This window comes from Silene latifolia, chromosome 4 (genome assembly GCF_048544455.1).
Source record: "Silene latifolia isolate original U9 population chromosome 4, ASM4854445v1, whole genome shotgun sequence".
Classification (NCBI taxonomy): Eukaryota; Viridiplantae; Streptophyta; class Magnoliopsida; order Caryophyllales; family Caryophyllaceae; genus Silene; species Silene latifolia.
Window position 1 is genome coordinate 14,423,571 of NC_133529.1, and position 72,089 is coordinate 14,495,659.

General features: G+C 36.9%; 3 protein-coding genes and 1 pseudogene across 6 annotated transcripts; 2 read left to right on the top strand and 2 right to left on the bottom strand.

Annotated features, from left to right (window-relative positions):
* Window positions 1–17,103: 17,103 nt before the first annotated feature.
* Window positions 17,104–27,836, bottom strand: LOC141653061 (protein MODIFIER OF SNC1 1-like). Of its 4 annotated transcripts, XR_012547325.1 has the most exons (11): window positions 27,467–27,808; window positions 25,900–25,974; window positions 24,859–24,948; window positions 24,726–24,770; window positions 24,236–24,608; window positions 23,707–23,797; window positions 22,311–22,385; window positions 20,952–22,185; window positions 20,425–20,653; window positions 17,695–19,879; window positions 17,104–17,609 (listed from the first exon to the last, which is right to left on the bottom strand). XR_012547325.1 is itself a non-coding variant. In XM_074460701.1 (10 exons), exons 2-10 carry the CDS (start codon window positions 25,923–25,925, stop codon window positions 17,762–17,764), a joined length of 4,281 nt encoding a protein of 1,426 aa, XP_074316802.1. In that variant the 5' UTR covers window positions 25,926–25,974; window positions 27,467–27,836; the 3' UTR covers window positions 17,104–17,761. The 4 variants fall into 4 exon arrangements, 2 of the variants coding, with proteins under 2 accessions (XP_074316802.1, XP_074316803.1); XM_074460701.1 differs by having other exon boundaries at window positions 17,104–19,879; window positions 27,467–27,836; XM_074460702.1 differs by having other exon boundaries at window positions 17,104–19,879; window positions 24,077–24,608; window positions 27,467–27,736.
* Window positions 27,837–35,031: 7,195 nt separating this feature from the next.
* Window positions 35,032–37,909, top strand: LOC141653062 (putative apyrase 7). Its single transcript, XM_074460703.1, has 2 exons — window positions 35,032–36,600; window positions 37,211–37,909. Exons 1-2 carry the CDS (start codon window positions 35,523–35,525, stop codon window positions 37,726–37,728), a joined length of 1,596 nt encoding a protein of 531 aa, XP_074316804.1. The 5' UTR covers window positions 35,032–35,522; the 3' UTR covers window positions 37,729–37,909.
* A 281-nt stretch (window positions 37,910–38,190) lies between these two features.
* On the bottom strand, window positions 38,191–39,564 carry LOC141653063 (uncharacterized). The gene is made up of 2 exons (XM_074460704.1): window positions 39,238–39,564; window positions 38,191–38,781 (listed from the first exon to the last, which is right to left on the bottom strand). Exons 1-2 carry the CDS (start codon window positions 39,435–39,437, stop codon window positions 38,292–38,294), a joined length of 690 nt encoding a protein of 229 aa, XP_074316805.1. The 5' UTR covers window positions 39,438–39,564; the 3' UTR covers window positions 38,191–38,291.
* Window positions 39,565–40,276: 712 nt separating this feature from the next.
* Window positions 40,277–40,500, top strand: LOC141654056 (U2 spliceosomal RNA; annotated as a pseudogene).
* Window positions 40,501–72,089: the final 31,589 nt, after the last annotated feature.

Genomic DNA, 72,089 nt, shown 5'->3' on the forward strand with positions numbered 1-72,089 from the left:
TTTAAGTATGTTTCGTTATTGTCTTATGATTATCATTGCCTCGGGAAACCGAGATGGTGATGTTCTCATACCTTAAGTGGTCCTGGTAAGGCACTTAGAGTATGGGGGTGTCACAACGTGGTATCAGAGCGACGATCTTGAAACCTGTAACAAATGAACCTAATGAACATAGGGAGTCAAACTAAAATGAACCCGGGTAGAAGTTGTAGGAGCTAATGCAAAGACTTGGGAGACGTCCTAAAGTCGCGAACTCGCCCTACAATTTTGAACCGGTCACTATGGGGTGTCATGGAACCGCTATGTGTTTGCTAATGTTTTATTGCGTATGTTGAATGATGTGTTGTATAGAAATGTTGCAAAATGATTGTGGTGGAATGAGAAATGTGGTAAATGATAAAGTGTTGTGAATAGGCATGTTGCATGATAGCTGGTTTACAATGTTGTTTGGAATTGCTGGAAAAGTATATGAGAATGATGAATAATGATGTTGCAGGATGAATGATTTATAAGGTGTCTATACTAGTAACATGTGATTAGGGGATGTGACATGATTTTACATAATTTTGTTTGCGTAAACTTAAATAATAAGTTCATATACTCGTCTACTGTTGTGTCATATGCACTTGTTAGATGAAGAATGTGGTTGAAATGGGAAGAATAGATTGGAAAAGATGGGATGTCAATTGCATGAGAATATGAATTTTGTGATTATGAATATGTTAGGTGACGAAGTGGATTTGTAATATTGTTGCATTAGTAACATGGAAATAGGATTTGTAATGTATGAGTATGTTTTGTTGTACGTAAAGTTATAGAATAAAAGTATGTGGGTAAATCATGATTGACAAGTTAAATAATCTATGTGCATGATGAATGTTGTTGCTTGGCTTTTGAAGATAGTAACATGTGATTAGGAATATTGGTTTTATGAGCATGGAGTTGTTTATGTTTACCTTGTTGTCGTTTAAGTTGTTTGGAAGTAGAAATCAAGTAGTTGTGTTTTTCCGATTATAGAGAGGTTGTCTTTAAACTGTTATAACTTTAAATTTATATATGATTTTAATGTTATTCCAATTGGAGGTGATAGCTTGTTCTTTTACGATTCTAACGATAGGTCACACGCCCAAAACGACCAAGAAACGAGTGAGTTATGACCGTTTTACGAAAATTGGACAGTCTGAGAAATGCGTAGGGCACTCGATCGAGTGCACCTCTTGTTACTCGATCGAGTAACCCTTACTCGATCGAGTAACCCTGGTAATTTGTTTTACGTGTCTCTGACCTTCACCTACTCGATCGAGTAAGTCACTCACTCGATCGAGTGGCCTGTACTCGATCTAGTGACCCCTGTTTTGGGTCATATGCTTATCTTTTGACTTCGTTGCCTATTATGTTTAATTTAAAGGACTTCTTTTGCTTCCTTATGCATTGCTTTACATGTGTGTTGGTCTTAATGCATAAGTTACCCAATCTTATGATGTAAGGAGTGACACCTGTGGTAAGTATGAGTTCGGTGGGAGAGGACATGAGTATATGCGGTTGTGATAGGTAGTGGAAAAGAAAGGGAAGATTGGTAATGCTTATTAAGGCATGTAGCATGTTTTGTGAGAAGCGATGAGTGGTATGATTGTGTGTTGAGTAATGTAAAAGTAAGTGAATATGGGCAAGGGATGATGTGAGTCTAAGGAACGTGAGAATGAAAAAAGTCAAAGGAAGGATGTGGATAGTGGCAACTTGAGATGTGTAAAGAATTATGGAGGGAGATGGTTAGGAATCGTGTGGGTTAGGAATATATGTAGTGAAAGGTTGTTTTAGAGGGATTGAGAAGAGTGGTATATAGTGAACTTAATGGAGACATGTCGCGACGTGGATTTGCAGATAGTGAGTGAGTTTGGGAATTTGCATTATCAAGAGGTGAAACTAATGTGTGATTTCCTTGGGCAAGTAACGTTATGAAATGAGTTTTGGGATTTAAAAAAAATGGGAGAGATTGGAGATCAGTATGAGTAATAGCATGAGATGGTCTGGACTGATTTATGTTAAGTGTGAGTAATAGCAGGATAAGAAAAGATCGATGGTAAGAAAGATTGAGATGGTACTAATATGAAATAATGGGATTCGAGTTTTAGAGAAATGAGAAGGTAACCGGGGCACTAAAGAGTTAGATAGAAGTAATAAGGAGTTGAACTATTAATTGGTATTGTTGAGTGTCAAGAGAAAAGAAGGATGGAAAGTAAGCTGAGAAAAATGTTGACCGGAATTATGTGATATAGAAGTAATGAATCGTCGAGATGTGTGATATTATCATGAGGATGTTAATTAATGGTTATATAGGAGTTTCAGGACAACATGATTAGTCATGAGTTTCGAGGAATTAAGCGAGTAAGAAGTTGGTAGAGTATCTGCATGATATGAGATTTTGGTGGAGAATTAGATGACGATACAATTAAAGATGAAATTGGAAATAGTGTTGAGGTAATTTTTGTTGATGGATTTGGTGTTCGTTATTTGGGATATTAAACAAAGATAGGAAAGAAACCGTGATGTTTAGAGATGAGTGTAAGAGGTATGTTATACGAGCAATGGTGGTATTTTGGTTTTGTCACTAGTGGTTAAGGGTGATGATAGATAAGAAAGATAACAATTCTAAAGAGGTTGATTTTGTAGATACCAGATTGATATGTATGGTTGTAAGAGGGTATAAGATGTGGTTATATGAGGCGGTTGTTAGTAGTTGAGTATTAATGATATGGTTACATTTGGCAGGGGGTGATGGATATGCGAATGGGAGAGTGTGTTATGAGGGGCATTGTAACACTCCCATACTCCAAGTGCCTTACCAGGACCACTCAGGTATAAGGATGCCACCATCTCGGTTTTCCGAGGCAATGATAATCATAAGACAATAACGAAACATACTTAAAAGTAAATAATGTTTAAAGTGATTACATAGCAATTCCAAACTGATAAAAAGAAATACAAGATTCTCAGACGGTCTACTGCTAAAACTATCAAAGCTATAAAACATCGTCTGACACAGCGGAAGACTTCTAACTGCCACGTGATGACTCATCCCAGCTATCCCATACGCGTCATATCATACCTGCTCAATAACTGCTCACCACCCCCGAATGGATCACCACAGTTTTTAAAACATATAAATCCTTTGATTTATATTTAAATTTATGTTTTCCATTTGGTTTAATTTCAATGATTTACATGTGACAATGTTGATTCGTTTGTGAAGTTTTTACCATGTTGATGTTTTACCTTTTGGTCAATATATTTTTTATATGAATTTTAAAACATCGTGAAATGTATGTGAATGCAGATAAGACAAAGCATCACGTGGGTAATCTGAAGAGGGAAAAAATGCAAAAGGCACGAAACTGAGGTAAAATCTATCTATACAATATAATTAAAAGGCTACTTAAAATATTTAATTTTAATTCACATGACATTTTTATAGAGGTTAATACTAATTCATCTATATTAATTACTTAATTATTTATTTTTATACAATATTATAAAAAGGCAAAACTATGTATTAAAAAGTTAATTATCTCCAAAATTGTCACGTGCTTATAAGTACAAAAAAACTTAAAAAAACAGTAGTTGCAATCACTAAAAAACTAATATAAACTCTTTATTTTCCTCTCATAAATTTGGTTATTAATCTACCTATTTATTTAACTTTAATTCCATAAGATAATTAAAAAGCAAGCGATACTATCTACCATTATTATTCTGCATGTCATATTTTAATTTAGGAAGAGAATTTCTAAACCATTATCATGCAAAGTAGATTGTGTAAAATAATAATAATAATAATAATAATAATAATAATAATAATAATAATAATAATAATAATAATAATAATAATAATAATAATAACAATAATAATAATAAAGCAAACCTTTCACATTCCATTTCTCCTTACACCATATTTATGTCTATATTAGACTTCATAATACTGAGAAAAATCTATAACTCTATAATCTAAATAAAAAATCTATAATCTATAAATCTAATTAAAAGGCAAGCCAAACTATCTACCATAATCTATATGTCATATTTAATTACATACGATAATATCTTAAGCCACTCTTGTATAAAGTAGATTTTGTAAAAATAAAAATAAAAATTATAATTATTGGTAATCAAGCAAACCTTATACATTCCATTTCTCCTTATTTATGTTTATATTAAATTTCATAATAATGAAAAAAATGATGCTCAAAACTCAAAAGTCATGAACCTTGATTCATATTTATATTTATATTAAATTTAATAATAATGAAAAAATGATGCTCAAAAGTCATAAACGCATCCTTAATTGTTTATATATTTTTGTTGGAAGGCAAAATTTATAAACCAAAATTCTTCTCATCCCTATTGTTAGTAGAACTAAATGTGTCACTAATCTTCCTATGATTCTATTCCAATTAAGGTAAATGTATTAAGGTTTTAGATTATTAACTAATTTATTTCTTTTTTAGTGCAAGTTCCATTGGTATGAAGTTTTGATCATATTTTTCAATTTCATCGTATGTATTTATTTTGTTCTCATTTAGGGTCTACCAAAATTTGTGGTGTTGACCTATTCAAAGGTTAACATACTTACATCTCTAAGACTTCATTCATATTCCCTCTTTCTTTCTCTATTTAATAGAATTTTAAGTTAATAACGATAATATTGTATAAAACAAATTCCACTGTTTTGTTGGTTAATTCGCACTAATTACTGAGTTACTTTTTTATAAGGACGATTAATTGGAAAAAGAAGATTATATGGAGAAGTAAAATATTAGGATTGCTTAAAGAACTATATATTAAAAACTAAGTGTAAGATTGACGACATCAACGTGAATGAGTAATAGTTTTTTAGTTTTTTTTTTCAACTGTATTTTTTATTTTGGTATTTGTTGATTTTTTTCATCATTTAACTTTGAAAAAATAGCACTCTTTAATTTATCGACTTTGATATTTATGTTAACATGTCAATGTCCGTATTTTTAGTACACGATCTATCATGAATTATTCATGAGGTAATCTTACTATGTGATTTGATATTTTGTAAAGTCTCAATTACTAGAAATACTAAAAACATCACACTAAAAACAAAATATCCCGTGAAATTCACGGGCCACAAAACTAGTTAGTACTTAAATGTAAACTATTGAAAAGTTATCTATTTAAATCGGTAAAAAAAATATAATAAGATAAATATTTAATAGTATATTTATTTGAATTTAGTTACTCCAATTCTATCTAGCAACTAAAGAAGCAAAGCGTGACTCAAATTCATCATATTATAAACAAACTGATAAGACCTACCTCCAATGCTATATATACATATTCATTATTCACGTCATAATTAAATTCAACGCTCTTCATTAACCATTCAACTTTCAATGTAATGTTAACACCTTTTTAATTTTAATTGTTTATCATAATTTTCCTTTAAATGTTTCTTATTAGTTTAGCCGTTATACTCTATCCTATTACCCTAATGTATGTATTGTTTTGTTATGTACTTCGTAATTTTCTTCTGGGGATGAGTTCGCGCAAACTGTTTCCAGATTAAACATACCATAGTGTATATTGAGTACTAAAATACTACCCGTCTCAAAGAGAAGGATGCATTTGTTTTATTTCTCGATTTCACCATTTTCACTTGCTTCTTATATAATGCCGAGAAATAAGAATTTTTGGCGAGTTTGTACATTTTATTGTTGAGTCAAATGTGTATGTACTACTTTTACTTTGAGCCAAGTTTCTTGATTTGTTGCTAGCAGTGGTGTGAACCTCAAACTCCAGTCTATGATTATTTGATTGAGCGAATTTGCTCCTTGCATTTTGTAATTAGAAAGTGCTACATAGTTACCCATGAGAATAAAGAGACTAGGAAAAAAAATTCAATTCTCTCTCTCTTTAAAAAAACTCTCTCTAAAAAATCTTAGCCTCCATCATATTATACAGGGGGATCCCGTCGATTATCAATCGATCGATGGTAAGCCCCAAAATTATTTCAAATTTCAATCAATAGTATGCATATCTATCTTCTATTCAATAAAAGTCTCCCTTCTGGTGAGAATCGTTTTTCCGTCCCTTATTTCGGAGGTTTTTCATTTATTCGTGGGGTTAGTTTCATCAGTAATATAGTCAAGAGTAGTTCGTTGATGGTTTGAAGTGTGTTCTTTCAAAGGGTAAAAGTAATTTGTCAACATCTTTGGAACCAGTCAGAGGTAAATTTTATCTCATAAATCAAATGAAGGATCCCCTCAAAAGCTACAAGAAGATAGCGATAATAGGACGAGCCGAATTGTCAGATGCTGTTTTTAGATCCCTAGTTTATAAGAAAATTATTTTTCTTTGGTTTCCATTAGATTTGTTTTCGATTATAATTATTCTTTGTAAGTGTCGTATGACATTTTATTAATGAATTGTTCTTTTCTCTCTAAAAAAAATGCTACATAGTTTAATACGAGACAGACAAAACAAGGTTACTTTCTCTTTGTAGAAACTAGAAACAAGTCTATATGGAGTCATATAAGACTTATTTATTTTCTTATATTAGAGTAGGAGAGTAAGACATAAACACTAAGCTTGATCATCGTCTTCGAATTCATATTCACAAAAGTTGTGTCGTATAACTTTTAAAATAATGTATTCAATAGTATAACTGTTACATATCTTACAAATTTACCGGCGATTGCCTACGGTACCATGTGATGTTCTCACTATGGAGTATCTTATTACTCCCTCCGTCTCAATCGTTAATCATTTATTTGCCTTTTTTTATTCTTTGTAAGTGGTATTTTAATCAAAATTAAATCATTAATCATTTGTTTCCCTTTTTATTCTTATTAAGAGGTATTTTAATCAATATTAAACTAATATTTGAGACGGAGATAGTAGAAAAAAGGATGATGCAGGAGCACTTGAAAAAAATAAAAATTAAGTCTTAATGTAATACTCCGTATTTATGAGTCTTGGGGTACTCTATCGAGTAGGCCTTACTCTGTCTTACTCTGTCGAGTAAGGGTGAGTTGCGTTTTAAAATAGTTTCTGACCTGTTGGGTACTCGATCGAGTAACTATGATACTCGATCGAGTAAGGGGGCACTCGATCGAGTACCTTAGCTACTCGGTCGAGTAGCCATTCTGACGGGGAGTTATTTCTCGGGTTTTGTTAATTATGCGATTAAGGTATATAATCTTTTCCGTCATCATTCTAAACACTTTTCAAAACCTAATTTACTGTCAAAGAGAGAAAGCAAGTACGTTCATCCCTTTAATCGCATTGTTAGAAAATCCCGGAGTTTGGAAGGTCGGTTTTCATCGTTTGTTATACCGTTGAGATCCTTGCGTCGAGGGTAAGATCTACGTACCCTTTTTACTGTTTTTCCTTTAAGTTGGTTAAACCCTAATATGGGGATTTGGGGGTTTTTGTGTAGATTGTGATTTGGTAGTGTTTATATGTTGTATGATAGGAGAAGGTTTTGTAGAAGAGGCTTTTTGATACAGCTGTAGAGACCGTCTCGATAGTTGTGCTTTCGGTGTAGGATTTCCTACTCGCATTAGTCCCATAATGGGATGATTGTTGATGTGTTGAGATTGATTGTTTAATATTGTAATTGTATTGTGACGACTGTGATTGTGATTGTGATTGTTTGTCTCTGGTTCTCGAGATGCGTTCTCGGCTGAGTGGAGTCACTTGCGGGAGTGGCTTCACGCCCTAGTTTCGCCTCCTATGGAACCCGCCACAGGAGGGATGTGCATATTAATGAACAGGATTATCGCTCGGTATGATGAGCGGGGCTTAGGTGGGAACGGCCTGCGGTCCCCCATCGGCTGTGGGTCCAGGTGGACGATCGGTGATTGAGATTGTTGGGATTGGTGTGATTGTGTGTGTGTGATGGTTAAGTTGTCTGTTTATCGTATTGTTGATATATATATAAGTTGTGTGATTAGATCGACCCGTTTGTTGTTTTGTAAAACCGCGGTGATCCATTCGGGGATGATGAGCAAGAATTGAGCGAGTTTGAGTTGAGTGCATCGGGATAGTGGGATGTGCCACCGTCGACGATAGAAGTCTTCATTTGTAGTTTTATTAGTTTTATAACTTTTCGATTAACTCATGAGAGCGTTGGTTTGAGAATTTGTACCCGTATTTTGGGATTTGGTTTCAGTTGTACTTTTCACTAAAGTTATATCATTTAAAGTTGTTTCGTTATTGTCTTATGAATATCATGCTTCGGGTAACCGAGATGGTAGTATCCTTATACCTGAGTGGTCCTGGTAAGGCACTTGGAGTATGGGGGTGCTACACTTAATTAGTCGAAATGTAACTCACATTTCTGAAGGTTTCAAAATGGGTTCAAGTATCGTGAATATGATAACATGGAGAAGCAAGGGTGACGGGTTGGAGTCCGTCTAAGTCAACACGCCAACCAAGAAGGTCAAGGTCGGTGCTGATGGAGGTGTTTAAGATTAATAGTTTCCTTATTTTTGCTTTCCTAATTCTAGTCAATAAATTTAAGGTAGTATTGTTATTTCCTTATAATTTCTTTCCTAATCTTAGCAAGATTGTAATAAGGCAATTTGCCATATTATGGATCGGTTTCCTAATCTGTTTAGGACGAGTTAAGGAAGTTTAAGGAAGGGAGCTCGGTTTCCTACTTAGTATAGTATAAATAGGGTCTTTTGTATTCAGTTTTTAATATACACATATATATCTGAGTTTGAGAATTAATACAAGTTTTCTTGTTGCTTATTGCTTGCGAGCTTTGAGTGTCTTATTTCTTTCTTGCGAGGGAGAGATTAGAGTGTGAGTTGATCCTTGCGAGGTGAGAGTCACAAAAACCAGTCGTGTGTTACAATCAAGTTCCTTGCGAGGGAGGAGAGAGTGATCACGTCATATCCTTTTAATATTTCGTTCAAAAACATATAAAAATCAAATAATCAGTTTAATATTCCGCTGCGTATTTTACAACATAAATCGAAGAGTCCAACGTACTGTTCCAACCCGTAAAATCGACCAGATTTTACATCAATTTGGTTACCAGAGCAAGGTTATTAATTTGTTTCTTAACAAGTTAATCTTAGGAAGTGAAGATGCCGGGAGATGCCGATTCCAGCAAGGGTACTGGTAATGGTTCAAGCGAATTTCAAGAACAATTAGACCAGATGAAGCACGATATGGCCGAGCTAAAATATATGATAAAGAATCTTTCAGTTGGATGAGGTAGAGAACGAAGTCTGAGTCGTAGCAGGTCTCGTGGATCATATTCGGATGATGCGATTTCCAAGTCCAAAAAGGAGAACAAGAACGAAGACGATCGAGGACTAAAACTTGACATACCTGATTTCAATGGAGATTTGGATCCAGAAAAGTTTTTGGATTGGATTAGGCAAGTTGAACGAGTTTTCGAGTACAAGGAATATGATGAGCATAAACAATTCAAGGTAGCTATTCTAAAACTAACTAAATATGCATCATTGTGATATGAAAACTTGAAAAGGCAGAGAAAGCAAGATAAGAAGAGTAAGATTGATACTTGGGAGAAACTTAAGAAGAATCTTATGAGGAGATTCTTACCAAGAGATTATGAGCAAGAAAATTACCTAAAATTGCAATCTTTATCACAAGAAAATCTGTCCGTGGCCGAGTACATTAAAGAATTTGTAAGAATGATGATTGTTTGTGATCTTGAAGAGAAGGAAGAGCTTAGAGTTGCAAGATTTATCAAGGGTCTAACACCGTCACTTGCATCAAGAGTTGAAGTTCAGATTTACAATGGGTTTGATGATGCGTGTCGTTTGGCTTTAAAGTTTGAAAAGCAAGACAAAGCAAAGAAATCCTATACTTATTCAAGAGGAGCAATGTGACACCCCCATACTCCAAGTGCTTTACCAGGACCACTTAGGTATAGGAACATCACCATCTCGGTTACCCGAGGCAATGAATAACATAAGACAATAACGAAACTTACTTTAAAAGTAAATATAATTTATATGTTTACATGATCAAAGCCAAACTGATAAATGTACGATACAAGTTCTCAAAATCCAAATGTATCAAACGACTAAAGTATAACAACGGAAGACTCTAAACTGCCTCGTGGTGACTCATCCCAGCTAGCCCAACGCATCATATCAAACCTGCTCAACAACTGCTCACCATCCCTGAATAGATCACCACAGTTTTACGAAACAAACAATGGGGTCAGTACTAATTACACAATACAATCAAAATAAGACAAATGCCAAACAGCTCAATCGTCACATCAACCCCAACCTCCATAACCAATCTCCACATAACTGACTACACTCTAAAGTGTGTAGTCCTGCCAGAGTACCCATATCAACAGGTACTCCACACCGTCGTGGGGGACCGTAGCCGTTCCCACCTAAGCCCCGCTCATCTCCATCGAGCAATAAACCCATGTTCCTTAATGTGCACATCCCTTCTGTGGCGGGTTCCATAGAAGGCGAATCAACGGCGTGAAGCGACTCCCGCAAGTGACTCCATCAGCCAGGGACGCACTTCGAAGATCACAGACAGATACCACAACAACAACAATCAATGATAATAAACAACAACCGTCACAACCACCAACAATATACTTTAACAATAATCACAACGAAACCACCAATCAAATCATGTAAATAATACTGAGTAGGAAACCCTACCTGGAGTACAATCACAATTCAGACGATCTAGCAGCTGTCTCAAAACCTCTCTTCTACGAACCCTCCTCCTATACACACATTCATACAATTACTAACACAACAACACAATCATAAAACCCCCAATCCCCAAATTAGGGTTTAACCAATCTCAACCAAATGCTATAAAAATGGTACGTAAGACTTACCCTTGACGCAAAGATCACAATGATATCAAGAACAAGTGAAACCGACTCCTCTAGCTCCGGGATTTGTCAATAAAGGGAAGAACAAAGCAACGTAATATGAAATCTCTCTTAATCAGTGAATTAGGTTTGTAACAGTGTTTAAGAAAGATGACGAAAAGTATTATATATTAATCCGCCTTAATAACAAAACCCGTCAAACAACACCCGATAACCGACTTACTCGATCGAGTAAGTCTCGTACTCGATCGAGTGCCACTTACTCGATCGAGTGCCATCGAGTACCCTACAGGCAGACTACTGTTCCGAAAACCAAACATACTTACTCGACAGAGTAAGCCCCACTCGATAGAGTACCCAGATACTCATAAAACCGTAGTATTACAAGCAAGTTCTGGTTCGAGTTCTTATTCTAAATCAAAAACTAGCAAGCCAAAAGAAGTTGTGGCAGAAGAAGTGAAGGATAAAGGTAAGGGTGTTGTGGAGCCTAAGGGTAACTCATTGAGGCGTTGTTTTAAATGCCAAGGCTATGGCCACATAGCTAATGAATGTCCACAAAAACGAGCACTCATCGCTCAAGAATTACGCGACATAGTTCCAACATTCATTTAAACTGAATAGTCCACAGAGTTGTCTGATATTGAGGAGGACGAAGAAGAAGGTGTGGCCTATGATGTTGATCCGTTAAGTGAAGAGGAGTGTTTGGTAATTCGTAATCTTCATGTGGAAACAACTCCGGTTGAAGCTGAACAAAGGGAGCAAATATTTCATACTCATTGCAAGGTACATTCTAAAATTTTCAATCTAATCATTGATAGTGGATCATGTACCAATATTGTGTCAAAGGAGTTAGTTGATGAGCTGAAATTATAAACTAAGAATCATAATAAGCCATATAAATTGCATTGGTTGAATGGAGACAATGAAATTCAAGTAAGGAAGCAAGCGTTAGTTTCTTTGAGCTTGGGACCTTATAATGATGATATTTGGTGCGACGTGATTCCTATGAGTGCGTGTAGTATTCTATTGGGACGACCATGGCAGTTTGATCGAAAGGTTAAACATGATGGAAGAACTAACATATATAGCGTGACCAAGGGCAAAACAACATTCAATTTGAAACCTTTATCACCTAATAAAATCAAGGAGCTGAAATCAAAGAAAGAGAGCTTATTTATGGAAGCCCGTGAGGTTGAAGAGGTTCTAGCTCGTGGAGAACAAGCCTATGTTCTTATGGTTCGTGATTTGGAGACCAATGGTGGAGGAAGCGGCCGTGAAGTTCAAGGGTTATTGAAAGAGTTTTGCGATGTTTTCCCCGAAGAATTACCAGTTGGATTACCTCCTTTTAAAGGTATTGAACATCAAATTGACTTAATTCCAGGAGCTCAATTGTCAAATAAATCAGCCTATCGTTGTAATCCCGAAGAAGCAAAAGAATTACAAAGGCAAGTACAAGAATTGATTGTTAGGGGTTATGTTCAAGAAAGTTTGAGTCCTTATGCCGTACCAGCTCTATTGGTGCCAAAGAAAGATGGGACATGGAGAATGTGTATTGATAGTAGAACCATTAACAATATCACAATAAAATATCGATTTCCTAAGCCGAGATTGGATGATGTGTTAGACGAGTTGAGTGGGTCACGAGTATTTTCGAAGCTTGATTTACGAAGTGGTTATCATCAAATGAGAATTCGTGAAGGTGACAAATGGAAAACAGCGTTCAAGACTAAGCAAAGGTTGTATGAGTGGCTCATTATGCCATTTGGTCTTTGCACTGCTCCTAGCTCGTTTATGAGGTTGATGAATGAAGTGTTGAAGCCGTTCTTAAACACGTTTGTTGTGATATACCTCGATGACATTCTTATTTATATCAAGAGCAAGGAGGAACATATTGAACATCTCCATGAAGTGTTTAAAATGCTACGAAAACAGAAACTATATGGAAAGATGGAGAAGTGCACGTTCATGGTGTCAAGCATGGTGTCAAGCGTGGTGTTCCTAGGTTATATTGTTGGTGAGAATGGCGTGAGCATGGACCCGTCCAATGTGGAGGCAATCAAAGCATGGCCGGTTCCTAAATCAACAACTGAGGTTCGTAGTTTCCATGGTTTGTCTTCATTTTATCGAAGATTTATTCAAAATTTCAGTACAATCATGGCACCTATAACCGAGTTGACAAAGAAAGGTGAATTTGTATGGACTCCTAGTGCAGAGAAGGCATTCGAAGAGGTAAAATCTAAACTAAGCTCCGCACCTGTTTTAACACTTCCTAATTTTGATAAATTGTTCGAAGTTGAGTGTGATGCGAGTGGAGTTGGGATTGGAGCCGTTTTGGTGCAAGACAAACGACCAGTAGCATACTTTAGAGAGAAGTTGAGTGGTGCTCGATTAAATTACTCAACTTATGATAAGGAGTTCTATGCAATTGCGAGAGCATTGGATCATTGGGGTCATTATTTGCGACCTAAACCATTTGTGTTACATTCGGATCATGAAGCATTGAAGCATATTCATGGGCAACAAAAATTAAATCCAAGACATGCCAAATGGGTTGAGTTTCTACAATATTTTACTTTCTCATCAAAGTATAAGACAGGAGCTTCTAATGTTGTTATTGATGCGTTGTCTCGAAGACATACTTTATTGATCGAGTTGGATGCGAGAATGCTTGGATTTGAACATATCAAAGAACTGTACAAAACTGATCCAGAGTTTGCTAAGAAGATTATTGAGCCAACGGGGTTATATACTGTTCAGGACGGTTATCTATTCAAAGGCAATCGATTATATATTCCCAACGGTCCAATTCGAGAGCTTTTGATTCGTGAAGCTCATGGTGGTGCAATAGCTGGACACTTTGGAGTAAACAAGACTAATGATATTGTGAGTGAGCATTTTTATTGGCCAAAGATGAGCAAAGATGTGCAAGAGATCGTGGCTAGCTGTGTGGTGTGCCAAAAGGCAAAGAGTACGTTCAACAAGGGACTTTATACGCCCCTGCCCGTACCTACACAACCGTGGAATGAGGTAAGTATGGACTTTATACTTGGTTTACCTAGAACTCAAAGAGGAAAGGATTCAATTATGGTTGTTGTGGATCGATTTTCAAAGATGGCGCATTTCATCCCATGTCATAAGACTGATGATGCTACCAATATTGCTGAACTTTATTACAAAGAGATTGTTCGATTACATGGTATTCCACTTACAATTTTGTCGGATCGAGATATGAAGTTCTTAAGCTACTTTTGGAAGACATTATGGAGATTGGTTGGAACAAAGTTGTTATTTAGTACTTCTCATCATCCACAAACAGGTGGACAAACCGAGGTGACTAATAGAACTTTGGGAAGCTTGTTACGAGGTTTGGTTAGCAAGAGTACGAAAGATTGGGATGTTAAGTTAGCTCATGCTGAGTTTGCATACAACCGAACGCCGTCAATGACTACGGGAAGATCACCATTCGAGATTGTTTATAGGGTGAATCCGTATCTTCCTATTGATTTGGTTCCTATACCAAAGAAGGATGTGATGAGTTTCGAAGCAAAGGAAAGACAAGCTGCATTTTTTCGAGTTTGTGAGCAAGTTAAAGCACAAATCGAGAAAGCTAATGCTAGATACAAGGAGAAAGCAAATAAACATCGAAAACAATCTGTTTTCAAAGTTGGAGATTTAGTATGGTTACACTTGAGGAAGGAACGTTTTCCATCCAAGAAGAAGAATAAGTTGATGCCAAGAGCCGATGGCCATTCAAGATACTTGAGAGCTATGGGTCTAATGCCTACAAGCTAGAATTACCTAGTGAGTATGGAGGTGTAAGTGCGACATTCAATGTTGGAGATTTGTCACCATACTTAGATGACAAAAAATTGAGGTCAAATTCTCAAAAAGAAGGGGAGAATGATGCAGGAGCACTTGAAGAAAATGAAAATGAAGTCTTAATTAGTCGAAATGTAACTCGCATTTCTAAAGGTTTCAAAATGGGCTCAAGTATCGTGAATATGATAGCATGGAGAAGCAAGGGTGACGGGTTGGAGTCTGTCTAAGTCAACACGCCAACCAAGAAGGTCAAGGTCGGTGCTGATGGAGGTGTTTAAGATTAATAGTTTCCTTATTTTTGCTTTCCTAATTCTAGTCAATAAATTTAAGGTAGTATTGTTATTTCCTTATAGTTTCTTTCCTAATCTTAGCAAGATTGTAATAAGGCAATTTGCCATACTATGGGTCGGTTTCCTAATCTGTTTAGGACGAGCTAAGGTAGTTTAGGGAAGGGAGGTCGGTTTCCTACTTAGTATAAATAGGGTCTTTTGTATTCAGTGTTTAATATACAAATATATATCTGAGTTTGAGAATTAATACAAGTTTTCTTGTTGCTTATTGCTTGCGAGCTTTGAGTGTCTTATTTCTTTCTTGCGAGGGAGAGATTAGAGTGTGAGTTGATCCTTGCGAGGTGAGAGTCACAAAAACAAGTCATGTTTTACAATCAAGTTCCTTGCGAGAGAGGAGAGAGTTATCACGTCATATCCTTTTAATTTTTCGTTCAAAAACATATAAAAATCAAATAATCAGTTTAATTTTCCGCTGCGTATTTTACAACATAAATCGAACAGTCCAACGTACTGTTCCAACTCTTAAAATCGAACAAATTTTACATCAAAGGACCTCACATGTTTAAAGTGTATTGAGATGAATATTCAATATAAATGTAACCATTTTTATATATAGAGAGAGAGAGAGAGGATAACATATGAATTTTACTTCATTCACTATCTTTATATATTGTCATATCCGTACATAATTAAAGAAAAGGAAAGAATGTTTATCACAAATTGACAATTAACTACTGCAAGAATTTGATCAATAATAAAATAGTTTATATAAGTTTGAACATAGGAGAATTCTATCTGCACAACTACACACTATCAATATACAAGGTGTTTTTAACTTTTTATATACTCCGTATGTAAACACTTTTTATATTATGACCCATGATAGATTCTCCTTTACTCAATAAAAAAGACAAACAAATGATTTGGATAATTGTTTGCCTTTGATTAAAATACTTCTTACAGAGAATAAAAAAGACAAACAATGATTCGGACAAAATGAGTATATTTTTAAGCAAAAAACAATTCTCTAATATTTAAAAATGTTTGTGATAAAATATGTTGAATATAATGTCATTACAGTTTTAATATGAATCATATATGTAAAAAAAATCTGTACCGATTATGATCATAGGTGTCCGATGCCAAACATTACATTATGCAAAATGGTCTACCCAAAAGAGTAATGAACACCGTGGAGTTCTCTAGTGAGTAACAATTCTTACACAGATTGACCAAATTATAGGTAGATATTCGTTATAAAATGTTTTCAAAGCAACAATTTCAAAATAAATATAAGAAATTATATTTTAATATTACCGGCCAACGGCCGGGCTTAAAATCTAGTTATATCTTAACTATAAATTTGAACATGTATCGTAAATGATAAAGTAACAATAGTTATTGGAACATGTATTATAAATAAAGTTAAAAAATTAAAAGATAGATTTGCCGAGTGGTGATTGGAACATGTATCATAAATAATTATATGATTTAGACACCAACACAATTATATTTCATATAAAATAAAGTTAAAATGAAAGATAGATTTGCCTAGTAGTGACCGACCACCGAAATTATAGTTAAATCATAATTTGGAGACTAATTGCTAGATAGGGTAGATTTGATGCAAGAAAAGCCTCCACTTATGAGGTACGAAACCCGGTGTTCCGCTACTTTCTAAGGATGTTTAGCGACATTCCAATTGGCGGATACAAGTCTCACCATAAGGTGGGAACGGTGGTCCTACAATGCCTAATGGGAATGGTTGAATTCGAACCCGAATTTCCGGAACCAAGGGCACCCGCAAACTTGATGCATACCCACACAGTGGCTACACCCACCCAAACACCCACGCGGGTTGAACTTAAAGACCCACCAAATTACCTTTCTTCTCTGAAGAACTAGTGGGTTGTATTTAAGCATTAAATACCTTCTAATTTGGGTATTAATTTAAGAACCAAGAACTAAATTACACATTAACCAATACAATTAATGCATATATTAAGAATTTATTTCTCTTTTGGTTTCTTAAATACAACCCAGTGAGTTGTATTTATCACCCTTTTTAAAAATATTGTTCTTGAATATTTAACATATATATATACAACTCTCAAATACAACTCCGCAAAGCGGTATCGAAACGTTAAACCGTTCAATTAACTCGTAGAAATGATACAAATACATTTAGCAAAGGGCTTCAGGGTTTAGACAATTAGAGTTCACTAGTTTAGACAATATTTTATTTATAGTATTATATCCTATTTTTTTTTGTTATGGTATGATCATAAAACTAAAAGAGTCAAAAGTGTATGAATAAGCGGGACGGAGATGGGTAAGGAAAGGCATAAGCGAAGAGGGGATATGCGGGCGAGGTGGGGATGGGTTGGGGTGTGTAGGGCGGGTATACCCGCACCCACCCCACGACCCACGGCTGATGACATTTTTGATTACCACCTCGCCTCACCACCCATCAAATCATTAACCGCATGGGTGCTAGGCGAGACCCACCAAAAATTCCGCCTCAGTGACATCCCTACCTAGCTTAGAGGACGAATAAACATTCCCTAAACATCTCCCAGCTCCACTGCTCCAGGTATGCGAAATGAAATATACTCTGCAGTCTGGGGAAAAAATTACCAGTCAGTCGTTGAACTGTCACCGTAAAACAGATTGCATTATCGGCCGAGACAAAATGAAGACATTGACCTCGATCTCTGAAGCCACAAAATCAGCTAACAAGAATGACAAGAGCATATGTTCTTTCCATCATTCATTAATCATTACCACTCTGCCTCCCATAAAAGTTTCCCCTGCCACGTCTTGAGTGTCCCCTTTCTCTGAACTGCTGACCTCCTTGTTGACTTCCGATTTGGGGCTCACGATCATCGCTGTTGTATGATGGCCCCACAGCCTGATACTCGTTATGTGAGTTCTGCCTTTGTCTCCCTCGGTTGGCAGACGAGTAATGTTGCTTGGTTTCTGGTGCCGTGGCGCTCCATTCTCCACGAGACTCATGTACCCGGTTGACTCGGCCGCCATAATTTGAGTTCTTGCGGTAACCTGACAAAGGTCGCTGCTCATTGCGCCTGTCTTCAATCTCAGATTCCAAAACCTGATTAGAGGGGTGTGGGCCCCCTTTAACATGTGGACCTCTGTTTTCTTTATGGCTCATATCTTGCATTGAGTTTTCTTCAGATCCTGGTCTTTGATCTATGGCAGCAAACAGACTGTGTTCTGGTTGAGAATGCGCAATACTACCTGAACCAATGTCAGGTTTCGAACTTTCTTGTTGATTATGGGGTACATATACCTGAGATTTGGGCTGCCAATGGGCTGCAGAACGATCTACGACTGCTCTATTCTGTTTCGAGGACTGCGTCTTCTCTATATGGGATCTCTCAGAACCAATATGTGAATTATTCAAGCCAACATTAGAATTCTTGTGCTCGAAACTCTGGGAATTACCACTGCTATTCTGCCCTTTGAAGGGATGTCGTTTCCCCCTTCCTGAGGGAAATTGACCCTTGGTGCTGGTAAAGGCAGCAGATGATTTGGTAGTAGAATCATTTACGCTACTCTGTCCATCAGATGTAAAGGCTTCTGGTTCTTTCATAGGTAGCTCAGTAGGTCTGTTTGGTGGGTCCGTCATCATAGATTCATGGATGTGTTTTGATTCTGCAGAAACACGCTGACGCCATGATCCTTGGCCCCTACCATGTCTATTATCAAAACCTTGGGAATCTTTTTCTCTTCCTCCATTTCCTGCAGAAGAATCTATTGGAGCTTGCGCAATAGTCAAATGATCAACTGGTAGAGATGGATGTTGTTGAATGTTTCCTTGTTGGGCCAACTCTTTGGCTACCCCAGGCTTAGGAACATATCGTTCCATCTCAGCCCTTTTAGATTTAAAGCTACTCTGAGACATGCTTTCTCCTGCTGACGACGCTACAGGTTCGACAGGCTTTTGAGTGGTTTGAGCAGGGACCTTGACTTTGTTAACTGCGCACACTGGAGCCCAGACAACAGCGTCATTACTCTGAGCTTTTTCTGATAATTTATTACCCTGCGAACTTCTTGCATTTCGAGAATGCTGGCCCTTCCAGGCATTGTTGACCCTACCATGAACGTCAGATAAATGACTTCCTGGTGGCTGAGCGGGTTGTTTGGAATAAGCACGTAAATCAGAAGTATTATCCTCCACACTTGCAGAACTAACTCGACCAAGATCAGAATTATTTTGCTGAGAAACAGTTGATGGATTAGCATTCAATGAGGCTTCCACCTTTGGCTTGTTCTTCCCACTTTTGTTATTCCTTCTTTTTTGAGGAGCAGATGAATCAGAAACACGAGGTATTTCAGGTAGCTCTTTTCGAGATCCTCCATCACCTTTACTGCCAACAGTAACTTCGTGAATTGCATTTCCACTGTTGCGATCGGAAACATCTTGACCTACATCGGTTAATTTTTGGGTTAGATTCTTCTCATGGACATTTTGCCTCGACTTGTAACCAGCTCGCTTATGCTTTGAGATGTCATCAACTGGAGCTGCAGTTCTGTCACTAGGAGCATCCTCAAAATCAACCTTAGCAGTAGGATCCACAACTTTGATGTCTATCGGAGCAGTTTCGTCAGAAACACCTGAGTTTGGTCGAGCAATTGAATTTGCCTTCAAATCAGATTGGTCTTTAGAATCACCAGGAGTCAGTGGCACTGCAGAACAAGTTTGACCAATTTGTTTCTGATTTGGAGCTTCTGGAACATGGGTAGCACTACGCCTATTCAACTCTTCAAGTTTGGCAAGTGCCTTCGCCTTCTGCTCTCTTATTCGTTCCTCCTCTTCTTTTTGCAACTGGATAGCACGTTGCTTGGCTATCTCCCTCATTTTAGCTCGCTGAAAGATATAACAGTAAATTAGATATTTGAAACACTGGTCAAGCATTTGAAGCAAAAACACGATTCTCACACAGGAACCAACATTATATTATATGATATGTCTTAGGCCCCGGGACATTAAAAAACTAGTTTCTTGTTTTTTGCACAATTTACACATTACTATGGTTAAAAAGAATAGAAAAAAATTGTTAAAAGCTTTGTAAAATTATATAGGTAGAATATGAAAACACTTTCCAGTTTTCTATTGAGCCAAAGATTCATTACTCTTAGGTTCTGGGTTATGATAGATTCATTACTCTATTGTGAAGTAATAGTCATTCGATGTAGTTATCGACGCAATTTTCATCTTGGGTCATTCGGAAACAGTTTTTTTTGTGTTGCTAACACGGGTAAGACTGTGTACATCCGACCCATCCTTAACCCGCAATTTGCGGAAGCCATTGAGCACTGGGCTAATGTTGTTGTTGAATGTAAAAAAAGCTGATGTGGAAAAAAAACTTTGTAGATCTGTCACTGTTCTCAACTTCTCATACAGAAACGCACCTGAGTATCACTAGAATCCCGACTAGATATAGCAGGTTCCCCATCACCCTTCATCTCAATATTAGTCCTAGACACTCCGACATCTTCCAAATGATCATTAGTTAAGTTGGAACCAGCTGATTGAATTGAATGAGACTGAGATTTTCTTCCCCATCTAGAGACTTCCTGCCCATCAAAGTTTCCACTGCCATGAGGATGCCCTCTATTTTGTCCTCCTTGAATAGCACTCCTGAGAAATCCAGCAGGCAACAGAAAAATAAGTACGCTCTCCTTCTTATATCAAGCTTCTTTCTTGACTCTTTGGGGTCAAACTTCAAAGTTTAAAAATGATGATCATAAATATGTTTAAAAATATAAAAAATTTAATTCTTGCAGAAATTATTTTTTTGACAAAGATTGTGGTATACTCCGTAATATATAAGCAAAAAGTTAATCAAATAGTTGTCTTTCAAAATCATGCAAAGTTGAATGGAACTTTAATTTTAAGGAGGTAGAACGTAAAGATGAGCACGTAAAAACAGACATACCTGGGGCCAGCAGCCCTGATAGATTCACCACTTTTCTCACTTGCAATTAAATTGGTATCGCGAGAAACCAGGACAGGAACCCCAGTGGGATAGTGCCTTTCCAAAACAACACCAGTATCTGCCTCATGCAGAGATTGACGAGTCCGGGCATCAACCATCTGTACAATCTCAGTCGGCTCCTCCCCATTAAAAGCATTTCCACCAGAGGAGCGGGCCTTAGCATTTAAACCCTCTATCTTTTGCATCAACGAATGATCTCTAGAAGTGGCTTGATCATCTGTGATAGGCCGTGTACCAGATTTTTCCACATTGAAAACGCTCTCAGAAAACATGGGATTGGTAGAGTTGCTAGAACGGTATCTATTATCAAAAGGCCGAGAAGGCACTTCATCTTTCACTGCATTTTTACCATTACCAGAATCATCACGATTTTTGTAATCGTCTCCCCAGGCATTCTCCTGCAACGGTGCGTTTGATAAGATCCCCTTCTCACGATTTGATACATCATTAATCACTCTGCGACCCGACTTTTCCTTGTCATTCTGATATTCACCATCATTTTCTTTCACCAAAACTTTGTCATTTCCACGAGGATCGTGTGGAAGATCAGGATCGACTTGGCCTGGCCTTCTACCTTCAAATGATCTAGGATGAGAGTTGTTAAGATCATGGGCATTCTGGTTTGAAGGTCTATTGCAAATGGGTCCAGCAGGCATTCCAATAAATGGCAAATCTCGTTCATTAGGGTTGCAGAATCCCATTTGAGGTCGGTAATAACCCTCGAAAGGTAAGGGTCCAGGATAAAATCCTGGTCTCATGGGCAAACCTGGACGCATGAAAGACTCCTGTAAATGTGGCCTATACATATCTGGATTCTGTGGGTGATGTCCATGATGCCCAACCCCAGGAGGAATTGGCTGACAGTTGGCTAAACCAGGAGCTGGAACCTGAGAACGATAATAAGGAAATGGCTCCATATGAAAACCTCCAGGAGAAACTGGGCCACCATACGGAGGGGGTCCGTGAGGTCCTCTATACCAAACGCCACCTGGAGGATGATTAGCTAAAGGAGCACCACGCCAAGAATCATAATGTGGAGGACCAATATTAGGATTCTGATATGGATAAGGATCTCCATGCCATCTTTCCATGCTAGGTCGAGGTCCATCTTCGACAAATGGAGGAGGATTTTTCCTCCAGGAATAATCTCTAATATCTGAATCACTTGTATCCTCTGAGAAAGATAGAACAGAGAGGTTGAATTGTGAAGGCTTTGTTAAACAAAACAAGGATTTACAGAAGATCAAGTTAAAAGAAAGCAAGTAATGCGAAGAAAAAAATTGGGGATCTACTACACACCATGGGCGATCACCATACTGTCTGGCATGGATTTAGCTCCGTCAGAAGACGAACCTGGCCTTCCATGAGAAGCATCTGTCGAAGGCAGATAACCATTTTAATCAACTGTATCATACCCTCTCAGAAATCATTTCAGAAATACTACTAATCAACCAAGATTAAGAAACACAATATCAGTATCAAACACCCTTAAAATGAAGAAAAAGGTTCGCACAGAAACATGTAGGACCTGACAATCTAACGATGACTTTGAGATAGAATGCCTCTGTATTTATGATGCATACGCTACCAAAAACTGAGATGCGGAGAAAAAACACAGAAAAAGGCTATTAATGACATCCTCAATATCTGCCAAAGGCATTAGGAGCAAAAAAATAATTTAGGCCATACTTCTACCATTCATCATCAAACCATTATAATTTTTGTAGTTAGTGAGAGGGGTTTCAAACAAAGACGATGAGTGAACTTTATAAGTAATCCAATCTCAAAAAAAGCCACCTCTGAGGCTCTAAAAGTCTAACCCCTTATTAGCACTACCGGATCAACCACCTCACTCCTGACCCGGCGCCTCTTCCTCACAACCTTTGAAACCCTCATTTCCTCACCGACCTTTCTCCTCCTCACCCTGACTCAGGAAGTATAGGAGGGAGGAGGAGGGAGAGGAGTGGTTATGGTAGGGGAATGGGTGAGTGTGAGGAGAGGTTAGATGGAATGGTTGATGCTAGAGTCGAATGGGACACCAAGGCATCTACGGTAATCAAAGAATGACAGTGGTCGGAGTAGATAAAATGAATTCGGTTAAGATGGATCCAGTGGCTAGCGGGGAGGAGAGAGACTGAGAGGGCTGATGTTTGGAGGAGATAGAACTTTGGGAGGTTAGCTAAAACGAGTACGGTCAGTGGTTAATGAATTCGGTATATGACAAGTTGGGTTTAGTCGTGATAATTTTAGTGCTCAGGCAGTTATTGGAAGTACTTGATAATTTTGCACTGTAAAAGTCTTACCATAACAGAAAACAATGAAATTGGAATAGTGAAACTTCCATACAAGAATTATGGAAAGACGTAGTGAAATAGAGGGAGTAACATGGTCTAAACTTGACCAGAGGACACGACTCGCGTGCGGACTTCTGTTGGATAAAAAAACAATAATCATTCTAAGATAGACAAAGAATCATGCTCTTAGAGAGTCCTATGTCTAAAATTTATTTTTGGTTTATACAGCTAAAGACTAAAATAGAGAGTAACCCACCTACTTAAGCAAAGAGAGGCAAATACGATACGATAATAAGAGGAAAACATAAGCTATTTCTATAAAAATAAGGCTTGAAAGGATAAATCTACATGCCACGAGATCGGAATGAGAAGGATTAAGGGCAATGATAAAGCATACGCACCCGTGGGTTCCAATTTCATTTTAGACTCGTCTTTTTCTGTCCCAAGAGTTGGGAAATTTCCTGAGCTCAAGGAAAACCCTTCGTTAACTCCCTGCACACATACAACCAAAAAACAATGGTAAAAAATATTAATAAGAAAACCAAATAGCATCAAGAGCACCAAGCCACCAATAAATGGGCGGCAAACGCTAAAAACCAGCCCCATCTTGGGCCAAAAATAGCACCAATCTTCGATTAGGGCCGAGATAGAGGCTTACTAGCAGTTATTCATTGTAAACTATTTATTCTTTCCAATGAAGTAGCCAGCCCAGCAGAACATGGGGCAAAGAATGCGACAAAATTTTAGGTTAGGGGAGTGATAACGGCTTACAAGACTTGCTCCCCACCCAGCCACCTGGGCTAACAATTGTGGCCCATCCTAATCCTACCATAAATCTTCCCCTGGATTATAAGTTTAAGATCACATAAAAAAAATATTATTATTATTATTATTAAATAGACAGCTCATGATCGGCTAATATGGCCATACCATTCGCTCAGAAGACGCAGTTGCACCTCGGGCTACAGAACCTTCTAGTGAATGATCAGCAAACCTCGATAACTGTGCACTACCAGGTCTAGTATCAGCGCTGTGAGGGCGTAAAGATGTCAAAGATGTATTGTTGGAGCCCAGAACCCCTGAAGCTGACGAAGGCCTCGAATTTGGACCCCATGCAATGACATTTGAATCATGGTCTTTCTCACTGCCAGCAGTTGATGGCCGGGTGCCACCACCAGACAAAGGACGTCCAGCTAAATGGCTAGGCGAAGAGCTACCACCGTCTGTACTGGATGAGAGTGCTGAGGTAGCCCAGGCATTTGAACTGCCAGATGACGGTCTGCTACCCCAACTAAGAGTTCCCCTGAATTTGAATCATACCATCAGCTACTTCAAAGTTCAAACTCATTGATAAATGTTGAAAATGACAACACCCCAAACAACGAAATCAGAAATGGTGTACATTACATATAATACTTACTTGGGAACAATTTCTACGTTGGGGTCCAAACCATGATTCTCCAATCTTGAACACACAAAGTTCAAAACGTATGATTTAAAAAGAGCAAGTACATCAATGAATGCTAAAAGATAATAGACCAAGATACAGTTACCTTTGACTAGGTAGATTTAAAGGTTTAGGAACAGCTACTTTAGCCACTTTGCCCAAGACAGTCATACCACCTCTTCTTTTGGAAGCCCATCTGTGAAATTAACAATAGGCAAGGAAGATAATGATGTTCTAAAGCATGTATTTGAGAAACTACATGGTAGTGATGGTCCAACATAAATATCTTAAAAAAAATATATCATGATTGAATATGAGGGAAATGTTGAAAAATAAAGAACTTTATCCCCATTAAGTAAAGGTAAAACTGCTTAAAGCTTTAAATGATATAGACGTATTCACAAGTCATGCAAAAAAGCTCACAGAATGAGTTCCCATGAAGCTGAACACAGACACAATTAATCAAAAATTTACACAGCAACCGACATTAAAGCTGGAGATACATAACCTAGTTATTTTAGCAACTCAGAAGCAAGCCAACCTATAAGCTTCCACAACACAACATATAAAGAACATGGTGACAAAATGTTATACTCCCTCCGTACCACACCAGGTAACACTTACTATAAATGGACATACCACACCAAAGGTAACATTCCTTATTTGGCCCACAACATTACCAAGTTATCCTTATACCTATTTGATATTTACACAAAATGTCATTACATACCCCACCTACCAACCCACAATTAAACTCACAATTACATACCCCACCTATTATTTCCCTCTTTACCCTTACTTTTTCCGCCTTTTCTTAAATACTCCATTTTTCCCTACGTTACCTTTGGTGTGGTACGGAGGGAGTATATGACACAAAAATATCCAAAAACAGGATGTGATCCAGCTCACCGAACCACGAAATTCATATCAAAACAAGAATTGAAGTAAGGAAAGGAAAACTCAACTTACTAAACAAGAAAAAAAATCACAAATGAGAACTGTTGTCAACCATCGAGACAATCAAATCAGAGACATAAAATGCAGCACCTCGGACCATTCAATCCACGACATTCATAAATTGAACTATAAAATTGATGCTTCACCGATCATGTTATAACTGCAAAAAAAAAAAGAAATTTCTGGATACCTTTGCTCTGCCATACTTGAAGTCATAGCTGGATGCCAGTTGCAAGGTCATTCAAGCTATCATAACCTGGACAAACTATGAGAAAATACACACAAAGCAGATAAAATGTAAGGCTTCTTTGTGGCCAGCTGAGACCTAGGGAAGTAGGGACGAGATCATTAATCAAGAATAAGAAACATGCAGCATGATACCAGATTACCAATTAAGCAGTAGAATACTTTTATTAGAAAAGCAGCACTCAACACAACATCCATCTGAAACCCAAATAATTGTACTAAATCTGATTTACAATGATACAAAGTAACCGAGTTATACATGCTTTGAAGGTTACCACAACTGCATTTTAAAGCAGTACATATTTATGGAACAACGACTGATATCAAGTGAAGACGGCCGATTCTAAGATCTAAGATCAGCCGGGATTTAGTAGTCGGCCACTACTCAAAAGATACCTTGGCCAGCCACAAAAGATTTCTACCTTAAGAAGAATTAGAGGGCAAGATTCTGAAGCATCAACTTGCCTAACTTATGTCAATGGGATATGGCAAAATACCAGCTTACTTCCTTCACTCTCTTATCCCATCACACCTTTGGTTTACAGCAGCACACATGAAATGCCGCACTAGTGGCTCTCATTCGCAAAGAAAATACATAAAACTTCGCAGCCCAGTCTTCCTCCAACCAAAATTTCTAAACCCATAGTGAAAAATACTGCCACTAGATTACTAAGATAAACACACAATTCTATTAATCTTACCCCCAAGAAGCAATAAAACTAAGCAAATACAACTCTCCTTCTCCTCAAACACCTTTGTTCCAATCATACAAAAATCAAAATACCAACAACTTTTTGAACATTCCAATTGCTGCTATCCCATAAATCATCTTGGCTATACAGTACTGTCAACTTGTCAAGTGGTCGAAAATTCTAAATTTCCTACCTCCTAAACTATCACCAAAACTGCTACTCCGTGTTATGAACATTCCACAGTAATCACCATTTGCTACGAAAAAGCATACAATTTCACTCCCACGCTATTACCAACACTGCTGATTTTACGTCTATACGACACATCCTGCGCTAGAATTTACCTTTATCCAAACTAACCCCCTTGAATACAAACTTTAGCCCAAGACCTACCCCCTTTTGCATCACCCAAGATATTCCCAATATTACACACTTCCAGCATCACTCTACTATTTACCAGCAATCCAAAATATCTACCCACAACGAAATTATAGTCAAAGTTTCGGAACTTTCCACTTTCCTATCTCCCAAAATATTGCCAAAGTTGATCACTTCATCAAAATCAAAATTTTAGAATCCATCAAATGAATAAAATTCATCAAATGCAATAATCAATTAAAAAAAATCTCCATCAAATGCAAAACTATTGAGCTTTAATTCGGGGTCGACTAACATGAATCATAATTCAAACCGTTTATCAATGTGCCAAACAATGTAAACTACTACAGTACAGAATGTCGTAAAATCATCAGAAAAAATCACAGGTATACACATAATCTTCAGCAAACAGTAAATTAACTAAATATGTAAATCAATCACCTTATTTTGTTCTTTCGACGTGGATAATTCTCTCTATAAAAATGATCTTCGAAAAAAAAATCAAAAACCCTAATTGAAATCAAAATGACAAATATGTTCGACAAAAGGTGAATAAAAGTAGAATTAAAGCGGAAAATTGATAGACGATGAAAAAAATGGGAAAGATTTCAGGCGGAAGACAAATTGAGAAACCCTAGAATAAAAGAATTGGGGGAAAATGGGAGACGTAGAAAAGGGACAAAGTTAACTTTCTTCAGTTTTCAACTTTTCACCCTTTTGATTTTTTCTGGTTGGTTTTTTCATACCGGATTTTGTTCGGTTTCGGATAAGATTGGTTTTAACAATATGAACTACTTCAAAAGTTGATAATCTATGTATTTATGTATAAAATAATAAAACAATAATCATTTTTTTTCCCTCCAAAACTTCACTTCCACATTTAACATAGATTTTATGTACCAACAAAAAAAAAATATTTAACATAGATTTTAGGATTCCTTAAAAATACGTCCATTAACCACTAACTAAATAGCCTAATATATAACATTTCTTTTATGTTGTTAACCTAAGATTTATATAACCATATTTTATTGTTGTTTTTACTAATTTCTCTATATTTGAAGGTCTCCATAATATCATAATTAGTTTTAGAATTTTGTGGTTTTTAAAAAAAAAATCCATATCCTATATAGTATATACAATTGTTTGGCATGAATTTAAAATTTTCAAGCATCATGTTTTTACTCGATTAGACAATATTGTTTAATCATGCAATTTAGATAATCGTTAGTCTCAAAGTCATTCCTTTTACGTTTTTAAACCGGTGTGAATAGCTATTTGCTAAACTGGCCAGTCATGTTGGAGTGTTCATAACTTTCAATCTAACTATCTATACGAATTAATAAAACAATAACAATTGTCATAGTATTTTCTTGATTAATTTAATTTTTTTTTTACTATGAACTTAATATTTTGTTGCCGATCTTCGATTATCATGTTATTATAACATCTCCCCTTTTCTTGCACGAGTAAATTGAGTAATCTAACAAATAACAAATTGTATTTGAGAAGCATTGGGTAAATGACTTTAGAGAAGGTCTCACAATAAATTTATTATGAGCTTATTTTATAATTATAGTAAAAAACAGTACCATGGGCAATAAAACAGGCGAAAACATGGTTAAAAATAAATTGAGTACACTTATCATAAGAATATGTACAAAGTTAAAGAGTCGTTTCAAGTCATGATAAACAATATAATTATATAATGGTCATGAAAACGAATAAATGAGTACAATGTTATATCAAAATAACTTATTTAGAGACTATCTTCGATCTCCCTCAAATTTCTTTATTTGTTAATACAATTTATAGGAAAGAAATTTGATTATGAGTAGGTTGTCATTGTTTACACATTAATAACGGATTAAAGGGTATGAAATAGAGAGTTTTGATTGGATGTATATTTAACATTAGCGAACATGAATAGGGGGTCTACACTTTAGAGTGTCAACTGTCAAGGGTCTAATTCTCAATCACAAATTATATTATGATATGGTACTCTAATATGATGGGAAAAAATAAAAGTGACCATTTTATGGTAAAAATTTAGCTTTTGATATTAAAAGTTACCACTATTTTGTTATTGACAGTGACTACTTAAAAAAAAATCATTTTTACACAAAATATTCAATATTTCTTATAAATTGGTCACTTTTATCACTCTACATTCTACTTACATTGATAAAAGTGACCAATTTCTTATTTCTTATAAATAATAAAACACAAACCATAAATATCTTTTTAAATTTTCCGCCTAAGGCTCTGTTTGGCAAAACTACCTGAAAAGGTAGCTGAAAACTGAAAAGCTAACTGAAACTCAAAAAGGCAACTCATAAGGTAGCTGAAAATTAGGAGCTGATAAGGTAACTGATTATATAAAAATGTGTTTGGCAAACTAGCTGAAAAGGTAGCTGATTTTGGTAAAATGACGTAAAAGGATATGAAAATTATTTAATATTATAGAATAAAGGGGTAAAAAATGGAAAATAAGTCATTTCAGGTACCTGATTTCTCAAATGCTACCTGAGGTAGCATTTCATTTCAGGTACCTTATTTGACCAAATAAGCTACTTACCAAACACTTGCAAAAAAATCAGGTAACTGAAATTTTGATCAAATAAGTTACTTTGGTCAAATAAGTTATCTGAAGTGTCGTGTCAAACGGAGCCTAAATACTCACCTCATACTAAACACAATTTTACCAAAATCCATTAGCCCAATCATCAAATGGCCCATAATGATCATCAAATTTAGATCTACTAACTCATACACGACTGACTAATATTGACTATGAAATGAGTCCACCATGTTAACAAAAATGAACCTCAAATTGATTTTCAAATTGATTTAATTAGTACCAATTTCTAGCAGACAAATATTGAATACCCTGTAACTAAAAAATAAATTCAACTTAGTTTATGACTTTTGGATGTGTGCATCAAAAGATACGAGACACGAGTAATGTTATGGGACATGTATATAGACCAAATATGTTTCATGATTAACGGGTCGTAAAATAATTTGAAAAGCTCAAAGAGGTTTTAGTATGGTCATTTACATATACTGATTAATACTGTATATCAAATAGAAAATAATTTATAGAGATATCATAATGTGTAACTCATAAACATTCTTTCCTTTTATGCCAAGTTTTCAAGTGTATATGTTAATTGATATTGTTTTGACTTAATTCGTAATTCTACTTTTTATTTTGTCCTCATTTCAATTTTAATTTTTGTGCAAACATTTCAAAACTTATCCTATATGATAAAATTTGTCGATATTTGAAATTTTAACATAGGTGTAAACATGTTGGCATATGCATGCTCTAATAAAAGATACGAGATGCGACGGGGTGCAAGCATGATATACAACAAGAGTGTAACTATGTTTTTACAATTAATACTCCCTTAATACTAATGTTATTTTGAAAAAAAAAAATAACATTATAATTTAAATGTGTAGATTATACTGTTATAGAATATTGTAATTGTAATTGTCAAATATATAATTTCCATGTAACATATGAGAAATCAATTACCTCAAATAAGAAACCAAAACAATGTTGTAAATCGAAGAATTTACGAAAAGTTTTATATATAGAATCTATACACGCCCGTGCAACTTTACACGGGTCCTAAACTAGTTTTAGTAGGAAAATAGTAAACCTCTCATTTTAATCAAGAGATTAATCAATTCTCCGGACTAAGTTTGGTTTCTTGGGATATGGTCACCAATGAAAAAGATAAGAGGCCTAAGGCTTCGTTTCATGAGTCAAGTTAATGTCGTATTGTCGTCTTTATGGCGAAGTTGGGTTGGATAATGCTAACTTAATCGGATTTGATTTGGACTCGTGTGTTATGTCATAAATATTGCAAGGGACGATACAATGTTGATATGATCAAATTTCAAAGCTAAGCGCGAGCTCAAATACATGTGGAGGTCGTCAACATCCTTAAAAAAGGTACAAGATCGTCGATCCGAAATGGCAAAAGTACTATGTTTTGGAAGCGTAATTGGTCTACAAATTTACCGTTTTGAACAATTTACATCCTTATCTATTCTGCCTTATCTTATTGAGGCAAAGGTGAATGATATGTGGGATAATTCGGAGGCTTAAAATGGGAAGTGTCCGCAGAATTTGTTTTCAGCGAGATTCTGCAAAAAAAAATTACTTTTTGTAAGGCTTTATCCAAGATACGAGAATTGGTCATCACCGGGAGGACTTTTCTCTATTAAATCTACTATAAGGATTATTCCTGATACGCCAATGCGACTTTTCGTGTATTTACTCGTACACGATCGAATTATGTCTAATATTAATCGCGCCAAACACGGTTTCACTTACGATCCTTGCTCGGAGGTGTGTGGAGACATCAAGGAGTCATCGTTGCACATTCTTCGTGATTGTGATATGACAAATAAGGTTTCGATTTTTTTCTATTTAAACTCTTTTTTCCCGATTTTAATGGTATTCGGGATTGAGTGATTATGAACTTGACAGGAGTCCACGACAATCGAATGCTAATCTAACGATTTCACAGGTATAATTTTGTGTATCTATTACGAGAATTGAGTGCAAGTTAATTTAGGGTTTTCGTGTCATTTTAAAGTCCGCTGAATTGATTATATTTTGTCAGTTACAAAGTTAATTTTGGATCATCAAGCATCACTTGGTATGAGGCTGTTCTTTTGTACTAAAATTTTAAAATTAAATTTAAATAGGATCATGTTCAATTGAAATGAAGTAAAGTAAAATGAAAAATAAATTATTCAAAAAGGTGTCTTGCTTGTGGCGGCTTCTTAAAAGAGACTTATCAAAGGCCAGAGCCTCTCTCTACTTCCCTATTTGTCTCGGGTCTCTTTAAAGTGACGGATTTTAACCGTCACAAAGTGAAGTATACTACTCCGTAGTAAATTAAATAGGTCTTATGCCATGTTCTTTTGGACAGAAATAAGGATGGCAATGGGTGGGATATGTATGGGGTGGAGGCATATCCATATCCATATCCATTTAATTTATGGTCATCCATATCCCACCCTCATCCATTTAATATTTTTTCATCCATCCATATCCATATCCACCGGGTGAAGCGGATACCCGTTGGATATTTTCACAGCTTATAAAATTTAAAGTAATATATCGTAAAAAAATGTGGCGATAAAATTAAAAGGCATACATAATTCAAGTAACAATATGTGTTGCAATAGCAACCCAATATATATCCAATAACAAAGTGACTTTGCAAAGCAAGTGACCATACAAATACGTCACGCCAACTACAAAGAAACCACCAACGCATTATATTATTGATTAAACTAACAAAAGTAAATTACTTTGATTAGTGAAAATAACAATATCCACATAAACACAAGTTTTACATTTCCTAAATAACAGTATGATATATAAAATTGTGATACCCCGAGTAAATTTCTATTATTTACTATATTTAAGTAATTCTTTGTTAGAAAAGAGAAAGGATTTTTATCAATATGAGGTCGAGAAAGTACCCAAAAAGAAACAGATCTCACCCGAAGGGATATATTGACCTGTAAAATTCGAAAGACGTAATAACCTAGTATAGATAAGACCCAAGAATAAGAATAAAATAGTTCGGTTGGAATCCGACTCAATAATAACTTCACTCGTAGAATTTTTACTAGACCTATCAAAAAGAAAATAACCCGTAAAATAAAATATCTAGATATTTAATAAAATTTAGAGTAAATTATCAATAACTCCCTTTTAAAATACACTTTTTAAAATTTACTCCCTTTTAAAAAAAAAGTTTAAAAATTACACCCATAATATTGCAAAAATTTAGAAATTGCTCCCAAACCCCTACTTTTACATTTTTATGACAAAAATACCCCTTATTTTATTTCTTATATGACGAGTACGGTGGTGAAGTTTGGCGGAGGATTGTCGTGGTTAGTCGTGGAGTCCTTGAGTGGTTGAAGGGTGGGCATAGTTGTAAACTTGTAATGGAGTTGGGTAATAATATGAAAAAATTAAGGGGTATTTTTGTCATAAAAATGCAAATATATGGGTTTGGTAGCAATTTTTAAATTTTTACAATATTTTGGGTGTAATTTTTAAACTTTTTTTTAAAAGGTAGTAAGTTTTAAAAAGTGTATTTTAAAAGGGAGTTATTGATAATTTACTCTAAAATTTAATATATAATATAACCCGTAAAAAAAGGTGTGGTTAAAGACTTACCACGTGCATTTCTACCTAGGATAGGCATGATTGACTTGATTGCATTTGGTGAAAACATTCACCACGTAGCATTTGCTAGTAAGTGTTAACCGACTTTCGAAAACTATAAATAGGATGCCTCATTCATAGTTCATACCCATGACACAACGAAAATGATCAATGCTATTTTGTATAGATAAATGGTGGCAAGCAATTTATGAGATGATATATTAAAGGTATATTTCCTATCCCTTCAACTTAAGTTAATATAATGAGTAAGTATATTATCGTTATAATTACTTAACTGATATTATAATTTATAATGTACGTGAATTATTGTTTATGTGATAAAGTTATGTTATACTTGTATAATTTTCGTAATCTGGTACGTGAGATATGACATTGATACTGCTTGTGTTAATAATTGACGTTATAATGCTCACATGATAATGTTAATGTTAAAATATCGTCGCTAAGATGTACATTTGGCCAATGTATCATCCGGGGACATTATTATTGAAAGGGACCGGACCACATTATTATTTTATCCCGTGTACATGGACGTGAGCTCTAAAGTGGGCTCGACATGGGGCTCGGCAATTGGCTCCGCCTCGTTATATCCGGATAAAAAGAAAAAAAAAGAGAAAAAAAAAGAAAAAGAAAAAAAGAGAAAAAAAAAAAGAAAAAGAAAAAAAGAGAAAAAGAGGAAAAAGATGGTTATCCTGTGTACACGGAGGAGGGCATAGCCTAAGGGAGTCTCGGCTCCGTAATGTGACCCTGTTCAATAATAATGACCCAAATTATATTAATTTGAGTTGGAGGTTATGGGAAATATACTCAACCTGTGGTTGGTTGACCCTTATTTTATTAATCTTTTTCAGGTACAGGAAACAGGGAAGGGCATGAGTGAGGTTGACGAAAGAAAATAGAATGAGAATAATGTATCATAATCTTATCAATAAGACTTGTTACTAGTTATTTGGTTGTACTAAAGAATAATGTAAGCCTTGTATTTCTCTGTATTGGGGAAATACGGCGGTAACGCTCTGTAATTTCCGCTGCTATTAATAAAATATACCATTTTGTACTCCTGTTGTTTACGGGGCGTTACAAAAATTAAGTAAAATTTCTGATAAAAAAATATACTTTTGAGGGGAAATCATTAATTATCTAAATGATTATTAACTTAATAAAAAATTACTTATAAATATTAATTTAGGATATCCACAGGGTGATTAAGCGGGTGAGAGACGATAATCCATATCCCACTCTAAATTCACCCATATCCATATCCTATCCTAAATTCGAAAAAAATTCATCATCCATATCCCACCCATTTAATTTCGGGTGGATGGATATCCACAGGGTAAGGGTGGGACTGCCATCTCTAGACAGAAACAGATTTAAACTTAATCGAATTTGTAGGATTTGAACAGAATTGAACTTATAGATATGAACAGAACTCAACTGAACTTATATGATTTGAACTAAACTAATAGGATATGACCATTTATGAACTGAACTTATAAGATTTGAAGCAAACTTAAATTGAGTGATTTAAGTCTAAAAGAACTACTTCCTCCATTCAACTCCACTCTACCACGTTGGTTTTTATACACTATTTACAAATGATCATTCAATTGCAATTTTCTCTCACTACGTAGCTAATTATGTTTACCGTGTAAAATAAACGTTGACAAACGTGAAAAAGCAAAGTGCTAGAGTGAAGTTGAATGGAGGAAATAGGTTTTAAGGAGCCGAACAAACTTAATCGAACTAGAAGTTGAATCGGAGTATCGGACGTACGCTCACGTACCGAATGTCCAAAAGCATTACGCAACTAGATAGATCACACTGTAGAAGTGCTCGACTACTGCTACTGCTCGACTTTCCAGCTGAGAGAGATCCATCTAATCACTCTCAGAAAATATTAGAGACAAATAAATCATAATTATCTCTCCCATAATTCCAGATTTCCAGGTGCGTGGTTTTCAGAATTTACTGTACACTTTCATTTAACCAATTAATTTCAATTACGCAAGAATTAAGGTCAATCAATGTGAGCTATATTTCCGCAATATCAATTCTTTTGAGCAATCTTGATAAATTCAAGGATGACCCTTTACGTGTATCATCAAATGAAAACTTGGGTCATGGTTTGATTTTAATTTAATGATCTGGGTTGCTTTTAATTTCAGTAAAAAGGGGGATTGTTACTTGTTACAGTAGTGTTTCTGTGTGAAATTGCATGATAAATTGCAGAACTTTGATGATTTTGATGTCATTTATACGATTATGGAACCACAATCCCCATCAAAATCCAAACTTTCTGTAGTGGGGTGGTTCAAATTGTATAGAATTGTGAAATGCTGCTTGTTTTTCGGGTTTATCGTAGCGATTTTGGTAATTTGTGGGGTTATTTTGCATAGATTTGGTATAATAGGGAAAGGTAAGGTATATTTTACTGTGGTTGTGGATTGTGGGAGTACTGGTACTAGGGTGAATGTTTATCAGTGGATGACTAGTGTCGTGAGAAATGGGGATTTGCCAGTTTTGTTGCACTCTTATCCTGATGAATTGATGAAGAAACATGTTTGGAATAATGGTTGTCAGTACCATTGTATTCAAACCGAGCCGGGTTTGGACAAATTTGTTGGTAATTATTCGCAAGTGAAGGCGTCTTTGGAGCCGTTGATTCATTGGGCTGAGGGATTAGTGCCGCGTGAGATACGTGGTAGTACACCAATTTTCGTTTTAGCTACTGCAGGATTAAGGAGGATTCCACTGGAGGAATCAAAGTCAGTTTTAGATGATGTCGAATGTGTGGTTAAGGAGCATTCTTTTAAGTGGAAGAGAGATTGGATAAAGGTGTTGAGTGGGAGAGAAGAAGCATATTATGGTTGGGTTGCTTTAAATTATAAGATGGGTTATCTTAAGAATGCATCGAGATTGCCTACTTTGGGTCTTCTCGATTTGGGAGGGTCTTCGTTGCAAGTAGTTGTTGAAACAGATGACATTAGAGATGATAATCACCTTTTGGTGTCGAAAATTGGTCCTGCTGAACATCAACTAATGGCTTACTCACTGCCTGCATTTGGTTTGAATCAGGCCTTTGATAGATCAGTTAATCAGGTGAAGTTGTTGGAGAAGGACGATAGTTCCGAAGTTAAACATCCATGTCTTGGCTCTATGTATGTCTCAAATTATTCCTGCAGTAGTTGTTCTGGGCCAGATTCGTTGGTGCATTTAATTGGAGACCCTAATTGGGAGCGATGCAAAATACTTGCACATGGTGCAGCTATGAATTCAAGCATTTCGGATTGGTCTGACCAAGAAGTTCTGTCAAGCTGTCGAAGAAACTCGGCTAATGAGGGTGAGTATACAATGAACTGGTATTTATTTTGGTATCATGCATAACCTATGTATTGTTGTGCTTCACCTTCCAAGACTTATACCATGCAGTGCTTTCTTTATCATGTTACCCGAGTTATTTTTGATGTTGTGCCATAGTTAAAACACCGCATACGCTATGACTTTCGTGGTCAAATGATCTTACAAAATTGCTACTTGTATGATTATGGAGCCATAGTTAAAAGCCCGCATACGCTATGGCGTTCACCATACTTGATCTCTTACATAGGAGTACATTCTCCGAATTTATGATTGTGCTTGTTATCTCTGTATCTCTATTAGACATATTGAACAGTGATATCCAACACCTATAGTTTGAGGAGACTATATATACTATAAGCGCTTTTGAATCATGAGTGCGGACTTAAAATCATGAGATCCTTGACGGCTGTGTGGTTTCAAGAGTAACATGGCTTGGAATTAAAAAAAAAAAAACTTGCACCTAGCTTGGTCTTTTAACTAAGATCTTCTGTGTTTGTTTGAGTTATCTTTCGAGTGGAGTAAACATTTTCATTTTTAGTTATCCGAACAGTGATGGGGATGGTTCTACGTTCTGACTCTGCGTTTTGCAGGCAAGAATGCTCTCAACCTTTTCATTGGCACGAACCCTGGTGTGCGCTACCATGCTTTATCTGGATTCTTTGTTATATACACAATGTTAAATTTGACAGCAAAAGCCAATTTGACTAATATTTGGGATAAAGCTGAGCATCTATGTTCAAGCACATGGGCCGATCCAAGCAATGTCTCACGCAGCCAATACTGTTTCAAGGTGCTCTACTTGGCATCTCTTATTGATAAAGGTTTATGCTTGGGCAGTGCTGATATCATTTTCGGCCCCGGAGATATATCGTGGACATTAGGAGCTTCCTTAGTTAAAGGAGAGCATATATGGAAGACCGGCAGTGGACTAACAACATCACAATATTTGGAGCTTGTATCATCTCCCATATTTCTATTCATTATACTGTCAGTTCTGCTTTTAGTCGTTTACTATAGTCAGATTAAGCTGCCTATGCCTCGAAAGAGAACCGACATTGTTGGACTGCCTCTGCCTTCCTATACTCAGTCGAACCATCGACCACTTTAGTTTCCAAGAGAAATTCTAGTACTTTTCCTCCCCCCTCACAAACAGCATTATGTACATTGAAGAAATTCATTCATTGATTTGTTATATATTTTTATTGTGAGCTTAGCTGTACGAAAACTGCAATTGCAATTTTTGAATATAAGTCGGATATTATGAAATTATATTGTGAATTTGGGATGAAGTTGCATGTTCTCCATGTTTCGAAAAAGGAGAAATTTCATTTGGTGGTGTTGGCTACGGAATTTTTTTTTCCGTGCCTACAGCTTTCACAAATCCTTGACGGATTTCCCGCACTGGTGAGTTAAAATGTAACAGAATCGAATCAAATTTAATAGGTCTCGCCAAAGTAAATCCTGTGAAGTACCGAAGCCTCGAGCATCAAAATGCCACCAGTGTATCCACAATAAAATGACAATGAAGCTAAGGTTAAAAAAAAAAAAAAAAAAAAAAAACAGCCGTATATTTCGAAACTCAATTTCCATTCAAACTGTGAATGCAGTACAAACATCTTTCTCATCAGAAATACAAGAGGAAACTTTCATGATATGTGATCAGTATAAGCTTCAGAAGGAAGAAACTACGCCAATTAATGCATGCTCTTCATATAAGGTGGTTCCACTGGATCGACAATCAGCTGATTCCGAGCCATCAATATTGACCCAGACTTCATTAACACGTCTGATGACCCTGAATGGGGAATCATACTGCGCAATAGAATACGCATGTATACTGTCAGATGAGGTTAAGTTCGCCCAAGGTGACTTTGCCAAGCTGGCAGCCAATTTCTCAGCCTCTTCCACAACATTCCTGTCCCTTGCAAAACCAGAGAACTTTCTGACTGCAACACAGTGTCCTGGCAACGATACAGGCTTTATATTCAGTTCTGGAAGTGGGAGTGGTGGATCGCCTTGGAACTTTACTGGTAAGTAGAAGCGAACAGAATAGGCTGACGAGTTTAAAGGTCCAGCTCCCGGAATAATACTGGTTAGTACAGGTTTTGTCATTGGAATCCTGGAATTGTTCAGGTTGGCACCTTGGATGTATTGAAACAACCTGTGTAATCAATAATCAATAAACATTAAAAAATGAAATCATCAAAAAGTCGACAAATTCTCTCGAAGTCCGATTACAAAACTTCAATCTGGCTACGTTTAAACACTAGATTAGAATCAACTGGTACGAAGTTGATTTAGCTTAAACCGCAGGTCTCAAGAATGATTGTTAGGTAATGCAACAATTTTATAACTCAAGGAGCGGTGCACGCGTTAGAAAAACCGTCATTAAAATCCTCAAGAAATTTGTTTCTGGCTCTTATTGCCTCGCTAGATTTTTGAAATCGACTTTTACAACGCTAATCAATACAATAAATAAAATTAACACTCAACAAAACGAGAATATTTCATATGATTACGCATTTACCGATCAAATAACTGCAGAATATACGTAAAACACACCGCTAGACTAGTGGACTGTCATACATAATAATTATTGGTTGTACAATTGTAGTACCTGTGGAAGCCGAATTTGGTGGCTTGATGAAAGGAGCGATGGTTAACTCGGGCAGACATCCAAACGGAATCGTTGTAAAACCTGACATCAAAGTCTGAGTCAGTGTGAATCGTTGTGTACTCGGGGGACTCGGTTGCTTGACTCAGTGTGAACAAGTTTACTGCCATCATCAGAATCATCATCTTCCATAATATCTCCATCTGTTTTCTTTTTCTCTCTATTTTCTGGAAAATGTTTTAGTAATTTTGTTTTGTTTAGCCCAAATATTGCGGATCAACTTCTTTAATCGGATCCGTTTTAAGCAGTTGTGTATTTTAAGGTACTAATGACCGTCATTTTGCCCAAAAGAACAGGATCTTAGTAGATCAGGTTATTACCATATTAGATCGTTTTGGATGATCTTAGTAGATCAGGTTATTACCATATTAGATCGTTTTGGATTAGCCTGGGTAGTAGAGTAGTTGTGAAGATTTTTGTACTGTTGTCATTTGGGTATTGGGTCATTTCGACACTGAATCAATTTTGAGGTGTACTTTTAGGATTGACCCTATTGAGTTGGGTAAATCATATACCAAAAATCCGAGAACAGTGATACTGAGGATGATTTCTTTTAGAGTTGGTCTCTTTTCAGGCTGATCATTTTGGTCTGAAATAATAAGATGAAGTTTTGTAACCATTTGACCGCCATTGAGCATTTATGAAAAACAAGTTATCATGCAACATTGGCTGAACCATTGTGGTTACATTTAATCATAAAATGGTCACAAAATCCCATCTTATTGTTACAGGCCAAAATGGACCATCTCAAACAAGAATTTGTTTTTCTTTTAAATGGGGTATTATACATTTAGGATAAGTTTGAGCCAACTAAATTGTTGCCGATAATTTGTCACAGGCCAAAATATGATCATCGACTTGATCATGATGTAAATACAAAAATATCAGTAAAGTCTCCCAATATAATATCCCACATCGAAGAAAGACCGCACCTGAACTGGAGAAAGGATATAAAAACAGAAGCTGGGCTTCTACTCAAATCCTACCTTTCTCGGCATTTTGGCTAAGATCAAGTATAGTATCTGTTCTTATCAGTGTAATATCTGGTAGGTGGTCTACATGTCCACCGAAAATGTTAAATTTATTTTTTAAGAGGGAAGGTCAATGTTAAATTTATTTTTTAAGAGGGAAGTTTCATTAAGGTAGCTTGCTACCTGGGCCTTCATGTGTTGCCTATGCGTTACACTATTGCACGACCTCTCTAATTCCAGTTCAATTTTTAAACCTTGTATTGAATTGCATTCCTGAATAATGTTGGTTAGCATAATAAATTAAAAATCCTGTAACTCTACCCGCCCTCTCTATGTTTAATTATATGCTTCGTTCCTCTTTTTAACTTGATGAAGGGCAAAATTGTAAAGTGAAATGAATATTAGGGGCGAGATGAGTAATATAGGGGCGATCTTTAGTAATTTTGATTGCATTTTCATAACTAATATATGTACTTGTTAATAATGATGATGTCTCTTGATGTAGGACTCATTGGGTGCTAGCATCAATCATGCCGGCAAAGAAGAAAGTTTTTTGGTTGGTCTCTATACATAATCAACCAAGCGAGACTTTTAAGCGCTTGATTAATAAGTAAGTTTATAATACTGATTTATTTATAATAACATTAAGTTTCAATTTTTATTTATAGCAAAAAGCTCATTTTTGCCCCTAAAAAAATGAGTTTCTGCCTCCTTTTTTTTTTTAAAAAAAAGGGCCTTTGAGAAGAGAAGAGCTAACGAGCAGGATCAACCCACGAAAGATTCGATGATGGCCCGATTTTATTACGATAACGAGGGTACGTGCTCAAATACAATACATTAAGTGCTAAAATCATTTTTAATACTAATACAATACCTAAAGTTCAAGATTCGATGTGAGCCTTCTCTCGTCTGTTTGTTTTTATGTAATAATAGGCCCTCGCAAAGTGAATAATAGCATACAATGTGGATACTACGTTTGTCGGTTCATGTTGGAGATTATTCGGCGAAGATATATCCTTATTCCCGAAAAGGTTAGTAATTTAATAATGTGTTTATTACTTTTTTTAAATTAGAGCTGATGTTGTCTTGCTTCCTGCTATACCATCATGTTGCTATGCAGTATTTGATGTTGTTACAATAATGTCTTGTCTTTGTTTTTTCCGCAGTATGTAATCAACTCGTCACAAGAGATTCAGGAGTACACAAGTTTAGATATAGACCAGGTAAGGGACATGTTGGGCAAATACGTCTTAGAAAATAGAAATGCATGATACTCAGAGTTTAGATCAGCTTATTAGTAAAAAATTTTGTTGAAGTTAGGGAATGATTAGTTCATGTAAATTTAACTCCTTGTAAGTATATATATATATATATATATATATATATATATATATATATATATATATGATCTTGTTGTGGTTGAATTGAATCTATTGAGTTGATGAACCCAACCGTGATTTATCTTTGGTCTTTGGTATATGGTTCTTTGATATATGCAGGTTTTTGAATGACATGAAACAAATTTAATTTTTAAAAACATTAGGAGTTCGTAATAAAAACGGTTACTAAAAAAAACCCGTTGTGAATACCTTTCACAACGGTTACTAAAACAAAAAACCGTTGTGAATACCTATCACAAATACCGCGCATAATATTCAACAACAGGTTTTAAACGAAGAACCGTTGTTAAAAGTCTTCACAATTTTGGAGGAAAAGTTACAACAACGGGTATGTAGCATATACCGTTGTTAAAAGTCTTCACAATTTTGGAGGGAAAGTTACAACAACGGTTATACATATGACAACCGTTGTTATATTATCCCCACCAAATTTTTGAAACACTTTCCACAACGGCTTACACGCAACAACAACGGCTTTTAACCGTGGTGAATACTTTCGACAACGGTTTAAGTAAATAACCTAACCGTTGTAAATACCTTTTACAACGGCCGCTTTAACAACGTCCGCTTTTTTTTTACAACGGTTTTTACCCGTTGTTATAGCCTGTATCTGTAGTAGTGTTAGCTAGGGTTAGTGGGGGATTAGGGGAGTAATTATGGAAAAAAATCTATGCTTAATGAGTTCATATGAATGCTTGCTTATTGTATTTTCAACTTATGCACATGTTATGTTTGATAAAATGCTTGATTGACAACCTAGCATGATTCTATTATCCTTTCAACAAGACTTTTAAGACGTAAACCAACTCAAGGCTTGTTAGACCATGCATATAGTTGAATAGGAATAATTAAGTCGACTTGTAGGTGTTGTAAAGTCTTGACCGACTCGGCTCCGAGACCCAAAACTTCCTAGGAATTGTAAGATATAAACTAACTCGATTCCAACAATAATAATTGCTTGCATCCATGTGACTCATTTATGCTATCTTACCATGATTCCCCTATGATCCCATGATACCCTAGTATCTTTAATCAATTGTTTACATATTCATTTCTATTTACTTGTCTTGTTCTTCAATTGTTTACATTTTCTTGTTGTAGCTTAGAGCACAACTTCAAACCCAAACCAATTGTGACACTAGCATAAATTGAGATAGATAGACTTAGAACCCAAAGCACACCGTCCCGTGGATCGACCTCGACTTAACCACTATCTAGTTGTTTGTTGAGAATATAAATGTGTGATTGAGTGAACAACGACTCACTCACCATCAGGTGGCTCGCAACTCGGTTTTTTATTTTACCCGGAATGCCCTTTCAGGTTTTCATCCCGTCCTCGGCCACATTTCCCAATCTTGCCTAGGCGCCCACCCTTGTGGGTTTTCACCTAGCCGGGATTTCATTTTTCATTTTATTTTTCTCTTTTTCTCTCTCTCTCTCTCTCTCTCTCTCTCTCTCTCTCTCTCTCTCTCTCTCTCTCTTTTTTTTTGCTTGCCATGAACTTACATATATGTTACAATTCATTTCCCTCCCTCACACCCGGATAACACATTGTCCTTAATGTGGAGAGGGCACCATCATTTCTTGCTCATTGAAATAAATTGGAGCCCGATGCTCCTCCTTGATTGCTTGGATCTCGGTATCGGTTCAACCGATTAATCCTTTATTCTCGTGTTTGCCTTGCTTGGGTGAGGTGTTGCTCATACTCGGTAGGAGGTGTAATGTTTGGGTTGTCCGAAATGGTCATCCCGAAAAGGGAGTTACCCAAGAGTGCCCTCATGCACTTGAGCATCTTGATATGAATTGGCGAGGTACATTTGTTAAAACCGTTCCTACTCTTCATACCTCTTGAGCTCCTCTTCTCTCCAAGCATTTTGAGCTTTCCACATTTCTTGTTGTGCCACCCAATATGCATCTTGTGTCCTTTGCCATAGGGTGTCTTCCTCTTGTTTCTTTTTAATGTCTTGTAACATTTGAAAATAGCCTCTCTCGGCCTCCTCTCTCAATTTCTCCCTTTCATTGATCAATTTTTGCCGTTGCTCTATGTTTGGGAGCCTTGAACTTGTTCTTGTTGCCATTGGAAGGAGCTATCCATCTTACCATTTATGTGCTCAATAACACTCTTTGTATCATTGTAATACGAGCCCATTTGTTGTTGCCATGGTGTTATAGCGGTATTTGCTTAATCCCCGGCCTCATGCGTTGGAGTATCGTGATCAAAAGAGGTATAGGTACTTGATGGTTGAGTGGGGGTATCCTCAATGTAAAGAATTTCCCGCTCCTCCTATTCTCTTTCACTTTCTCTCCTTGATCTACCACCACCACCCCTCTTTGACTCCAACAACCCCCCCCCGCGCGCTCTTGGACTTCCACCTTGAGATTGACTATAACACCCCCATACACCAAGGTGCCTTACCAAGACCACCTAATGCATAAGAGTGCTACCATCTCGGTTACTCGAGACAATGAATATCAAATAGACCATAAAAGAACGTACTTTAGATAAATGGTTTAAGTGAATACATCAAAACCCACAAACTGTGAAGTGTGATACAACCGTTCCAAAACCAAAACCAACTAAAGTAAATATAAAGTTCGATAACACAGCGGAAGACTTCTAATAGACTCCTGGTGACTCATGCCCAACTATTCCCTCGCTCATCCAAATCATACCTGCTCAATAACTGCTCACCATCCCCGAATGGATCACCACAGTTTTTAAAACAATTAAACGGGGCCAATTACTGATTACACAATATAAGATAATACAACAACAACAATACACACAATTCTCCAACACCGTCACATCACCAATCACCTGACTAGCATGAAGGTCTAGTCCTGCCAGATTACGGCCGCAACCAATAATCCACACCGCCAGTGGGGGACCGCAGCCGTTCCCACCTAAGCCCCACTCATCTTTACCGAGCGCAAACCCGTGTTCCTTAATGTGCACATCCCCTCTTGTTGCGGGTTCCACAAGGGGCGAATCAAAGGCGTTAAGCCACTCCCGCAAGTGACTCCACTCAGCCGAGGGTGCACCTCGCGAACCACAGACAAACAACAACAACCAAGTACAACATCAATAATTACCAATTCAAATACGCTATAGACAAATGCCATTAAGCAACAATAAAAAACCAAACAACCATCTCATATTCATGTAAACAATAACTGAGTAGGAAACCCTACCTGGAAATGCAATCACCACAATCGTCACAACAGCAGATCAGAATCGTTCCTCTACGAAATCACCTCCTATCAACATACAATCATACAATCACCATCTAATACTAAAAATACTCCCAAAACCCCCAAATCATCCAATTAGGGTTTAACCAATATTAACGAAACAACATAAAAATTGTACTAGGATCTTACCCACAATGCGATGGTCTCAACGGTGTAGAGAACTCTGAAATCCGACGACTCTAGCCCTTGGATTTGATAGCAATGAGAGAAGAAGAATCGACGTTTCTTTGTTTTCTTTATAAAAAGTTCAGGTTTTAGGAAAAAGGTAAAAAGAACTGACGTACAACCTTTATATATTATTTCACACATTGCTATCAAAACCCGGCAAAACCAGTATAAAACCGGACTTACTCGATCGAGTAACTAACGTATTTGATCGAGTTCCCGCTACTCGATCGAGTTGCCCTTACTCGATTGAGTACCCATCAGGCAGAACGTACTCCAGAATACCAATCTAACTTACTCGACAGAGTCAGCCCTACTCGATAGAGTACCCAACAGCTCATAAATCCGAGGTATTACATTGACCCCCTCCTTGATTCTCAATACCATCCTCCTTTAGGCAAAAGAAATCACTAACCCGTTGTCCCCGTGGAAGTGGTGCACGAGGTGGTCAATTAAGATAAGGAAGGTTGTCACTTCCTAACCAAACCCCGACGAGTGAGTGATCAAGGTTACCCTCTTGGATTCAGAACATGCCATACTCTTGTAGAGTCCACTCATTGTAATAAAAAATTCCTTTTGACTCATTCACGGTTTGAGACTCGGGAATGTGTCCCTGAAAGTGGCGGACAAAGAAGGTGATTAGCCCGCCATTGTATATGTTTCCTTCTGTTTTATTCAACTTGTGATGCAAGCATGCATCCATGAACATGTTTGTCTAATCGGGGATCCCAACTCCCTTCGGGAGCATGGTCCATAGGGCGATCCAGACCCGATCATTGACTTTGGTGAGTTCCCCGGTGACAAAGAAAAGGGATGTGATAAATCGGGCTATCACTCAGATTGGGGGGGGGGGGGGGCTTGTGATGGATGCAATTTTGTCATCTTTGCTTGTAGTTTGCTTTGGTGTGAGTCCATCCCAAAGATTTTCGGGAGTACTTTTTTGGGAGAGTATTGGTTCGGGAGTTTTGGTTATTTTGAGGATCTCTCTCACTTGGGAAAGGGTGCAGTTGTGCCAATTTTCGCTTAGGCAAAAACGGTAAGCTTTTTCGGCATTATTTGGAACATCAAGTTTGGTGAGGGTTGTGAGGAATTCATAGGTGTATTACTGATAATTGTTATCCCATGTATCCTCATAAAGGTAGGCTTCAAGCCCGACCTCGGTAAGGAGTTGGAACGCAATGTCATACATCCTGAGCTTTTCAATGTGGCGGGACAAAGAAATTTTGTGGTGACTACGTTTTGAGCTTTTGGTTAGAAAAATTTGTTCCATATTTTCAATTGAGCGGCGGTCATTCCCTTATGTGATACAGATATCGATACCTTAGACGAAGTGGTACTCGAATTAGGAGATCCTATGGGCATCAAGAATGGTTTGAATCCAAACACGTCAATATTGGTGCATCAAACATGAATGGGTACTAACAAGAGGCAAGAGGTTTGCATGATCTCGACTCAAGAATCCAAACACGTCAATTAAGACTTCCGCTTGCGATACGCATCATTATGTCCCAAGAACACCTCCTCAACATCCGACTCTTCTTCCTCCACCGCTTTTTTCTTTCCTTTTCCTTTCCCTTCGAACAATTTTGACAATTTTGGGGCCATCCTGAAACCTATAATTGACAAGCTTCTTAAATAAATACCACTCAAAAGGGTTTTCACTCTTTGAGACAAATCAACAACCACTTGGTGTGCACTACTAAAAAAAACCCTTCAAGTTGTGTTTTGTTGATTTTCTCTACTTTACCTAGAAATTATTTGCCACAACAACAATATAGGACAACAACAATCTAGAAAAAAACGAAATTTAAGTCTAAAAGACTAGAATTTCAATGCAAAATAAGTGATGAAAATAAGATGGGTTAATGTTGTTATACCTTCCCGATTTTTGCATAAATTTGCTTGCTAGTTGTTGAAAATGATGGAAGAAACCCGTCTTGAAGCCTTAAAACCTTTCCATGAAGCTGACGGCAGTGAAAACCGCATGTTGTGTAAATGCCGCAGGCTGCGGTTTTTACTGCCTCGGGAGATTTTTGTCTCCAATCTTGAACCTGCACTTGGTTGCACTCTTGCTGACTTTCCTTGCTCCTTGACCTCGTCTTGACCCCCACTCTTAAATTTGACCCTAAATCCGCACTTTTCATCTTTATCCTGTCGCACTTCTTGACACGTTTCCCAAGGTGGTTCCATGTCTATCAAAACTTCACCAAATATGAGAGTAACTTCATGGTAATGATAAGCATGCAAATTCTAGCTAAAAAACGGGAAATAGATTGTGGACACAGCCACCCGCGCCACGCGTTTTGTGTTTGAGGTGGCGACACTTCTCCCACGAAACTTTGCGAACAAAGCATGTCATGAGCCGTTACCGATTTGTGAGGCATTGAAACCGATGAAAGGTTTGACAAGCCTGCATTTGTGGAGTCGCCACCCATTTTTATAGGAAATTGGAACCGTTCGAATACTTCATGTCATGTTAGCATTCTTTGTCTAGAATGACTCTCATGATGCCAATGAACACGGATGTTCACAGAGATCTTGAGTTAGGGGTGAGGGTACGTATTAGGAAGCTCTTTATTTGAACACCTAATCCCGTCCGCCTCTATAGCGGCCTCTACTAATGATCAGGGAAGTTATTTATATTCAATATGTTGTCAATTGTATGCATGCGATGCAACAAACATGGATTAATCCTCGCATGTGAAATTAGACTATGTCGGTTAACAAACAATTTAGCACTCAATTGGGTCAAAGTAAGAATTTAGGTTGATTATATGTGGATGCCAAGTAACTAAATCATGCAAGAATGAAATTAAATGAAGAAAGAATTATAATAAATTACATGATATAAATTACAATGGATTAACTTGATCTTACGTCATAAATATGCTCAAAAGGAAGGATTTGAAAAGAAAATAAAGGAAAAAGAAATAAATATAAACATATGTCGAACTAAGGGTGATAATAAAGATAATAGTTGGTTAGACTCCTAATTAGAAAGCCTACGTCAAAAAGAGAAAGAGTTCAGAGACAGAAACCAACCCAGAACAAACGCAGCAACAAGTGCGTCCTCTGGAAGAGGCGAATCAAACCTTGCGTTTGTTCTTGAGCTGGGTTCTGACTGTGAAAGTCAGACCCGCGGATTAGTTATTGTTCGTTGGTTAATTTACATTGATTATTGATATACGACTCGAGTAGAAGTGATTTAGCATGTTTATGTACTGAAGATCGTCATAAAGCGAAAAAAGGGAATTAAAACGAGATATTACAACGGTTTACAAGTTATTTACGATGTCGGATTTTACGAAGATTGAAATTTAAACTATAAATAGACGAGAACAGAGTTACATTGATAAAACTGGAAAGCAAAACAAAGTATGTACAAAAGACGAATTCTAAAGACTCGATATGGAAGAATCGAACCTTTAAAATCCGGGTTTGAATTAAGTGACGAAAACCCGCAAATGTTGATTATAAGGGATTTAAGTCGAAAAGGATTTTAATGAAAATAATTTAGAAACAGAAACTCAGAAAGGCTTGGAGAAATAAATAAATAGGAAACGAAAAGAGGAAAAGACAAAATAAAGAGACCCGAGGCGCATCAGTTATTATACATTAAATTCGGGCCCACGGCAGGGCCCCTGGAAGAGGCGCAGCAGATGCTGCGACCATTCCAGAAGGCGCATCAGTTATTATACATTAAATTCGGGCCCACGGCAGGGCCCCTGATCTTGAGGCGGCTCCATGTCCATGCCCTGGACAGCCTCGTCCTGGTCTCTCGGTGCACCGCTAACATCCACATCCTCGCCAGGCACTATTCCAACCACGAGTGATTCGGGCCCACGACAGGGCCCCTGATCTTGAGGCGGCTCCATATCCATGCCCTGCACAGCCTCGTCCTGCTCTCTCGGTGCACCACCATGTACCACTTCACCGTCACCGCTGTCTGACAACTTATTCAGCGCGTTATCAATATCAGCTGTCGCTATAGATTTCAACTGAAATGAAGATAAACCATCTTCAATTGACGGGACTACCACATCCGCATCCACCTTGTTCGCTACTTCTGAATAAGACACTTCCCCTTCACCAGTAACAGGCCCCTGTTCTTGAGCCAGCTCCATATCCATACCCTGCACAAACTCATCCTGACCTCTCTGTACGCAGCCCTCTGCCCCTTCACCATCACCAATATCTGTCAAACCTTGCAGCGCGTTCTCAATATCAGCAGTCGAAATAAATTTTAGTTGAACTGAAGATGAACCATCTTCAATTGACTGAACTACCACATCCGCATCCACCTTATTTGTTGCTTCTGAATTACTCTTCTCAACAACATCTTCAGCTTTCTCAGGGGCACCACTAGTAATAGGCACTTCCCCTCCCAAACTTTCCTGCTCCTCGTTCAATGAGGGCTTTGTGTAAGCTTCTTGAACTTCATCCGGGCTATAAATTCTCTCTAGAATCTGCCGATCCGTTAATTGATTCAAGTCGTCGGTTAAATCTAGCCCGCATTCCTCTTCCTCTCATCGACAGGCTTCGTTAAGTTCAGCGGTGTTGTAGAAATCAGCGGTCTCCATTACCTGTGACATCGCCGCATCACCCGCTTTATCACCCAAATCAGAATCTTCTCGCAAGTGATACAGAGCTCTACGAAGAGGCGTAAACTCGAACTTAGGAACCTTGGTCTTTTTTTTCTTGCTTGCCTTTGTTTTTTTCTTGGCCACCTTCCCAACATCTAACAATGAGGGAGCGTTATCATTAGATTTCTTCATTTGGGAAGCTAAATTTCCAACTTCTTCAACATATTCCTTCACCTTTGCACCTTCAAAAAACGCTTGCGTCGCTTGTGACGGAACAAGACCGATTGAAGAAGTAGCACTGTTGTTAAATTCTTAAGCATTAAATTTGCATCCGCATACCAGGAATAGAAGGCCACATCGTTCCTTTGAATCTTCAAGTACAGCTCGTGTACACCCTACAGTTAGTAACAAAAAAAGATTTAAGAGTCCAGATACACAAAATATACACTCAATAATATATATATATATATATATATATATATATATATATATATATATATATATATATATATATATATATATATATATATATATATATATATATATATATATATTAAAAAAATATGCCATTAATTAAACATTCGTAACATTATACTTACATCTACAGCCCTAGCTTTCAACTCATCGTCATCTTCAATACCGGGAGGAGTTCAATCTGAATAAACTTCTTATCGGGTGTTGTACCCGACGTTGAAATCAGAAGAGGCGTAGGGCTTGCCAATGGCGCCTTGGGCGCGCTAGCTATGGCCAACATCGTATTACCAGTGTCCTTCTCATCAGGGGTCTTGTTTTGACATCGGGGGTACTTCACCTTGGACAAAGTTAGTCGACCCAATGGACCCACGTCCAGCTCATCCTTTAACCTCTTCGATAAAGTCTTCAGATCCCAATGCTGAATAAGTGGAAGGCCGTCTGGGCAACTCCTACCACGGTAATCATACCGCTGAAAATAAGTAATCATAAGGAAAGGGATACAACCAAGCAGATGTGACTGCACGCTGCGAGCCTCAGCTGCAGCATTAGCTAAACATTCTAATACATACGAGCACCAGTCATACTCCGGTATGGCACTCACATCTTCAACCACTTTCAAAAGTTTCATTTCAATGCCGTTGTTCAATGTCGGCGCAAGGAATGATGAAATGCTAAGCAGCACAAACAGGCGGCAGAATTCATCCCCTCCATCTTTGAATTGCTCTGACTCAATATAATTGAAGACGTCTCCTAAAGGAATAGAATCAGAATTTGATTTCACTTTGAACTTTTTGCGCCACAGTTGTTTTATGCGCACATATTTTTCATCTTTAGCACCAGGCATATGTCCAGTAGGTACTATTTCCATCTCTCTCTCACCAACAGGTAACATGAAACAGTCATAGACATCATACTTAGTAACCATAAACTCCTTCAACTCTGACGCCCTGAAAACATAAGAACCATCGCTGAAAGCCTCGAGAAATTCAGGAACATGTGAAAGCGGGAAAGTTCTGAGTTTAAGATGAAGCAGCCCCCCAAATCCAATCCTATGTACAACGGCTCGTTGAGCAATGTTAAGCTTACTAATAAGCTTGTGAAGCCTGTTGGGGCGACACTTAACGGAAGCTTGATAGGGGTAACTTGTGGTTGTTCTTCGTTTTCAGGTAGTTCTCCATCAGATACCATCTGAATCAGGAAAAAAAAAAGTACATAAGAAATGCACAATATCAGTCAACCTATAACAGTCTACACATTTACATTTACACTTACTCTATCCTCACATTTACACTTCCAGTATCTTCACATTTACACATCCAATTTAGTCAGATTTAAACTTTATTTGTTCACATTTACACTTCTCCTATCCTCACATTTACACTTCCAGTATCTTCACATTTACACTTCCAATTTAGTCAGATTTACACTTTAAGTGTTCACATTTACGCTTACTCTATCCTCACATTTACACTTCCAATTTAGTCAGATTTACCCTTTATTTGTTCACATTTACAATTCTCCTACCCTCACATTTACACTTCCATTATCTTCACATTTACACTTCCAATTTAGTTAGATTTACAGTTTATGTGTTCACATTTACACGTACTCTATCCTCACATTTACACTTCCAGTATCTTCACATTTACACTTCCAATTTAGTCAGATTTACCCTTTATTTGTTCACATTTACACTTACTCTACCCTCACATTTACACTTCCAGTATCTTCACATTTACACTTCCAATTTAGTCAGATTTACACTTTATTTGTTCACATTTACACTTCTCCTATATTCACATTTACACTTTCTATTTGTTCACATTTACACTTCTTTTTGGTTCACATTTACACTTGGGCTGTCCTCACATTCACAGTCCCAATTACATCACATTTACAATCCCCAAAAACAGGCTCGATTGAAACTCTAACAAATACATTCACACTACCCATCAGTTCAGATTTACACTATCAATTTAATTAGCAATTCAAAGACTATAATATTTACACTACCCACTTAGAATTAAATTCAAACATGGTATTTAAAGATTAATTTTAGTTAGATAATCAAGTAATTAATATAATTAAATTATTATTAACCAATAGAAAAATTACACGAGGATTAAAATTAAATGCTTTAAGTAGGCTTTTAACTATATTGTATAGATTTTCATTATTAGGAAAATTTAATATAGACATAAATATAGAGTAATGAGAAATAAAATATAAAAGGTCTACTTTTTTTTTGTACAAAATTCACATTGCATAAAAATTGTTTAGGGAGTTATCTTACCAACTAAAAAATGGTAGATATTATGTCTTCCTTTTTATTTATAAATCATATTTATAGATTTACATATGTATTCAATTTAATGAAATTGAGCAAGTTTATTGCAATAATATTTAAGGAGTTGCAAATATAAATAATTTAAAATTAGAGTGATGTAAATTTTTATTTTTCGTTTAACCAACTGTAGTTTTAAAAATTAAAATGTCAATGTTTAGTGTTAAGTATGTTATTATTTGCCCTTAATATTTACAAAATATTTATTATTTCATTAACGGCGTAAAATTAGAATTATGTGATATTTATTTGTTATTTAAAATATTCTATGAATAAACGTAGAAATTTAAAATTTAGTATGAATTTTGATTCTTAATTGTTTTTTTAATTTATCTAGAAATTAAAAAGACCAAAATTTAATGTTTGTTATGCTATTTATTTTTTATGTAAATATTTTTTAATTTGTGCATCGTTTTAAATGGATCACTAGTTTTGTTACCCGTGAGAATTCACGGGACTATTTATGGTTTTCCGCTTATATTTATTGTTTGATGTCATGTGTACAATGTATTTGATCTTGACATCTTGTGAAGAATTAAGATTTAGATGATAGCCTGGAACCTTGTTTTAGTTTTCGTTATATTTTTGTATGTGTTAAGCACGAACTTTCATACTACTTTATCCTTTTAACTAAAGAGAGTTGAGACACTGTTCTTATGATGGAGATAGGGAAGTTAATATATAGGCAATATTATTGGATATTCAAAAATTTAAAAAAGGGCATTAATTTTAGGATAAATTTTTGGAGGAAATGAACAGTAAAATTGAGATACAGCCATATAAGGAGTAATACTTTGAAAAATTGAGTTTTAAATCATTTAAATGTATTGTGATATTATTTGCTTTAGTGATAAATAATCATCATTAAGGCCCTTATTAAACTACCCTATTTAACATTTATTTCTTTTATTTAATAAGATGACCTATTATTTCTCTTTAATATTATTATATTGTATTTACGTTACCATAATTTATTTTTTATCTTCACCTTCATTAACAAAAATTTTTCTACCCCGTAATAAATTGTTGAAATTAATGTGAAGACTAATACAAAAAGTTTCTTATATAAATATTATAATAATCTTAATTTAAAATTCCTTACCAAAATATCATTATATCTATATTAAATTAATTGTGTACATTAAAATTTTCACGAGTTAAAAAATTCCAAGACTCTACAAATCACATCTAAGTTTCATATTTTCTAATTAAAATTGACATTTTAATTAAAGTTTTCGTAATTGAACGTGTTAGTGAATCGATTAAGATTTTTCATACTAATTTTTTTTAACTGCTTTATTATGATAAAATATTGATTAAAAATGATATATATTTTTTTTATTTGATAACTGTTAAACTTAATTATTCAAAAATTGTAATACTTAAAAATTACACATTTATTTATTTATTTAAAATTTTAACAAATAAGTAGAATTTTTTTTAGAAATATTAGTTGCTAACACACAAAAAAAAAAATTAAAACAAACTTTTTATTTTCCTCTCCTTTGTTATTAAACTACCCTATTTATTCAACCTTTATTTCTTTTATTTAATGGGATGAGCTTTTTGTTTTCCTTCAATATTATTATACTTTGTATTTATGTTACCATAATTTTTTTTATCTACCCCTTCATTCGCAAAATCTTTTTTCTTCCCTATAATAAATTGTTGAAATTAATGTGAAAATTAATTACAAAAATTTTCTTATATTAATATTATAATAATTGAGACAGTCCTATTGTGGAAAAAAAAAACATCTTATTTATCACCAACAAATGATTTCTGTTAACGCAAATATAGTTAGTTTTGTAATTAAGATGATGCTTATTTAATTTTAATTTTAATTTTAATTTTAACTATCTCAATTTGCAGATTATTGATTGTGAGGTGGCTATTAAAAAGTGGAGATTACATGTTTTGATCTAAATGTGAAAAACGAAAACATTTTTTTTACTCTTTTAGTTGGCTTACAAAGTATCACCATTCATCATCGGCGTGATTCTCTATTTTACATGTATATTTTTGATCAAAAAGTATAGATTTTGAGGAAAAGTTAAATTAATAGTATCCATTTAACTTTCTTAAAAAAACCTATCAGATATGTAACCGCGATCTTGGAGTGCTTTGTTTATAGACCTAACGACGCAGCCGTTTTTAGCTTAATTATTTATGACGTACATCATAAATATATAAAAATAACAAATTTGTAAAAAAATTTAAACAAACATTCATAGTTATAAAATTAGCTACATTAAATTATTGACTACAAAATATTCATGAATAATATTAACATGTATTAAAATATATGGAAATAAAATTCAAATTAAAACTTCTATCTATATTACTATGATCATGAAAAATAATGTAAAAGAAGTAAATATTTACAAATGTTTGGTTTATAGCTTATTCGCGATTAAAAAAATATTTTATATTTTAGTTAAAGATGGACGTCAACAAAAGCAAATAAATGGAACAAATATAACAAGTCCGCGATTTTCGCGGATACAAAACTAGTATAATATAAAAAGGCAAGCCTAAATATTAGCTTTCAACATTTACCTTTAAGACTATTAGAGCATGACACATCATCATTATTATTTAAAAAAATTGAAAAACTTATAACATTAAACATTAATTAAATCACAATAAATATTAGTATTTGTTTTTTATTTGTTAAGAAAAATTACACTTAAAATTAAAGCCAATATATCTCATATTAAACACAAATATAATTCTCACCATAATCTTTCAAAATAATACTAACAATTCAATCTACCTTAAATTATTGTTCACAAATAAAAATATAAAAAAAATCTATTTTGAATTTTTTTTAGGTTGAATTAATTACATAGCTAAACAAAATTGAAGACAATAACAATAATAACAATAATCGTGAGAAAACACTAATAAACGTAACAATATTCGTGGCAAAATATTAATAATCCACGGCAAACATTTAGTAAATTGTAGAAAATATATATTGATAATATATTGACAATATATTATGTTAGTATAAGTATAGATTGATAAAAAAAAATTCTTACGAGTCCTTTTTGTCAATAGGGCTCAGTGCGACCACAGATTCTGGACCAGACATAATGTCAAACTCCACAAGTGCTGTGAGTGGAAGATTATGGATGATGCCGCAGACATAGGGTAGAGACACGTGTCCCACTGTATTTGAGACATGGTCGTCTGCAGCGAACAGAGATGACATGTATACTTGCATGCCATCATAAACCTTGGTTCTATCTAGGTTCACACAGGGGTAATGGCCACAGGGGTAATGGTCGACATCCGACTTGAGCCTTAACAATCCGAGTTCCTCACATCTAGAAGAGGCTCCATCAGTCACTAAGGAGGCATCCCACCATAAAACATCATCATAAAACCTGACCTTAAACTTCAATTGATTTCTTGGGTCAAAATATGCTCGAACATTATGCCCACACGTCAATATGAGGATGACCAAACCATCATTGAAAACCACATTTCTCATCCCCTTAGTACTTTATCCAGAACCATGTTGTGTTTTGATGACAACACAAGATCTGTTCAATTTCGTAAAAACAGCCATCTAAATATAACCAACACGCTATTAGAATAAGGTCAAAATTTCAAATATAATTATCGAAACACTTGCTATATCTACTATCAATTGCAACAGACGAGACAAGCCTGATAAAATATAGAACCACCCTTTGCCTTTCCCATTTTCAACCTAGGTCTCTATACACAATGTCTTTAAGGAATACATCCATCTTAGTCTTAAGATAGATAACAAATTAATCTAAAGTATTCATACTCCTAAATTACAAGTACCAATGAAAATATTTACTCCAACTTTAATTGAAACAATAACATAAACATTTACAAGCTACCAATGAAAATACTTTATACTCGACCGAGTATCCGGTCTGGCGAGTAATATTTCAGCGGTCTGATGCGGGAGTGTTTAGGGATTATTTAATTGGCAAAGCAGTTTCTAAACATCATTTTCACAACCCTAATCACTTTTACGATATCCTAATCACTCCCAAATCTTCCACTGTGTGTGTAATCATCGTAGCTTTTGCATTCAATCGTTCATTCCACCGTCGGTAAGTCCTTATTCCCATGTCATTGATGATTTATTCTAAGGGTTTACTTTATGTATGAATTGGGGGAAAAGGGGATTGTGCAATGTGTAATTGTGTTATGTGATTATTGTATAGGAGAAGACGTCGTAGATGAGCCATTCTAGTTGCCTGATTCTCCATATTGCTGTTGTTGCTAAGGTAGGGTTTTCCTACTCAGTTACTGTTAATTGATTTAAGATTGTGTTTGTATTGTAATTGTTGTTATCTGCTGATCATCGGAGTATGGGTGTTGTGGTGACGGTGGTGATGTGGTTGTGTTGTGACGGTGGTGATGTTGTGACAGCTGTGATGTTGTGGTACTGTGATGTGTGTGTTGATTGTGGTGGAGTCACTTGCGGGAGTGGTTTCACACCCTAGTTCGCCCTCCGTGGAACCCGTCACGGGAGCGGATGTGCACATTAAGGGACAGGGTTGTCGCTCGTTGATGAGCGGGATTTAGGTGGGGATGGGTTGTGGTCCCCCACCGGCGGAGTGGATTACCTGTTGCGATGGGTAATCCGGCAGGGTTGCACACTTCGGTGTGTAGTCAGTTACTGTGGAGGATGATCAGCCGGTTACATTATTAGTTTGTCTTATCTTGATTGAACGGTACTGACCCCGTTGTTGTTTTGTAAAACCTGCGGTGATCCATTCGGGGATGATGAGCAGATTGTGACAGGTAATGCAGATGTTTAGCTATGGGACAGTCATGGGGAGTCATCACTCGAGTCTAGCTTCCGCCGTCAAGAGACTTAGCTTGCATTCTTTGTAGTTGTTAGACCTTTCATAGTTATACTTTGGTTTGGTTTCGGAAACCTGTAATCACTAACTCTTTATACTTTAACAAAGGTTGTTTGGAATTGGTAACTTTGATATACTAACCTCGGGAAACCGAGATGGTAACAGTCTTTCATGCTAGGGTAGTCCTTGGTAAGGTACCTTGGTATGAGGGGGTGTTACAAAGTGGTATCAGAGCCGAAGATTCTGGCACCTAAAACTAATGAACCCAATGAACTTAGGGAGTCTAAATAAAATGAACCCGGGAAGAGTTGTTTGGAGCTACCGCAAAGACTTGGGAGACGTTCCGAAGTCGCACTAAGGCCCTTACGATCTTTAACCGGTCACATGGGGGAGTCTTGGTCAATGTTGTATGTTTGAGTCATGTGTGTGTGATACTTGTAACTTGAGCCTTGTGAAGTGGTTGGATGAAATGGTGAAAGTGTTGGAACATGGTAGTATATGAAAGGTGAATTGTGAAATTGTATATGATAGATCTTGAGCTTGAAGTATGTTGAGCATGTTATATGTTTAATACGTGGCTTTTAAAAAGGGTAGTTGTGCACTTGTATATTTTGATAGAAAAGCATGTGTAGAATACGAATGTCGTGTTTAATTTTCATGTGGGTATGATAAAAGGGCATCTATGTACTGGTTTCTTAAAGTATTGAGTGGTTATTGCTGCCTTATGCATGTTCAAATTGTTTTGGTTTAGAAAATTTGATTTGTATGGAAACCGATTATGGAAGGGCTGTCTTAAAACTGTCATAAGTTAAGTTCTAGAAATGATATTGCTGTAATTCCAATTGGAGTTGATAGCTTGTCTTCTTAAGATTCTAACGATAGGTCACACGCCCGAAATGACCAAGTAATGAGTGAGATATGACTGTTTTACGAAAACTGGACGTTGCTGAGAACTGTGCTTACACTCGACCGATTATTCCCTACTCGGCCGAGTATCTTTCATACTCGACCGATTATTCCATATTCGGCCGAGTAATATCTCTATGATAATTCTGTTTAGCTTCCGGAGTCGTGAACTCGGCCGAGTAGTCTCATTACTCGACCGAGTATCCTATACTCGGCCTAGTATGCCATGTACTCGACGGAGTACCTCAGTGGGCGGCTGTTTTGAGTCGGTGGCTATGTTCTTACCTTTGTTTTGAGTCGGTGGCTATGTTCTTACATTTGTTTTGAGTTATGGGGTATGTTCACACGTATGTTTTGGGTCTTAAAGCGTTCATATGTGACGGTCTTGATACGTAAATTACCAAATGCTATGATAGGGAGAATGCCGGCTAATGAGGGACATGTGTTGGATAAGGAAGACATGTGTTAATGTGGTTGTGAGAGATAGTGGAAAAAGAAAAGCGAAGAATGTGAGCTAATTGAGGTAAAGAGCATGTTTTGTGAGATATGGTGAGTGATATAGTCGTGTGTTGAGTAATATAAAAGTAAGTATATATGAGCAAGGATGATGTAGGTGTAGAGACACGTGAGAATGAAAGATTGAGATGAGGGATATGAATAGTGACATAGTGGTATGTGTAAGGATTTATGGAGGGAGACGGTTAGGATTGTGTTGGTTAAGGATATATGTGAGAAAAGGTCGTTATAGAGGGATGAAAACAAATGGTGTATAGTGAGATCGAGTTATGCCGCGATGGGTAGATAGTGGTCGAGTTTGGGAATTTGTGTAACACCCCCATACTCCAAGTGCCTTACCAGGACCACTTAAGGCATGGAAGTGCTACCATCTCGATTATCCGAGGCAATGATAATCATCAGACAATAAAGAAACATATTTAAATAGTAAATAACGTTTAATGTGATTACATGTCTCAACCAAAACTGTTAAACTGAAATACAAAGTACTCAAACGGTCTACTGATAAAACTATCAAAGCTATTAGACATCGTCTGACACAGCGGAAGACTTCTAACTATAACGTGATGACTCATCCCAGCTATCCCATGCACATCAATCATACATGTTCAATACCTGCTCACCACCCCTGAATAGATCACCACAGTTTTTAAAACATTTAGACGAGGTCAGTACTAATTACACAAAAACAATGCCATCATGAAACAAGTACACAAACAGTTCAAACAGCTCAACACAACCCCAGTCTCCATCTCCAATCTCCACACAACTGACTACACACTAAAGTGTGTATCCCTGCCAGAGTACCCATCGCAACAGGTTACTCCTCGCCGCCAGTGGGGGACCGCAGCCGTTCCCACCTAAGCCCCGCTCATCTCCATCGAGCGATAAACCCATGTTCATTAATGTGCACATTCCTCCTGTGGCGGGTTCCACGGGAGGCGAATCAAGGGCGTTAAGCCACTCCCGCAAGTGACTCCACTCAGCCAGGGACGCACCCCGAAGGACACAGACAGATACAACAACAGTCAACGACAATAAACAACAACCGTCACAACACCAACAACTACCAACAACCAATTCTAGTACGATAATTAATCAATAACAATAACAATCACCACACAATCATGTAACTAATACTGAGTAGGGAAACCCTACCTGGAATGCACACAATCAGACGGTCTCAACAGCTATATCAAAATTCCTCTTCTACGAATCCTCCTCCTAACATATAATCACATAATTACTAACAATCACAATAATCATAAAAAAAAACCCCAATCCCCCCAAATTAGGGTTTAAACAATCTTAATTAAATACTATAAAATTGGTACGTAGATCTTACCCTCGACGCAAGGATCACAAGAATGTAAAGAACGATGGAATCCGACCTCTCAAGCTCCGGGATTTGTCAATAACACGGATGAATGCGAAGAACGTAACTTCAATCTCCCTTTTAATGTTATTAGGTTTGTAAAAGTGTATTATGAAAGTGACGGAAAGATTTATATATTAATCCGTGTTATTAACAAAACCCGTCGAATTATCACCCGCTAACCGAGCTACTCGATCGAGTAACTGACGTACTCGATCGAGTGCCACTTACTCGATCGAGTGCCTAGGCTACTCGATCGAGTACCCTACAGACAGAATACTGTTTTAAAAACCAAAACACCCTTTCTCGACAGAGTAAGGCCCACTCGATAGAGTACCCAGAGACTCATAAAACCGTAGTATTACAGTCTTCCCTCCTTAAAAAGAACTTCGTCCCCGAAGTTCAACCCCTTCTCAAAAACAAACATACTAACTCGATCAAGACACAACAACGCAACTAAGAACTCAAAACAAAACCCCAACCGACCAAACATGAACTCATAACACCAACTCCACCAACTATTCCTACCTCCACAACATGGCTCGCGATATCGTACCAACTCCATTATATCTCTCTTGACACTAACCCCATACACTACCAACTACCGTCCACAAACGCTGCTAGCTCCGTAATATATCCTCCACCAGCAAATCCAATATCAAGACACTCATAGACATCAAACGGAATGTTAATCCTAAGCATCACACTACTACAAGCACGGTCATGACCTTTAACAAAATCAACCACAACACAAATCGATCTTTTATTCTACATCAAGACTCAAACTTCCAAATCTACTACAACCTGTACAACCATTAAACTCTCTTTGTCGCATCCTACTCCTCTTAAGATAAATGTTATGTCCTCGTAACTCACTAATACTATATCCTAGCTATATCTTCTCATTATCCTCATCGCCACCGCATGTCAAAGATAACCACCTATACTCTAAACACTCGCCATGCATATATCTAAGGCTCTCTTACTTAAACAATTCTCATACTTCAATTCACTCGTCACACCACCTAACCTATACCTCAAAATCTTTAGCTTAACCAAAACTTCAATTGTTCCCTATTACTGCCAAAACGACATAATCCTCTATACCTGCACCTATCTCCATACTCATAACTCATGATTCACAATTATTACCTACACTCACACTAGATCCTCAAGTGCTTTTCTTTCATTACCGCAAAACTCATACATAACTTAACATGACACTAATTTCCAACACCCTATACTCACTGTCTCAACACAAGATTATGAACCACCAGCAGCTTTCAGATCAGTACAACACATGGTCCACAAATCGCTTACCATGACTATGTCTACCGATTCCTCATCTTAAAACAAGATCAAATTTACTATAACAACTTCTCACAACTCTGGCCCATCAACAGAATATCACCATGCCATGACAACCACGAAAACAAATACAACTCTCTTCCATACCATATTATACCCTCACTCCCAAGCTGAAACTAGCAAGAAACATCAACAAACAAAACAACAGTCTATATGTCTAACCGAAACTCACAAGAAACAACAGCAACAAAACAACAATTTGTGCATAACTAGTATGTACTTTCGAAACTCAAATCGTAATCACCCCGTATACTCCACCACAACCGGTGATGGCATCGCAACACCGCCACCAACAGCCGCACCGCAGCGCGAAAATACCTGCATCACAACACGAAGTACCGTACCCGGATCACCACCCGAGTCACAACAACCACATCGAGAAATATCACAACCACATACAATTCCGATAAGCACTGACTCAGTACAACTTCCCGGACAAGAAAATTTACTCAAATTCACTTTACTAAATCACAACGCAAGATATTATATGAATAAACGGATAAGCACCTCATGAACATCATCCCTACCATTTCACGGAATACACATGTATTATAAATACACATACAATTATAACTAACCATGCCAAATCAATCAAATTATTACCTTTTTGAATATCATTCAATTAGATTAGCGTACTCAACATGCATTACAGAACATTCAAATAACAACTTTATAATAATCACACCATACCACTTTTTGTGAGGTCCGAACCTCACACAAACATTTATATATATATCACAGACCCGTAATCACATCCAACCAGTCAATCCTGATCACGTAAGTTACCACCTGATAAAAGTTACCTCTCACCCGAGCTTAACTCGTATACACCTCATAACATATTCTCCCATTCACATATTCATCACCCCCTGCTAAATGTAATCATACCATTAATACTCAACTACTAACAACCGCCTCATATAACCACATCTTATACTCTGTCACAACCATACATATCAATCTGGTCTCTACAAAATCAACCTCTTTAGAATTGCTACCTTTCTAATATGCATACCATCACCCTTAACCACTAGTCACAAACCATAACTCTACCACTGTCCGGACATCAAACCTCTTACACTCATCTATAAACATCACGATTTCTTTCCTATCCTTGGTTAACATCCCAAATAACGAACATCAAATCCATCAACAAAATTACTTCAACATTCTTCCCAATACTATTCTTAATTGTATCATCATCTAACTCTCCACCAAAATCTCATATCATGCAGATATTCTACCAACTTCTTACTTTCCTTAATTTCTTAAAACTCAAGACTAATCATGTTGTCCTGAAACTCCTATATAACCATTAACTAACATCCTCATGATTGATATCACACTTCTCGACAACTCCTTACCTCTATATCACATAACTCCGGTCAACATTTTCCTAGTTTTATTCCCCTCATTCTTTTCTTTTACCCTCGACAAATCAATTAACCATAAAACTCCTTATTACTTCTACCTAACTCTTTAGTGCTCCGGTTACCTTCTCATTGCTCCAAAACTCACATCTCATTATTTCATATCGATATCATCTCACTCTTTCTTACCATAGTTATTCTCTTATTATGCTATCACTCACCCTTGCCACTAATCCATCCATAGAATCAACGTTTACTTGTTCAAACAATTGCATCTCCCTTTTTTTTTCCATCTCTAGAAATCAAAATTCATTTTATATCGTTAATTGCCCAAGGAAATCACACATTAGTTTCACCTTTTGATAAACCAAACTCTCAAACTCACTCGCTATCTGCAAACCCACATCGCTGCATAACTCAATCTAAGCTCTTTATACACCATTTATTTCCATTTACCTAAATCGACCTTTCCCTTACATATATTCTTAACCAACCGAGTGATAACTACCTCCCTTCATAATCCTTAAACATCCAAAGTTACCACCATATGCATCTCTCATTTCAATCTTCCATTCTCACTTTCCATAAACTTACATCACCCTTTGCCCACATTTACTTACTTTTACAGTACTCAACACACAATCATATCACTCATCACGTCTTACAAAACATGCTTTATGCCTCAATTAAGCCTTGTCAATCTTCCTTTTCTTTTTCCTCTATCTATCCCAACCACATACAACGCATGTCCTCCTCACCGAACTCTTACTCACTACAGGTGCCACTCCATTCATCACAAGATTAGGTAACTTACGCATCAGGACCAACACCTACGTAAAACAATGCATAAATAAGCAAAATAACACTTTTGAATTAAACATGATATGCAACGAAGTCAAAATATAAGCATATGACCCAATACAGGGGTCACTAGATCGAGTACAGGCCACTCGATCGAGTAAATGACTTACTCGATCGAGTAGGTGAAAGTCAGAGACACGTATAAAAAATTACCAGGGCTACTCGATCGAGTACCAATAGGTGCACTCGATCGAGTAGGGGCCACTCGATCGAGTACCCTACGCATTTCTCAGCACTGTCAAGTTTTCGTAAAACGGTCATAACTCACTCATTTCTTGGTCGTTTTAGGCGTGTGACCTATCGTTAGAATCGTAACAGGACAAGCTATCATCTCCAATTGGAATCACATTAAAATCATTTATGCATCTCAAGTTATAACAGTTTTAAGACAACTTATCTATAATCGATAAATACAACTACTTGATTTTTACTTCCAAATAACTTATACGACAACAAGGTAGACAAAGACAACTCAATACTCATCAAATTATTATCCCTAACCACATGTTACTATCTTCAAAAGCCAAACAATAACATCCATTATGCACATACATCATTCAACTTACCAAGCATGTATTACCTACATGTTTTTATTCTATAACTTTACGTAAACAAAATCACAAATATATAACATCGAGTCTCCTATTCACATGTTACTAGCATAACAACATTATAAAATCTCTTGCATCATACAACATGCTTTATCAGAAATCATATTATCATACAACGATTATTCATCTTTTTCCACCAATTATTCATGATCTTACTCAAACTTTCAGCTATATAAACTCGTACAACACTACCAACAACATATATATTTATATACATAACTCTATGTATAACTCAAACCAAACAAACTTTCTTTCCATATCTCTATAATGCCATATCGTAAAACAACTATTATGCTTTCAATCAATAATGTATAAAATTACTTCATTATCACCTTTCTCTACACATTCCCCATTCTCCACATACATACATCCACCGATTCATACCACACTTTGCTACAAAGATACACAATTCACAAGATAAACACATAGCGATCCCGACTCATATCTAAATAGTAAATTGACTCCCTATGTTCATTAGATTCATTAGTTACAGGTTTCAGGATCATCGCTCTGATACCACTTTGTAACACCCCTATACTCCAAGTGCCTTACCAGGACCACTTAAGGCATGGAAGTGCTACCATCTCGGTTACCCGAGGCAATGATAATCATCAGACAATAAAGAAACATATTTAAATAGTAAATAACATTTAATGTGATTACATGTCTCAACCAAAACTGTTAAACTGAAATACAAAGTACTCAAACGGTCTACTGATAAAACTATCAAAGCTACTAGACATCGTCTGACACAGCGGAAGATTTCTAACTATAACGTGATGACTCATCCCAGCTATCTCATGCGCATCAATCATACCTGTTCAATAACTGCTCACCACCCCCGAATGGATCACCACAGTTTTTAAAACATTTAAACGGGGTCAGTACTAATTACACAAAAACAATGCCACCATGAAACAAGTACACAAACAGTTCACAGCTCAATACAACCCCAGTCTCCATCTCCAATCTCCACACAACTGACTACACACTAAAGTGTGTAGCCCTGCCACAGAGTACCCATCGCAACAGGTTACTCCTCGCCGCCAGTGGGGGACCGCAGCCGTTCCCACCTAAGCCCCGCTCATCTCCATCGAGCAATAAACCCATGTTCATTAATGTGCACATCCCTCCTGTGGCGGGTTCCACAGGAGGCGAATCAAGGGCGTTAAGCCACTCCCGCAAGTGACTCCACTCAGCCAGGGACGCACCCCGAAGGACACAGACAGATACAACAACAGTCAACGACAATAAACAACAACCGTCACAACACCAACAACTACCAACAACCAATTCTAGTACAATAATTAATCAATAACAATAACAATCACCACACAATCATGTAACTAATACTGAGTAGGGAAACCCTACCTGGAATGCACACAATCAGACGGTCTCAACAGCTGTATCAAAATTCCTCTTCTACGAATCCTCCTCCTAACATATAATCACATAATTACTAACAATCACAATAATCATCAAAAACCCCCAATTCCCCCAAATTAGGGTTTAAACAATCTTAATTAAATACTATAAAATTGGTACGTAGATCTTACCCTCGATGCAAGGATCACAAGAATGTAAAGAACGATGGAATCCGACCTCTCAAGCTCCGGGATTTGTCAATAACACGGATGAATGCGAAGAACGTAACTTGAATCTCCCTTTTAATGTTATTAGGTTTGTAAAAGTGTATTATGAAAGTGACGGAAAGATTTATATATTAATCCGTGTTATTAACAAAACCCGTCGAATTATCACCCGCTAACCGAGCTACTCGATCGAGTAACTGACGTACTCGATCGAGTGCCACTTACTCGATCGAGTGCCTGGGCTACTCGATCGAGTACCCTACAGACAGAATACTGTTTTAAAAACCAAAACACCCTTACTCGACAGAGTAAGGCCTACTCGATAGAGTACCCAGAGACTCATAAAACCGTAGTATTACAATTTGGAATATCAAGAGGTGAGCCTAGTATGTAATTCCTTGGGAAATTAACGGTATGAGGTAAATTTTTGGTTTCCTAGAGATACGAAAGGGAGATACGACTAATGGAAGAGTAACCATTAATGTGTAGACTTGATGGTGACAAGGGTGAGTGAGAAGCAAGATGAGAGAGGATTAATGATAAGAAAGAATGATAAGATATTGATATGAATTAATGGAATTAGAGTTATGGAGCTACGAGAAAATAAACAAATTACTAAAGAGTTAGGTAGAAAGAGGAAGGAGATGAATTATTAATTGGTATTATTGCGTGAAAAGGGGGAAAGAGGGATGGAAGTAAGTAGGAAATTACGGAAATTTACGATAGCCTCATTGGAGGGTGTGAGTTAATGGTTATATAGGAGAACAGGACGACGTGTTAGCCGTGAGTTTCGAGGTATTAAGGGAATAAGAAGCTGATAGAGTGTTTGCGCGATCTGAGATTTTGGTGGAGAGTTAGGTGACGATACGATAAAGGATAGAATTGAGAATAATGTTGAGGAAAATTTTGTTGATGGATCGGATACTCGTTATATGGGATGACAACCAAAAGAAAAAATAAACTGTTGTATAAAGAAGTGATAGTGAGAGAGCGGTCACATGAAGGATGGTGGTGTCGTATTGTTGTCACTAGATGATGTTACATTAAGAAAGTTAGTTGTCCTAATGGGGTTGATTCTGTGGAGATTGATTAGTATGTATGGTTATGAGGGAGTACAAGAGGTGGATATATGAGGTGTTCGCTGGAAGTTGGGTACTGATGTTATGGCTACGTTTGCCGGGGGTGATAATTGTGTGTATGAGAGAATATGTTATGAAGGGCACCTGAGTTAAGTCCGGATGAGAGGTATTCATTATCAAGTGGTAACTTACGTGATCAGGATTGGTTAGTTAGATTCGATTATGGGTCCATGAGGTGTGTAAAACTTTGTGTGAGGTCCTGGCCTCACGAGTAATGATGTGGCGTGATAGTTACGAGTTGTTATATGGGTGTTCCACGTCATATGTTATACTTATATGTGTATGTATAATATATGTAAGTAATGGTGTGAGGTTCCGGCCTCAAGAGTCATGGTATGGATAATATTCATAAGGTTGGTATTTGTGATCCCGTATAATATGATGCGTCGTGATCTGGTAGAGCAGTTTTAAGAAAGTCTTGTGGTCAAGGAAGTTGTGTTGAGTCAGTGTTATGAGATTGTAAAAAGTTGTGATGGCTATCGATGTGGTTGTTGTGCACTGTGCACGGTAATTCGTGTTGTGATACGAGTATTTTCGTGTTGTCATAGATCGTTGTTTGCTTACTGCTATTTCTTGTCAGTCTCGGTCAGGGCATATAGACCGTTGTGTTGTTTCCCGATGTTTCTTACCAGTGTCGGTATGGGTATGGTCCTAGTGGTTTTTATAGAGTATGGTATGAAAGAGAGTTGGGTATGTTTCTGTTGTTGTCATGGTAAAGTAATATTCTGTTAATGGGACACAGTTGTGAGAGGTTGTTGGAGTACTTTTGATCTTGTGTTAGATGAGGCATTGGTGGACATAGCTGTGGAAAGAAATTGTGGAACATGTGTGGTATTGAACTTGAAACTACAGGTGGTTTAGCACCTTTCCTTGGGACAGGGAGTACATAGTTTTAGGACTTAATATCATGTCAAGTCAAGGGTGAGTTTTGTGGTAATAGAAGAGATGAACTTGAGAAGCTAATGTGAGTATGTGTAACACTTGAGGATTGTGAGATAAGATTATGGAGATGAGTGTATATGTATATAGAAGTATGTCGTTGTGTGATAATGTAGAAGAGATGGAGTAGTGGTTATACTGAGGATTCTTTGATATATGTTATGGGAGTACAGATTAATTGGAGGCACGAGAACTGTTAGAGAAAGAGAGTCCTGGATATAGGAATGGTTGTAGGTGTTGAGGTTATAGTGGGTTATCGTTGTCATGCGGTAGTAATGAGGATTATGGGAGGCATAGGAAAGGACCTAATATTAGTGAGTTACGAGGACGTAACATTTATCTTAAGAAGAGTAGGATGCGACAAGAGAGTTTGATGGTCATACAGGTTGCGATTGGAAGTTTGAGTGTTGGTGTAGAATAAGGATGGATTTGTGTGATGGTCGATTTTATTACAGGTAATGGCAGTGCTCGTGGTAGAATGATGTTTAGGTTTGGGAGTAAACTTCGAGGACGAAGTTCGTTTTAAGGGTATTAGAATGTAACATTCCGTTTTGATGGTTGATCTTGTTTGGTAGATTGTCTTGGTATTGAGGTGCTAGTGAGTGTTATAGTAGTGAGACAGAGTTGGCAACACTTATGTTATGGTTATTTGATGGTATTATGGAGTTAGTATCGAGAGGCTATATTGTAGTTGAGACGATATCGTGAGTCGTGTTGTGGAAGTAAGCTTGGTTGGTGGAGTTAGTGTTAGGTATCCATGTTTTATAGGTTGGGTTGGAACTTCGGAGACGAAGTTCTTTTTAAGGGGGGAAGACTGTAATACTACGGATTTTATAGGCTGGTACTCGACCGAGTATGGCCTACTCGGTCGAGTAGCGTGTGTCGTGTAGTCTGTTTGGCTACTGCCGAGGAACACTCGGCCGAGTATAATGAATACTCGACCGAGTAGAGAATACTCGGCCGAGTATACTTTATACTCGACCGAGTATCCGGTCTGACGAGTAATATTTCAGTGGTTTGACGCGGGAGTGTTTAGGGATTATTTAATTGGCAAAGCAGTTTCTAAACATCATTTTCACAACCCTAATCACTTTTACGATATCCTAATCACTCCCAAATCTTCCACTGTGTGTGTAATCATCGTAGCTTTTGCATTAAATCGTTCATTCCACCGTCGGTAAGTCCTTATTCCCATGTCATTGATGATTTATTCTAAGGGTTTACTTTATGTATGAATTGGGGGAAAAGGGGATTGTGCAATGTGTAATTGTGTTATGTGATTATTGTATAGGAGAAGACGTCGTAGAGGTGCCATTCTAGTTGCCAGATTCTCCATATTGTTGTTGTTGCTAAGGTAGGGTTTCCCTACTCAGTTACTGTTAATTGATTTAAGATTGTGTTTTTATTGTAATTGTTGTTATCTGCTGATCATCGGAGTATGGGTGTTGTGGTGACGGTGGTGATGTGGTTGTGTTGTGACGGTGGTGATGTTGTGACATTTTTGTGATCTTTGTGGTCTTTGTGATGTGTGTGTTGATTGTGGTGGAGTCACTTGCGGGAGTGGCTTCACACCCTAGTTCGCCCTCCGTGGAACCCGTCACGGGAGGGGATGTGCACATTAAGGGACAGGGTTGTCGCTCGTTGATGAGCGGGATTTAGGTGGGGATGGGTTGCGGTCCCCCACCGGCGGAGTGGATTACCTGTTGCGATGGGTAATCCGGCAGGGCTGCACACTTTGGTATGTAGTCAATTACTGTGGAGGATGATCAGCCGGTTACATTATTTGTTTGTCCTATCTTGATTGAACGGTACTGACCCCGTTGTTGTTTTGTAAAATCTGCGGTGATCCATTCGGGGATGGTGAGCAGATTGTGACAGGTAATGCAGATGTTTAGCTATGGGACAGTCATGGGGAGTCATCACTCGAATCTAGCTTCCGCCGTCAAGAGACTTAGCTTGCATTCTTTGTAGTTGTTAGACCTTTCACAGTTATACTTTGGTTTGGTTTTGGAAACATGTAATCACTAACTCTTTATACTTTAACAAAGGTTGTTTGGAATTGGTAACTTTGATATACTAACCTCGGGAAACCGAGATGGTAACAGTCTTTCATGCTAGGGTAGTCCTTGGTAAGGTACCTTGGTATGAGGGGGTGTTACATCTATAATTGGACGGGGACTCCAGTGTTTATAGTAGCAAAAAAATTGGCAAGGGTGCGAAGTGAGGTGAAGAAATGGGCGCTTGATAAGAGGCTTGAATGGCGAAAAAAATGGGATGAATTTGATATGAATTTGGAGCATGGTATAAATATTGCTATTACAGAAGGTAATGATGATCTTTATTCTAAAACTAATGAAGAGGTTATAGAATATTCGAAAGAGGTGGCTATCTTCTGGTGTTAAAGAGCAAAAATGAAATGGATGGTAGATGGTGACACATGTACAAAATACTTTTTTAACTAGGTGAAAGGTCGAGCAGGGAGAAATTTTATTCTAGGTGTAAAGGATCATAATGGAGAATGGGTGTATGATCTGGCTAAAGTTGGCAAAATGTTTCACATGTCTTTTGTGGAACTTTACAATCCAGTAAATGGTAACCAGGGAATGAATCAGGATCATATCCTGAGTGAAATCATGGAAGGGTATCCTCTTTGCATTGGGAATGATGATGCGGATAGCCTAAGTCGACCGTTTACAGCTAAAGAGGTTCGGAAAGCGGTTTTTCAAATAGGTGCCCTTAATTAGTCACCAGGTCCTGATAGAATACCGGCTATTTTCTATCACAAATACTGGCCCTTTGTCAAGTCTGATGTCACAAAAGTGGTGCTCTCAGTCCTGAATTCGGGAATGGTTTTAAAAGAAATGAATCGGACCTTCATTGCCCTTATCCCTAAGGGTATGTTTGGATTGAATGATTTGGAGGGAAAAGAAAGGGAGGGAGAGTAGCGATTTTAAATTCCCTTCTTTGGATAGCAAATAAAGGTGGAGGGAAATGGAGGGGGAGTGATTTTGAAGGATCCAATTTCCCTCCTTCAAACCTAATCAGAATCTCTCCACAATAGGCAAGATTTGGAGGGAAATTGTATCCAAACACCCACATCTCATTCCCTCTCCCCTTCCCTCCCCTCCATTTCCCTTCCCTCTTTCCCCCTCCCCTTCCTTTCCCTCCTATTTTAGTATCCAGACACACCCTAAATGTCATAATCCGGAACTGGTGGGTGACTTCCGGCCAATTAGCCTCTGCAATGTTTTTATGAGAATTGTGTCGAAGTGTCTTACAAACCGACTTGCTAAAGTGATGGGTAAATTGGTGGGAGACTTCCAAAAAGCTTTCATCCCCGGGAGACATATTTCGGACAATATTTTACTGGCACATGAAGCTATTCACAAAATCAATACGCACAAAAAAGGAAAAACTGGTAGGTTCACTTTTAAAGCTGATATGAGCCAGGCTTATGATCGGGTGAGGTGGGATTTTCTTCGGGAAATCTTAACCAGAGTTGGTTTTCTTGGAAGGATGGTGACTCTTATTATGAATTGTGTAACTACGGTCTCTTACCAGGTTCTTTTTAATGGTGCGCCCATGGATCTTTTTACGCCCAAGTGTGGCCTTCGACAAGGGGACCCACTATCCCATTTCTTGTTCGGCCTTTGTATGGAGGTCCTTTCTTTCAATCTGGAACGCTATAAGTTGAACGGTCGACTCAAAGGCATAAGTCTTTCTCAAGGGGAGGGTCGTTTGACGCATCTGTTCTTTGCTGATGATGCGATTTTCTTTCTTCAAGATCAAAAAAGTGTGTCTCGGACTCTTCGAAGTCTACTGGACAAGTATTGCAAAGTGTCTAGACAGATTATCAATGAAGAAAAATCGGGTATTCATTTCAGTCCAAGTACAAAACTCAGACAGGCTCGTCGGTGTATGAAAAATCTCAAAGTAAAAGGTAATAAAGGCCTTGGTAATTATCTTGGACTTCCTATTGAATTTCAAGGATAAAAAAGGCAACTTTTCAAAGGTCTAATTGATAACGTCATGAAACGGATTGCTTCTTGGAATGGAATCTTTCTTTCTCC

Bases quoted from the DNA above. Each gene is read 5' to 3' on its own strand.
- LOC141653061 (XM_074460701.1), bottom strand. From the start codon at position 25,925: ATGACTTCAAGTATGGCAGAGCAAAG. The intron at 22,386-23,706 runs GTGCGTATGCTT...TGCCTTCGACAG, and splicing joins AATGAAATTGGAACCCACGG to ATGCTTCTCATGGAAGGCCA. The intron at 20,654-20,951 runs GTATGTCTGTTT...TGGATTTCTCAG, and splicing joins ATCAGGGCTGCTGGCCCCAG to GAGTGCTATTCAAGGAGGAC.
- LOC141653062 (XM_074460703.1), top strand. From the start codon at position 35,523: ATGGAACCACAATCCCCATCAAAATCCAAACTTTCTGTAGTGGGGTGG. The intron at 36,601-37,210 runs GTGAGTATACAA...TGCGTTTTGCAG, and splicing joins AAGAAACTCGGCTAATGAGG to GCAAGAATGCTCTCAACCTT.
- LOC141653063 (XM_074460704.1), bottom strand. From the start codon at position 39,437: ATGGAGATATTATGGAAGATGATGATTCTGATGATGGCAGTAAACTTG. The intron at 38,782-39,237 runs GTACTACAATTG...TTGATTACACAG, and splicing joins ACCAAATTCGGCTTCCACAG to GTTGTTTCAATACATCCAAG.